This window comes from Thamnophis sirtalis, unplaced genomic scaffold (assembly GCF_051295495.1).
Source record: "Thamnophis sirtalis isolate CommonGarterSnake01/CBP01778 unplaced genomic scaffold, rThaSir2_p1.2 scaffold_7, whole genome shotgun sequence".
Classification (NCBI taxonomy): Eukaryota; Metazoa; Chordata; class Lepidosauria; order Squamata; family Natricidae; genus Thamnophis; species Thamnophis sirtalis.
Genome location: NW_028261387.1, coordinates 14,641,885 through 14,713,973, shown reverse-complemented (window position 1 = coordinate 14,713,973; position 72,089 = coordinate 14,641,885). Strand labels below are relative to the sequence as shown.

The following is a 72,089-nucleotide window of genomic DNA, read 5'->3' as shown; positions in this document are numbered from 1 at the left end:
GCCCATTTTCACTGGCAGAGGGTTGCAGGAACCGTGGCAGCCAAAAATGGAGCTCGGGAGCCTGTTTTTGCTGGCAGAGCACTCAGGCCACCACAGGCACCTCTGACAAGCTACCATGCACACCCTGACCATGCCCATCCCAGCCCCTGGAGGTCAAATACAACCCTGATGCAACCCTCAATGAAATTGAGTTTGACACCCCTGTTCTAGTGAAAAAGTTTTTGCACCTTAGCTCTCATCAATCCAAACTGCAAGGCCAATCATAAGGGATGATGGGAGTTGTTATCCCAGTATTTTTTATACAGCTTGATAATAAGTAGCCCTCCAATCTAAAGCAAAAATAATAAATAAATAGTCCCGAGGAGTAAATAAAGTTGATGTAAAGTTCCATTCATTTCATTTCATTCTTAACTTTGTGACCAGAGTTATTGCAGCTGCAATCTCTGGTAGCTTTTTTGAGATTGTCAGCATAAGGTGAAGGTAAAGTTTGCCCTGCACATGTGTGTTAGTCGTTTCCGGCTCCAGGGGCGGTGCTCATCTCTGTCCAAAGATGCCTCTTTAGTAATATGACCAGCTTGACTAAATGCTGATGGCACACGGAGCACTGTTACCTTCCCACCAAAATGGTTCCTATTTTTCTACTTGCATTTTTTACGTGCTTTCAAACTGCTAGGTTGGCAGAAGCTGGAACAAGTAACAGGAGCTCATCCCATTAAGCGTCTCTAAGGATTCGAGCCACTGAACTGCCAACCTTCTGATCGTTCATTGAGCATTAGTAAATAATTTACAGTTAGCGAAGACTGCATAAGGATATACAATATACAAGAGCCCTGGTAATGCAATGGTTAGAATGCAGTATTACAGGCTAACTCTGCCTACAGCCTGGAGCTTGATCCTGACAGGTCTCGAGGTTGACTCGAGGTCAGTAAAATAAGGACCCGGATTGTTGGGGACAACATGCTGACATGGTAAACTGCGGAGAGACTGCTGTAGAGCACTATGGAGCAGTATGTAAGTCTAAATGCTAGTGCTAAGTGCTACAGTGTAGTTACAAACAGATGTAGTTTTTTCTTGATGGAATGAAACCTGTTTCTGCTTCGTTTCTAAAGCAATATATGTACCGCCTCTCAAAAAGTGCAAATTCACCTTTCCTCTTTCTCTACCCATCACATTTTAGAATGTACCATTGTTCACTTCTATTTTTTAAAATTGTTAAGATTGTTTTTATTTTGTTTTATATATGCTTTAAAATTTTGTCCTAAGAAAGAAAAAAAGTATTAATAATTCATAGAAAGGCTAACGAAATGATGAGCTGACCTGATTATGGCTCTTTTTGGCTCTCTGGCTGAAAATTGGAAGAACCAGGTATCTTTAAACTGAGTCTTGGACAAAGAGGTGTACATTTTAAGAAAATAGCAATAGCAATAGCAATAGCAGTAGACTTATATACCGCTTCATAGGCCTTTCAGGCCTCTCTAAGCGGTTTACAGAGAGTCAGCATATTGCCCCCAACAATCTGGGTCCTCATTTTACCCACCTCGGAAGGATGGAAGGCTGAGTCAACCCTGAGCCGGTGAGATTTGAACTGCTGAACTGCTGATCTAGCAGTAGCCTGCAGTGCTGCATTTAACCACTGCGCCACCTTGGCTCTGTGGTAGTGTAATAAATTCACCATTGTCACATCTAGTTCTAACCGACTAGATGGTCTATTCAGAACTACATGCCCCATTTATTTCAGCAAATCAAGTCTAGAATTGGAGCCCACATCTATTGAAGTGAATTATTTCATTTATTCTGAAATTTTCTTTTTAGACCTCATTCATTTGAGCTATATTTCCTAAATGAGAGTTCTACTACACAGGAATCCCTCATCTGGGAATGTAGATTCCTGCACACATCATCTGAGATGTGAAGAACTGTATTGTAGCAATATAACAATATTGCAGTAAATCTGTCTTTTCCAAAGTTTAATTGTATTGTTTTCATTTGTATGCATTTTGTTGTTTGAATTTTTATGCAAATGTGTAGCTTGAGCTTAAGGACCAACCTAGGAATTTAAGGCTGGAGATCTTGTAGGACTTTCTAATCTAAAATTCAATGATTTTATGAACTTCAGGCTTGCCTTTTACATTCATGGAAGATCCACCCAGAGCTCTTGAATGCCCAAAGCCTGGAAGATGGAAAATATAACTTTCCAATAGTTACAGTGGAAAGTTAATGAAAAGCCAATCAGTCCCCATTCTGTAAACATTAATTAGCAAGAAAAGTACATAGGTAGCTGTAACTTTGAAAAGGATGTGTATTTTCTTAACTCAAAACCTTTGATCATTTCTGTAATAAGAGTGTAAAGTTAGAATGATCATTTTCACTTCCTACAGAGTATTATGCATATAATATATATTTGAATGTATCTTGCTTAAAAGGTAGATGAAGATGTCATTCTTGGTTTTAAACACAGTGTATCTGATAGCTGTGCTTTGAAGTAAGCTGTATATGGCTGGGGTTTTTTTCTGTCAGTAAAACTTACTAACTGTTAATTTATCCTTTTTATTCTCTGCTTTTCAAGACAAAGACTGAAAAGTTTGGAAAACAAAATTAAGGGAAGATGGAAATTATTTCTTTGACACGAAGTTCTCACTAGGATGAGATCCCAAACCACTTCATTGGGGTTTTTTTTTTGACTGAAAGAAGTTGAAAACTCATGAAAAGTAGGATTTGATGCTTAGTATGAAATTAAATATTATTATTTTACTACTATTTACTGATAACCCTGAATACAATATTTCTATCAAAACTTGCCCAGAATTTAGTTTTCTACTCAAAAGAGAAATACTTTAAAACATTGTTGAATTGGTAAAATTAAGATCTTTACAGAGATGAATGTTCAGTCTTAGGCTAAGGTTATTCACTCATTTATCAAGATGGTTCTTATGTTCACCTTCTAATAAAGAAGAAATATAAAACTAAAATGCAACAGGCTCTGTATCCCCAAAGCCAAGAGCTCCCATGTGCTGCTTCAGAGCTAATTTGTGAATTTGGAAGCCTGACATCAGTCATTTGGCAAGATGTCCAAAACATTTCAAAACATTTCGAAAATTCCAGATGTGCCTACCAGCCCAAAACATTTGGTAACTTTACATTAGATTTAAAGAATCAAAGCTGTCATTTTCAATTGTTAAAATACAAATATTGAGATGAGCTTTTGAAATGGCTTTCTAAAATGAGACTACTACAAATTAAAAAAACCTTTTTGTTGAATGAGGAGGCTGGTTGGAGAGATATCACATAGCTAGACTTTCACTGCTATATTTTGCTGGAACTCTTTTAAATATATATACTCGGTGCTAAGCTCAGCCTTCTTGCTGGAAAACATCTGGACATCTAGAACACACCACCAAAAGAAGTAGATTCAGTAAATAAAACCATATTTGCTGTTCTTGTCTAACAGGAAGTTGTATTGATGGGGGATGGGTTGTTTTAGTTGGAATTTAATTAAATTGCTGGTTAATTTTTAAGAAGTGTTAAGCAGCATGAGTTTGTGCAATGGTAAAAGTGTAAATTGTTCCTTAACTTGGTTCCTTCATAACATAGTAATGAATGACAGAGGGAACAACAGAAGCCATTTATTTAAGAATTGTATGTACATTTAGGAGAAAAGTTCCCAATTTTTAAATTTATATGTTTGTACTTATGGAGAGATAGAGCCCATTGCATGAAGTGGTTTAAAGCACCAAGCTGGAGTTCGAATCCTACCTTAGGGCTGATGCCAACTGTTTAACCTTCAGACAGTCATTCTCAGCCCTAGGAAGAAGGCGGCGATGGGAAACTATTTCTGAAAATCACATTTTGATCAAACTAAACATACATTATTTCACTTTTTAATTAGATAACTTACTTCAGAGTATCAGGATGCTGTGGATATGCTGTCACTGTCAGAAAAATATTTGACAAACTACCCCATGACTACTTGATGAAAATATGTTATAGGAAGGCAGATCTCAGATGAATGTTAGGGAGAAAATCTTAATTATATAAGTAAACAAATTATGCTAAATTTGCTTTGATATGGTCAATACCTGATATGATCCGATCATGATGAAATATTCCTTCTTTCTTTGATGATCTACGACTAAAGCTCTCAGTTACTCAGAAACCAAATATAGCAGCTTTTGTGTTACATTGACTAGAGAATAACACAACTGTCAGCAGTATGTTCTGCTTAAAGGGATTCATATGAAAAGCTGATGTTCCTAATTTCAAAAGTATGGTCATGTTTGGTAGTCACCCAAGAGCAGGTGTGAGATTCAAAAAGTTTTGAATGCACTGTCACAAATGTGAATCCAGTGAGAGATTTGCTTAGGATGTAATCACTGCAACTTTGAGAACAAAACTTTTCCATCTGGTCACCATGTGCTCAATCCATTGAATCTGGCAGTATATGGCAGTATGTGAGATGCCTGCAAAAGTGCTGTATGCTACTACAGATGTTCCAATGAAACTGTGAAGGTTACAAACAAAATTCTGCTAGGAAAGAAGTAATACCTATGATCTAAATACTATTAACGCTCATTGTTATACTCTTTAAGTGGGCAGAATGGTGCGTCATAGGGCAACAATTTTTAAACCAAGGTACTTCAGATGGACTATCACAGAGGTCCCCGATTTTTCCGGCTTTAAGGGCCAGTGGGGGGAGGAGAAGGGATGGCTATGCACAAGGTGCGCACGGAGCTCCCTTTGTGCAAGCAGCGGGCATGCGCACTGCTACTCGAACAAATGGAGCACCTGTGTAATTGCCAGCCACTTCTGTGGCCCAGTTCCAAATGGCTCAAGGTCTGGCTGCGGCCCAAGGATAGACCCCTGGTCTAACATACAGAATGTGTCCAAAATCCAGGACCTACAATTCCCGAAGGAATGAAATTTGGGGAAGTTGTGGCTGCTTAAGTGTTATTGGCTGCTGCTGGGGTCACATAATCTTTATTTGCAACCAGAGGTGGGTTACTACCAGTTTACACCTATTCGGTAGAACCGGTTCGTCAAATCTACCGAATCGGTTAGAAGAGGTTCCACCAGTGGACCCGGAAAGCAGGCCACACCTACAGAAGAGGTTCCAAACTTTTTTGAAACCCACCACTGGTCCTTGGATATGATTATTCTACACTATCATGCTCATATTTATAAAACTCAGTGCCTCTGTGAAAGGTAAGGATGACTACTGCGTTTGTGGTGCAATTAGAACATTGCGTGTGTTGAAGTTGTTTTAATGCAAACCAAAGATGCCTTTTAAAAAACAAGTTTACATCATATTCTTATGCATGCCAGTGCTGTGTGTGAGGTAATTTAAGGTGGTTCTGACAAGTGTTGTCGGCATCTTCATAACCGGTCACATGGGCGGCAAGCAATTCCCATCCCGTCACATGGGGCGGCAAGCTACTCCCACAAAGGAGGCCACACCCACAGAGTAGGTTCGAACAATTTTTGAAACCCACCACTGTTTGCAACACTCCATTTCCCAGCCAGTCTCCTAAACTCTTGCTCCCTCTCCACACAGCAGCAAGGAATGGATTCATCATGTGACTTTTAAAGAAGCAAGAACTTTAAAGTGCCAGAACATATAGAAATTTATTCACCAAAGCAAGAACCTTGAAGTGCACCCATGTACATCTGCACCTAGATACAGGTAACCCTCATCTTATGACCACAACTGTGTCCAAAATTGTCTATTATTAAGTGACACACTTGTTAAATGAGTTTTGTCCCATGTTACGACCTTTCTTGTCAGTTAAGTAAGTCACTGTAGTTGTTCAGTTAGTAACATGGTTGTTAAGTGAATCCGGCTTCCCCATTGACTTTGCTTGTCAGGTCACAAAAGAGGATCACATGACCCTAGGACACTGCAACCAACATAAATATGAGTCGGTTGCCAAGCATCTGCATTTTGATCACATGACCATGGGGATGCTGTAACAGTTGTGTGAAAAACAGTCATAAGTCACTTTTTTCACCGATGTTGAAACTTCAAATGGTCATTAAACAAACTGTTGTAAGTTGAAGTTTACTTGTGCTGTATGTATATATTTTGGGGGATCCAATACAGAGAAAAAAGCTAATCTCCTTCTCTTTCAATGTATTATCTATCTGAATAATTTCTTCTAACAACATAACAATTACATTTATTCTTTATGAACCATCAAATATAAGGACAATTATGGTATAAGAGATAATCAGGCTGTGCCTAAGGGGTCAAATGAGTAATCAGTCTCTAGTTCCTTCGCGCCCGCAAGAGAACTAAGTCCAGCCCACCTCAAATTCTGTTGACTCTTATCTGCCACCAATTTGCTTTGAACTCCACAGATGTTTTATTGTGAAAGGAAAATACCCAATAAACAATTGATTTTCTTTTAATTCTTCTTATGAGAACTTCAGAAATATGATTGCCTTGCCTAGCAAGGGAAAAACGTTTACTACAGCATTTGGTGGAAAAGAAGCTAGTATTTGGAGAACTAGGCTAGCTATGCAACAGAGCAGACCAAAGGGGACAATCTTGGAAGCACTCAAGAGATATAACCTCAAATGAGTTTGCCAACTTACATAAGTGCAGAAGACTTTGGAGAAAATTACAGAGAGTTGGTTTCCAGAATCAACAAGTTCTGTGGAGCCACAGGAATACTGAATATGTATGGCTTGGCAAAGTTCCTGGGATCAGACCCACAAGGTTTGATGTCTATAGAAGATAACAGGTTTAAGATTAGGATGGCAGGGCTCACTATATTAACACTTAAGTACTGCTTCATGCTAGGAGAATTATAACTGCAATTGTAAAGTGTGTGCCTTCAGAGGTTATCAAAATGGCACGCGTGTGTGTGCAGATTAAAAATAAATATTTGCAATTTAAAAAAAAGAGTTTTTGGGTTTCCATTAATAAAAGCTTTTCCTGTGACAAAAATATAAAAATAATTATTCCCATAACATATCCCTTATAATGTAATGCCTATACATAGTATTTCTCATTCTCCATGTTCTGAAGTGTTCCGGATTTTTTTTTTGCTGAGCACCCCACGATTTGTATTAAAAACAAAAATGTGAACAGCTATGTGTAAATTAATTATAAGCAGCATATGGGTAAGGGAACAATCTAGTTCAAAGGATGATTAATCATCTCCAGTTCAAGACATGTTAAGCAAAATTTATTTGTTCCAGACTGCTGGATCCCCAAACCAAATCCTTGTGTTTCTACAAACTAACATGCCTAGAAACATACAGTAGAAAACTCTTATTCTAGTTCATAAGAGCACTGACTACAATAAGTGTCATATTATTCATGATACTGTGGGAATCTTTTTTATTGGGATAAAAGCCACTAAATAACTTTCTGGTGGTCCCACTTATTCATGTTATTTAATAACCTTGATCTTGCTTTTTTGTACCGTTATACATTTCAGCAATGCATACATTTTCTTTACCAATTTAAGTTGGTCATATTTTCCTCTGCGTAATCCCTATTCAGCAGAATGCTTAATGAAAAGGATTCTGTATTTCAAAAACAGTAGTAGTGAACCTTCTCACTACTGTTTTTGAAATACTGTTCATTACTGTTGGGTAATGAAATGTCTGCAAGAAAACAACCAACCCCACAATTCAATCCTGAGCTACAACGTTCTATTGTCAGATCATGCATGTTTCTCCAAAGGTGGTGTATTTGTATTTACTATAGTCCTTCCAACATCTAAACTTTGATCTGTCTGATCCAATTTTAAGGGTAATCAGATCCAGATAGGGACCAACCCTTTACCAGAAATTCAATTCATTGGCCTCTTATCAAAAATTGAAGTCATGGATTCACGGACCCATGGACTCAAGACATCTAGTGGCACAGTGGTTAAAGTGCAGTATCGCAGGCAAACCCTGCCCACAGCCTGGTGTTTGATCATGACAGGCTCAAAGTTAACTCAGCCTTCAATTCTTCTGAGGCTGATAAACCGAGGATCCAGAGCATTGGAGAGCAAACAACTGCATTCTATTAAAACAAAATAAGTCTCTTAATCTGTTTGATCCTTCTTGATCTCCAATTCGGACACATTGAGTTCTACTTACTTACCACCAGGATCCATTCTTCACCTAGTATATTTCAGGCTATTAAACACATGCATTACAGAGATCTTTCATCTCCATCAAACCCCAACTACTAGCCTAGGCAACAATATTGCGTTCAATGTTTATTTTTCTTTGTAAGCATTTATCCAGGACAATTTTTTTTAGGGATAATAATCCTTTTTTTTCTATTCCCATCCTTTAGCATCCTTAAAGCCTCAGTACCAGATGGCTTGCATATTCTAATATGCATTTATGGACCAGCAATCTGTCATAAAGTGAAGGAAGCAAAAGTGATATATAAGATCTGCAGAAAACCTTGTCTAGTTGGACTAGATTTAGGAGGATGTTTAGGAACGTTCAACAAGTAGCAAAGTAGAGAGTTCACATCAATTTGTAGTTGCCTAATGTACAAAGTATCAGGTGTGAAGCAATGCCTGTTCGCAAGAGGGGCTAAACCTCCTCACCCTGGTGAATTCCAAATAAGTAAATGATAATTCCTAATGTACAGTATATGAATTACAGTATCCCAACATATTTAGTGCCCTAAATTGATATATTTACAGTGCCCTAATTGATAAATACAAAGCAGAAAGAAGAAAGGGCGTCATTCTGAACAGCCTGCATTGATTTGTGAAAGAAAAAGAACCTCATTAAATCAAGTAAATTATGCATAAGCAATGGGGTCTTGCTTTTGAATCTGAGATAGGCATCCATAACCACCCTCTCGAGTTTTTTTGATATACAACCACCCACCCACCCAATGTCCGTGTGTTTTTTGGGACTGGCCTATTGGGATGTGAGGAAGTGCTCCCAAGTATGAATGTGTTGCAAGATAACTGAAAAGGGAGCTGGCACCATAATTGTAACTCCAAGAACATGTTGTTAAAAAACCCCTCTCTGCTGCTAAAATGAGGCAATTTTCCACCAAATATCAACGATGCTGATTTTTCTATAGAATTTTATTGATTCCATGTATAGTATAGTCTACTTCGGTCAATTTTACCATCAACAACTGCTTAAGCAATAGTTTAAACTTATTCAGATGTACTTATTATGTTTATTGTTTAAGATTTACATCTGTGTTAAACGTTCCCTCTCCAAAATTTATAATAAACATTTAAAATAGAAAAAAAAAAGCAGAACATCTACTAATGCTAAATGCAAACTCATATAGTTGAAAAATTCAGAACTATATTTCTGTCCTTCAGTTGTCAGAAATTCACAAAGTGCATAATAGGAACAGCACTTAAGACTTGTATACCGCTTCACAGTGCTTTACATCCAGGGGTGGGTTGCTAATCCTGTTCCAACCGGTTCGGTTGGAATGGGGCCGGCGGCGTCCTCGTGCACGCGCGCAGTTCACGCATGTGTCTTAGCACCTGCGCGATGCTCCAGCTGCTCGCGGAGACTCGCGCAGGCGCTGTATGTGCCATGTGCCTGCGTGGAAGCGCAGAAGTCTTCAAAGACCAGTAAGGAGCGCGGGCGGGTGGGTGGGCCCTTCACCGTTCTCGGAAGTTACTTACTTCCGGGTTCGCCGACCAACCAATTCGCGGGGAACACCGCGAACCAGTTGAAACCCACCCGTTTACATCCCTAAGCAGTTTAGAGTCAGCACATTGCCCCCAACAATCTGGGCCCTCATTTTACAGAACTTGGAAGGATGGTTAAATCAACCTTGAGCCGGTAAGGATCAAACTCCTGGCAGTGGGCAGAGTTAGCCTGCAATACTGCATTCTAACCACTGTGCCTCCACAGCTCATAATAAACAAACCAGATCTTAGTTTGTCTACATTTGGCCTTCCTTCTGGATGTGTGGATTTCTGCTCCCAAGGTCATGGTTGAGTGTTCAGGGAATTGAACTCTTTCATGTCTAGAAGATACCAAGATTTAGAAATGCTGGGCTACATAGAAGTTTTTAATTGCTGAGTATTGAAACAATGCAAAATAAATATTCCACCACTGAATAAATAGCACTTCTCCACAAGTGATCTTTCAGGACTAAACTTTACTGAGATGGCTTTATTCTACAATGTAGAAAGCACTTGCGATTTCAAAGTATTCCCTATATTTTTTTTTAACATACCCCAACACTGTAAATTAACATTTTGCCTTCTCAGAATAACAAAACTACCAACCTACTATTTTGCTTCTGCCGAAGCATATTTTCTCTCTAAACCCTGCCTGTAAAATTAAGGCTGCTAAAAATACATGGTTTATTTTTTGTAGTTTGTAATTCACAATGGCTTTCTTGGGAGGTGGAGCTGGTAAATTGGTATGTGGATAAGCACCTGGCATGTTTGCAAGGAAGGGCCTCCACCAGGAATAATCCTGTGGCCGCAATGATAATTAAAAAGAGGAATTGGCATGACAAATGCTTTGGTGGGAAAGACTTCAAGTTGGGCAGGTGGTTGCTGGGTGTCTAAAAACTACTCTACAAATTAGATGGTGCAGATGAGCCATGAAGGACTGTGTGTAGCTTTTTCTTCTTTTAAATGTACTGTGTGTTTCCATATCATTTTAATAGCTCTACTGGTGTAGGAAAGACATTAAGCAGAACACGATATGCTCAGCCATTAGGGTTGTCTGTAGATTAGAATCAAGTTGTACAAACTTAGCCATTGTGGCTCATAAGCCATGGTTTGTAATTCAGTGTTCTGTACAAATGCAGTTACCAAACTAGGAAGCAGCGCCTAACCAACCAGTTGATTTAGGAGTTAAGCAGAGTTGTTTGGAAGTTAGACGAGGAAACCACCAGAAGAAAAGAACAATAAAACCTTTTGTGGTGTGGCCCAGAAAATGACAGATTGTCCCTGTGGCCACCAGTTGATCTCAGCTCAAAAGAGACTATATTGTTACTGCAGTTTATTTAAATGTCTATGAAGATTAAATGGCTTTGGCAGGTTTGTTTTTTTTACGACTGTTAAAGAGTTTGCAGCAATCCAAGCAGCACACAAGTAAATAATTCAGCAGGATTCATTTATATAAGAAACTTCTTTATTTACAATACCCATGCAGAAGAAGCCAGAACCAGAACTCAAGACTCCATCAGTATAGAATTGATAATCAGGGAAGCTATAGAATCACAGCAGCACTCATATATATACAGATCCATCGGTGAACCTAAGCTATGCCCAGGCTCCGAGCCATCTGGGTCACCAAACAGTCCCCATTGGTTGACCTGTTACCATGTCTATTCCAACTCACAAACCCTTACACCATGCGTCCTCAAACTACAGCCCGCAGGCACATGCAGCCCGCCAAAACAATTAATCCGGTCCGCACAGGACCACGAGTCTGCCCCATCCACATTGCCCCACCCACCCTTCAGCTGAGTGCAGGACTTACCTTCACAAGCTCCCTGGGCTGGAAATGTAAGGCCTACAATTTTGGCCTGCAGACATTCTGGAGGCAGGGGAAGTGAAAAAAGGGGTGCACAGAGGCCTCAGGAGGCCAAAAAATGAGCCTTTTTTGCCTGTTTTTGGCCTGTAGTATGCTTCTTGAGGTGGGTGGGTGTAAAAAAAATGGTAAAAATGGCCCCCTTTTCACCTCCCCGCCTCCAGAAGGTAGAGAGAGAGGGAGGGAGAGCGGGGAGTGGGGAGAGAGATTTCTCAAGCTCCATGGGGCTGAGAAGAATTGCTGCAAAACTGAGTTTCCTTAAGTGGACTACTCCTAACCACTGAAAAAATGATCTAGTAAAAAGAAAAAACAACCAAAAGAGCAACATGCAAACAAAAGCAAATAAAACACCCGCAGGAGCAAAACAAATTAGTTTGTGTGCATTGTTCAATGGACTGTTAAATTCGCCACACCCACCCAGCCACACGACCACCTAGCCACGTTCACCCAGCTGGTCCGCCCCCCCCCCGACAGTCTGAGGTAACATGAATTGGCCCCCTGTTTAAAAAGTTTGAGGACTCCTGCCTTATACACTGACAATTACCGCACAGAATAAAGTTATGTGTAATCAGCACTGTAGTAGTTTGTAGGAAAACATTTTATTTGACAAGAAAAGATGACAGTCCCGGGATTTAGCAACAGACATCAGTATGGACCAGTTCAGGAGACCTGGGACTGGACAATAATGCGGCCTGGAGAATAAATCAAGAAGTAACACAAGGAAACAAGCCAGGATGATTTAGAGCAATAAATTTTGGATAATCAAGCCAGCCTTAAAAATTGGCTTGTTATTCAAGCATTGCTCCTATACAATTGATAGCTTTTAATTTTCTTTCCTGCTCAGCTTATCCAGAAGCCTCAGCCTAAACCTGGAAGGTGCTTTGCCCAGGGGCTCCAGGGCAGGTGCATCATATCTGAGGCTTCCTGGGGAAGCTGCAGGTTACCCTTTCTTGCTTCATGCAACAGCAATTGTTGCCTGAGGGAAGAAACTGTTTCTTAGATCTTGGCATCCCCTCCAAAATAGTTCTTTGACAGTGAAAAACAGCACTTTAAACCAGACCCAAAAACTCATGTATCATTACAGTGATCATGTATGCACCTAAAAATGCACTTCAATTAAGACTATAGCAGACTATTTTCCACAAGTGTTTTTTGGAAAGTTTTCAAACTACATTGCAAAGCAGGCCATAAAAGAGCAATTCCTCTTTACAGCCTGACTGAATATACAAAGTTGGGGTTCCAAGCAATGTTCTGGAATTTACTAGATAGTCCTCGTTTAGCTATTACAATTGGGGCACTAAATAAAAACCACATGATGGCAACTCAGTTGCCTTCAATTTTATTCTAGTTTTCAATAGCTTCTTGCTCCAATCTTCAGCTGAACTGGGGTTCTTTCTCTTTGAGGACACATTAGAAGGAGTAAATAAGAAGCGAAAGTAAGAGCAGAGAGATGCTGAAAAAATCGTAAGTGTGAGGACTGGTTTCAAAGCTTTTAGTACCATAATTTTGATCACTAAACCACTAAGCAAGGACTACCTTGAAGAAGTCATTATTGAAGAATCTGGATGCCTTAAACTCATCCTCTCGATGCAAGAAATCTGAGGTAAAGTTAGAATATCTTTTAAGAAATTCCTCAAGTATGTTATGGAAAGAAACTATTAAGATCCTACTATCAGGCTCAAATCAATCTTAGCAAAAGGATTTATAGCACCTTCATGCCATGACTAGGAATAGAGATAAAAGTTGTGTCTTGGTTCTGAAAAACTGGTAATAGTCTATTTGGCAGAGCAGATTAAAGCAGGTCGGAGCCTCAAGTTGCCTTGAGAGACTTCGGCTTCTGCCGTAAATTTTCCTTTCCCAGACACTTAACAAATCAAAAGCATATGAGAGCAGGAGAATTCCTCCCCTTGAAACTCTCAAGCACAGGGGGAAATCAATTGATAATGCATTATTCCTTCCCTTCTCCCAATCCAGAATCTTTTAGGTCTTCAAAGACTATATGGACTAAGGACAATAGGGTGGAAGTCCACTTTTCAAATCCCAAGAATCTGGGGTTCAGCGCAAACGTTTACATAAAGCCAGAGAGATTAGAATCTAGAGTAGCAAAATTCAAGCACAGAGCATTTTACTAGTGCAGGCAACAGCCAACAGCAATCCTGGATCAGGGAAAATGTACTTTTTATGTTACCATCACCATTTCTGAAAATATTATTATGAACAAAGGACAAAAGGCCATCCCAGATAAAATATTTAGGTGGATATCATCTCCTAAATTAACTCCATTGCCAAAGCAGGATATATATAGGATATGTGTGTATGTGTGTGTGTGTGTTATATTTTTGCTGATAAATAAATAAAGGGAGACTAGTATAGATCTATTTCAAGCTATTTAGCTCTCATCAGCTAGCCATACCCTTACTGGGATTTGAACCTGTGCTGTATTACATATTAGGCAGTTGTGTTAGCCACTAAGCCATAGGTTCTCCTCCTTTATCAGCTGAGCCAGGGAAATAGGTATGTATTTTGTGTCACAACCCCTGGTATGCCCAAATATGGGTGGATATATAGGGGGGATTTTAAAGATATTTAATGATAGTCATGCCAGAATTTCTTTCCTGTCTGGATTACTTTGTTTCTCTATCATCTGCATTCCTAGGGTACCCCCAAAAATTCTAATTGGTCAGAATGGGGCACTTGGGTTATGAACTAACCACACGCTAAGAGCAGAAATCCAAATTAAAGCACCTCTAATAGTGGATAACTGGTTCCTCTGGTTTGGTCTTTAGGAAGTTAAAAAAGATGAATCACAATGTGCTTTCCTGAAACTTAAATGCATTTTGTGTCCTCCATTTTGAAATGAGAGCACCATATTCAGTCTTTTTCCTTGTAATTTTCTCACATATCTGTAAAGTGCCATTTTTCTTCCTCAGTTTATTTCTCTTAAGGCTAAACCCGTGGTGGGTTTCACAAATTGTTCGAACCTACTCTGTGGGTGTGGCCTCCTTTGTGGGAGTGGCTTGCCACCCATGTGACCAGATATGAAGATGCCAACGACACTTGTCAAAACCACCTTAAATTACCTCACACACAGCACTGGCATGCATAAGAATATGATGTAAACTTGTTTTTTAAAAGGAATCTTTGGTTTGCGTTAAAACAACTTCAACACACGCAATGTTCTGATTGCACCACAAACGCAGTAGTCATCCTTACCTTTCACAGAGCAATAGCAATCTATAGCAATAGCAGTAGACTTATATACCGCTTCATAGGGCTTTCAGCCCTCTGTAAGCGGTTTACAGAGAGTCAGCATATTGCCCCCAACAATCTGGGTCCTCATTTTACCCACCTCGGAAGGATGGAAGGCTGAGTCAACCCTGAGCCGGTGAGATTTGAACCGCTGAACTGCTGATCTAGCAGTAGCCTGCAGTGCTGCATTTAACCACTGCGCCACCTCGGCGCAGAGGCACTGAGTTTTATAAATATGAGCATGATAGTGTAGAATAATCATATCCAAGGATCAGTGGTGGGTTTCAAAAAAAATTGGAACCTCTTCTGTAGGTGTGGCCTGCTTTCCGGGTCCACTGGTGGAACCTCTTCTAACCAGTTCGGTAGATTTGACAAACCGGTTCTACCGAATAGGTGCGAACTGGTAGGAACCCACCTCTGGGCTAAACGTACCAGATCTTTCAATCTGTTTTTAGGTTTCTCATCCCTGATTATCCTCATCCTTCTTTAAAGTATGGTGCCCAAAATTGGATTTATTACTGGGGAGACTTAACAATGTGAAGCAAATTTATTACTTCCTGTAATTTAGAAATGATGCTTCGGTTGATGCAGCCTAAAATTGCATTTCCTTTCTTTGTAGCCATTTCACACTGCAGTAAACAATTACTGTATTCCATTATTTTTTTCACATTAACTATTAGCCAGACAGGTATCCCTCTTTTTTTTACTTCTACATTGGATTACTGTTTCTAAGTGAACAACTATTCATTTGTCTCTCTTAAATTTCAGAGCTTTCAACCCATTTCTTTTATGTAGCAAAATTGTTCTAAAGTTTATCTGTCTTCTAGGATGGGGTGTTTTTAAAAAAATGTTTTGTTTTTTTCCCTTTTGGAGACCAATGTGTCTCTTGCAACAGTGGCGAATATCTGTAGCTGGGATGTAGGATGAGGGGGAAACTGTTCTTTGAGCTTGTGGATTGATTTCAGAACGTTTTGTTATCAGGCTAGGTAACATCTTGAGCAGACTTTAGGGGATGTCGGTGTTCTTTTGTTTATAAGGGCTTCAGGTGTAGGTATGTCAAGTGAGGGTCTTGTGATAGGTCAGGTGGGAGTCATCAGTAAGAAACTTGTGATGGGTCTTGTGATAAGGAGATGATATCAGGTCAGGGTCATTGGGGTCAGTGAGCTGCTGGTGAGTGTGTTTGTGTGTATCTGTGTGTTGAACATCGGTGCTGTCTCTGGTTGGCTATGCAGTTGATTTGGATTCTGAGGGGTTTGTAGGCTGGTTGTAGGTCAATGTGTCCGTTGATAGAATTGCTTGTGGAGTGTTAGGCTTTAATGAACTCACGAGCGTGACGAGTGGTAGCGTGGCCGATGATTTTTGTGTTGCTCCAATCGAACTGGTGCTGTTTGATGTTGATGTGGGTAGAGATGTTTACTTTTATTCTTCTTGTTTTTAAAGCCTCATAGAATCATTTGGATTGGATACTCACTACATAAAATAAATATTAATAAAGATCATAGCCATTTTTAGGTCATCTGATGATCTGATAAACATTCCTGCCACCTCTTCATCCTGACCATTAGTAAAAATATTGATAAACATAGGATCCAGGATTGAATCTGTGATATTCCATGTGAATCTCACCCCAACTTGATAAGCAGTTTTTGAGTGTTATTTTCAAGCCAGATATTAGCTATTCAAGTCATTCCTTCAGCCTGTAAACAAGTAATTTGGTAATGTATCATAAGATGCTTCCTGAAAGTTTGCTGACATAAAACCCTATCAATAGCAATAACAATAGCAGTTAGACTTATATACCGCTTCATAGGGCTTTCAGCCCTCTCTAAGCGGTTTACAGAGTCAGCATATTGCCCCCAACAACAATCCGGGTCCTCATTTCACCCACCTCGGAAGGATGGAAGGCTGAGTCAACCCTGAGCCGGTGAGATTTGAACAGCCGAGCTGCAGAACTGCAGTCAGCTGAAGTAGCCTGCAGTGCTGCATTTAACCACTGCGCCACCTCGGCTCTATATATATCACACTATATGATTCTTAGAATCTGCTGTGAAATAACCTGATCAAGGCAAGACTAAATATTGACAAATCAATTCAGAATTCTATTAATGACTCCATTAAGTGTTTACAGAATAATCTCTTCATAATCTGTTTTAGAATATTCACAGATATTGAAGATGTACTAAGAATTTAATTCCTTACAATCCCTTTTCCCTTCCTTTTGGAATGTGAATAGATATTTCCTGATCATTTTGAATAATCTCACGCTTCAATGCTGCCTCTGCATTCTACTTTTCACAATTGCCTGGTGAAAAACACATAATCTTCTCAAAGGCTGAGCCAAAATAAAATTGTATAATTCTGCTTTTGCTTTGTTCCTTTTGACATCTTTAATGTGCAGCAGATAAACTGATTCTTTTAATTTTTAAAATACCTAAAGGATCCATCTTTGTTCTTAGCATCTCTTGCCAAAACTAGGTTTGTCTAAATTTTGGCTTTCTTGTCACCAGCTGTTTACTTCCAGGCTATCTTATATATTTTTGTTCATGAAGTATTCCTTTCCCTATCTTTTATATGTGCCACTTTGGTTTTCAGATGTCAATCAAATTCCTACTATAGTCACAGCTGCTTCTGCGCTCTTCCATTTTTTTCCTCATTAGTATTTTCAGCAATTATGACTTTGAGTTTATTAATGTTAGGTTTTAAAAAATAACAACAGGATACTTGTTGGGTTACTCCAGTATTATGAGATTATCTTCCTCCAACGTTCTTGCTACTTACATCACTTCAACATAGATTTCTATATCAGAGTTAGTATAGCTGTTCCTCTTCTGCATTTCTTCACTCTCAAGAATTTTCTGGAACAATTATGCTTGGTAAAGATTTTTTCAGCAGATGTTGGATACTTTGCTAAAAATTAACAAAAATACGAATTTTGGGGAACACAGTAGAAGGAAACCTAAACACAATGAGTTCCATGCTATAAACACAGACAAAAATCTGTTTCAAAATGTGTTTTAGTTTGTGGGGGGGAAAAAACCAAGGAAATTTAGCCAAACATAGTTACATAAGAAGCTTTCAAAAACTTCACATAGTTTTGGACACTTTGGTTTTGGTTTTCTGATCTTTGAAGACTGTGTTCTAGTTCCTTTAAAGACACTTCATGACGTTTATCTCGCTGGGAAAAAAAAGATAAATAAACATTACTAACAAATTTACACATTGCTATTTTCAGCACCAAGTGCTTGAAGAAGGAAGTTTTCAAGTAATTCAGGGTTCTTAATGTTTTTTTTTTAAAATATTCAAGTAGGGAGGCCAGCTATTTTCTCATCTGGTCAGTAAATACTGCTGCATTTGGGAGTGCTGGCTGTAGTAACCACTTCTAGTTAAAAGTGATTACACAAATGACTGTCTTACGGAAAGGTTTTTAAAACATATAGTAATGAATAACAGAGTTGGAAAGGATCTTAGAAGTCTTCTAGTCGAACTCCCTGCTCAAGCAGGAGACTCTATACCTTTTTAGACAAATTGTTGTTCACTCTCTTTTTAAAAACTTCCAGTTTTGGAGCACCCACAACCTCTGGAGGCAAGCCTGATAAATTGATAAATTGTTCTAAAAATCATTGCTCTATAATGTAAACCTATAACATATATACATATAAGAGGCCTGAGTTTTGTTTATAGGTATACACTAGTCACAATTATTTCCATAAATACTTGAAGTGGAAAAATCTGATATAACAATCTATTTTCCGTAATGTATTTTCAGTACATGTGCATTGTACATGCATGTGCATGTGTATATATGCTCCTGTTTGCGTGAAAAAAGATAAAACAAAGGACGTGTTCTATATTAACTCTATGACACTCTGCTGGTGCATGAATTAAAATTAATTCCATGTTTATAACAATAAATTAATAAGTTATTTTTAACTGTCAGCCTAAAACAAAAACAGAAAATGCTTAAAATATAACAATGGCCCTGACACAAGAAAGGAAAGAAATATTCTATTGAAGCAAGAATTTTAAGACAGATATGATCTGTATCTGCCAAGTGTTCTGATGCCGTGGTTGGAATGGTTAATTCAAATAAATTAAAGCTTTGTGGTGAAAAAAGTTACTTGATTACTTGATGCAAGTAATATTCCACAAACACCCTGCAAGAACATGAAACTTGGTACATTTATCAAAAGGAAAGAGGGTGACTCAACAGAAAAGCACCTATTCTTATATGCATAAGGCCCAGATTCAATCCTTGCCATCTCCAACTAGGGTCGAGCAAGATTTTCATCTGTCGTAGCTATCCGTTCTCTCCTTCCTAAATGAAAAAAGATGGAACTCTGGGAATTCGTTTGTGAGCCCGGTGAGATCTTGTAGCCCACCCAATGAGTGCAGATTTAGATACCATTCTAATCTCTGTACTAAATTTTCACATCAATAAAAAGCAACATGAGCATTCTATGCATGCTTCACACTTAGCTGCAAGATCTCCAAGCTGTACTTTTAACAATGTTTACCTTGGAAGATTCAGCTTTTAAGATTATTAAACCATTTTGACAAGTACAACTTCATGTTGTGTGTCAGTTTAGGCCTTTCCTGGTTAAGGAGGCTCTCTGCTCGGTCTTTTCCCATTTCAACTATTGCAATGTGGTCTACATGGGACTAACCCTGAAAAATATTCAGATCTGAATGTGGCCATGTAAAGAATCTTGTACGCCCCAAGGATGGGGCACGTTACACCTCTGTTGTGTGAGTTACACTGGGTACCGGTTTACTACTGGGTCCAATTCAAGGTATTGGTTTTATTGGCATTGATTTTTATAAAGCCTTACATGGGGATGGGTTATGGGGATAGGTTACCTGCAGCATGGTCTTCACCCTACTGCATTAACCTGCTGAGGGAGAGATGGTATGTTCCAGACCCCATCAGTCTTAACTGGCAGAATCCGGGAAGAGAATATTCTGTGCAATTGCCCCCGCCCTTTGAAACATTCTCTTCCCAGAGACACCACAGGCCCCCACTTTCTTGGACTTTTGGAAAAGTCTAAAAACCTGGCTCTGCTGTCTTGTTTGGTGCTCACAAAGGAGCACTTGGCCTTGGGGCTGATTAGTACCCGGAAGGTCCTGCTCCCGCCTATTAATTAATTTTTAATATTAAATTTAAATAACTTTGCCGCTTATAGCAATAGACTTATATACCACTTCATATTTGAATTGGTCAAAATGCAGACCAATTTTGTCACTTCATTTGTTTTCAAGATGAGCGCTTGGCATTTAGACTTATATACCGCTTCAGAGTGCTTTTACAGCCCTCTCTAAGCGGTTTACAGTGTTAACATATTGCCTCCAACAATCTGGGTCCTCATTTTGGAAGGATGGAAGGCTGAGTCAACCTTGAGCCAGTGAGATCTGAACTGCTGAACTGCAGCTAGCAGTCCGCTGAAGTAGCCTGCAGTACTGCACTCTAACCACTGCGCCAGCTCGGCTCTTATATACAGTTTTTACATTTTCATATTTTACTTGTTATACATTTTATTTCTACATATTTGCTCAGTGGCTCTCTGTGAGGGAGATGGACAGTTTCTAAATTTTGATAAACAAATGAATAAAATAAAAATATATGACTATACTCACTAAAAAGTGTATTTTAGGATTGCAGTTAGGTTTGTTTGAATTTCTCTCCATCTGTCTTAATGAGATTTATCATTTGTTAGGGATCTGATCCCAAATGCCCTTGGTTTAATTCAATATCCTGGCAAGATCCATGCAAGGAAGAAACACATTGTAATATTACATGGTGAATTAAGTACATTGTTTGTAAGTCCCTGTTCTTATTTGCTCCAAATTACGAAATGCATTCCAACCGGCCCATGTGTGAGGAGGGGATATTTAATCCTTTCCTTTCAGGCACTTCCTTTTCAAAATTTTGCTTCCCACCCTTTATAATGATCACAGCCAGAAAAAAAAAATGTAGATAATTCCCAATGGATTCTTAGAAGTAAGGGCATATAATTCAGTAGATAGAGAACATGCACAGAAAAGGCTTTCTGTAATTGTCCAATATTGTTAAGAATAAAAAGTCTAGGCTTTGAAAAGAAAAGAATAGATAGCAAACAGTAGGAAGTGAAGATTAAGTGTTCTACAAATTCATACATTTGTAGATATTGATTGACAGCACCATAGAATAAATTGGAAAATGTATGTGAAATAGAGAACCACATCTAATTAGCTTCTTTAAAAATAAACTATACCTGATTTACTAGATACAATGTGTTTGGTCTTTTTAAATTCTTATGGAAATCTAATGAGTTTTAAAGTTTAAGGCAAATTAAAGTAATACTGAAATAATAAAAAGAATTATCAGTCTTAAGCTAGATGAAATGTTATTGCAGTACACACATCTAGCTTTTTGATATGAAAAAAAGTCTACTTACACTGTCCAGTCTTTTGGATAGCTCTTTCTTTTCTTTTTTCTTCTGTCTTAATTCATTTTCTAGATCCAATATTTTCAACTGAAAAGATCGCTCCTTAGAATTAATTTTTCCTAGTTCCTCTGCTAACTGTAAGAATTAAACATCTTAAGGTTCACTTGAATTACATAACTTTTCAACTTCAACAGTAAACTATTTTGTTTCTGTGAGTGGTCACCAACATGCTTGTCTGTTATAGAAATCTATATTTTTTAACAGAAAAATGTATTAAAAAATAGATTGAAATGATATATTTATGATTTGTTTACATTAACCTTCAAGTTTAATATGAATATTTCCCAAAAGACTACAACCGTTTTCAATAATCACTCAAATAGAAATGATACTAATTTTATAATTTTGACTGCCAACTTCTTGGCTCAGACTAAAATATCAAATTTTACTTTTGTTAAAGCTGTATCTATCTTTGAAACCAAATATTGACTGAACCTTTGTCCACTTAGAGAAACTAATTGAACATTTTTTCCTAGAGAGGAAGGTTATGATCCAGAAAAGAATTTTGGTTCAATCCTTGCTATTAGTTATATTATCAGAGAAAGAAAAGCTCCCTTTGTGGATATTCCAGCAAAATCAATTTGCTGCAATTTGGTTTTTTAAAAAGATAATTAGTTATTTTATCTTATGTCTCTCTGACTACATTTTTGTATTTGTTTATCAGGATGATTTTTTTTTTTCAAAATGAGGATTTAAAATTTATTTTTCTCCATGCTTTCCTTTTTTCATGGATTAATTTGAATTTAAGCAGATTTTCAGTATGTTTCTGTAGGAGCTACAAAACCTGGGGGTGGAGTTAAAAGAGAGATCAGCCTAAAATCCCTACATAGACACGAACAGATTAAATCCAACACCCATTGAATTCTGTGGACCCTTATCTAAATCCAGGCAGATGCTAACTGTTAGTTGAGAAGATTCTAAACCGTTAAGTAATAAATCAGTTTAATTCAGCCTTCAGGTGGAACCTGGTCTTTTACACCTGAATAAACTGTCTAATACATTATATAAGAACATGCGTGGAGATCAAATAAAAAGGGAATCAAAGGATTTTCTCTAAGATGGAAATTATTTAAAGGATAGATACCCAGACAGAGGCATGCTTTAGACGTACTAAAGATTAGGCATACTGCCATTTATTTTAGTTGTCTAAAGGCCAATAGGAATAAGAACCACTAGGTTTCAGATAAACTGAGCAATTTATTTCAAGCATAGTTCTTTTTTATGCATCTTTTATACTCCACCTTTACATTTCACTACAATGTTAAGAATTTAAAATTGAATATGTCTTTACACATTCCTGAATGCATTTTCCTTTCATAAAAGGCACATTGCTAAATATATATATTTTGCCCTTTTTAAAAACCAAATTTCACAATAGTAGGAAATCCAAAAGATACTTATATTACGATGTGCAATTAGTTTAGAGGAACAATTAGGATGGGTTTTGATCTAGGACTTTTGCACAGGAAGGGAGAAAGGAAATTGGAAAGGAAATTCTTTTGTAATATAACAATTGTTCTGTGATTATATATAATTCTCCTTTAATCGTAATCATTGTGTGTGTGTATCCTCGGCTTACAACAGTTCATCTAGTAACCATTCAAAGTTACAATGGCACTGAAAAAAGTGACTTCTGACCATTTTTCACCTTACGACCGCTGCAGTATCCCCATGGTCATGTGATAAAAATTCAGATGCTTGGCAACTGACTCATATTTATGACGGTTGCAGCATCCCAGGGTCACATGATTCCCTTTTGTGACCTTCTCACAAGAAAGGTCAAGGGGGAAGCCAGATTCACTTAACAACCATATTAATAACTTAACACCTGCAATGATTCACTTGACAACTGGGCAAAGAAAGGATATAAAATGGGACAAAATTCACTTAACAAGTGTCTGACTTAGCAACAGAAATTTTGGGTTAAATTGTATTCATAAGTTGAGAACTATCTGTATAACTATCTGTAATTATCTGAAACGTATCTGAAACGTATTATTCTTAATTTCATTAACAAAACATTCACCATCAATATTAATTTTACCTGTTTCCTTCCATCTTCCAAAGCAGCTTCTAGCTGTCTTGCTAAAGCATCATATTCTGTAAGTTTCTGTTTAAACTGCAGTTCGGTTTTCTGAAGGGTATCTTCTTGAGTCACCAACTGATTTTCCAGTTCTGTGTTTTGCAATTCAATTTCTTCTAGCTTTCTTTTAAGTCAAATATATATACAAGTGTAAGAATACCACACAGAGAAATAAGTAGGAATAAGTAGCTTTGACTGGACTACTGCAACGTGCTTTACATGGGGCAGCCCTTGAAGAGCATTCGGAGACTTCAGCTTGTCCAGAATGCAGCCGCGCGAGCAATCGTGGGTGCACCTCGGTTCACCCACGTAACACCTATCCTCCGCGAGCTGCACTGGCTACCTATTGGTCTCCGGATACGCTTCAAGGCGCAAGTCGTCACTTATAACGACTATGAATACCTTCATGGTATTGGACCTGGATACTTGAGAGACTGCCTGCTGCCAATCACCTCCGCTAGACTGATTAGATCCCACAGATTAGGCCTCCTCCAAATTCCATCCGCCGGCCAGTGTCGACTGGCGACTACCCGGAGGAGAGCCTTCTCTGTGGCTGCTCCGACCCTTTGGAACGAACTCCCCATGGAGATTCGAACCCTCACCACCCTCCAGGCCTTCCGCAAAGCCGTTAAAACCTGGCTGTTCTGACAGGCCTGGGGCTAAAGAGCTGTTGCCCCCGTCTTGAATGGTATGACTGTTGTGTGTTTTTAAATTATGTATTGTTATGTATCGTTTATTTTTTATTTTTTGTCTGTACCCCCCCCCCTTCCCTGATTTTGATTTGTTAGCCGCCCTGAGTCCCCTTCGGGGGAAAAGGGCAGCATATAAATATAATAAATGAAATGAAATGAAGAAAAGCAAGTATCACACTTACCTTTTAACTTCCTCATATTTTAGCTGAATGTTGTAATTTTCCTCCTCCAAGGAAAGCTGTTTCAAAAATTCATCACTATGATTTATCTGTTTAAAAAAGGGGAGAAATGTTAGCATGTTAGCAAAGATATATAGGAATGGACTGCTGTGAAACTAGCTGCAATATTGGTGGATAAACCCACTGTAAATACTAACTAGTCGGATTGTATTTTGCAAGAGTAATATACAAAAATCCAAGATTGTGGAAGATCCAGTTCAGGGAGAATTGCGATAGCACTTAGACTTATATACCATTTCACAGTGCTTAACAATCCCCTCTGAACAGTTTACAGAGTCAGCATATTGCTCCCAACAATCTGGGTCCTCATTTTACCGACCACAGAAGCATGGAAAGGTGAGTCAACCTTGAGCCAGTCAGATTTGAATGCTGGCAGTCAGCAGAAATAGCCTGCAATCCTGCATTTTAACCATTATGTACCCACAGCTGTTTTCAAGAATTGCTTTCCCATCTGCCCTACACACAAGAAGGTTTGGACATCAGGATCAATTCATTAGATCCTGTTCTGGTTCTTCTCACCTTCTGAATTAAGCTTAACAGGAAATGACCATTGGCTTACCTGAACGGTCGTTCTCTGGGCGCTGCAGGAGAGTCCAAGCATGGGTTAAATTCAGTCTATTCGCCCAAGGACTGAGTTAATTTTCTTAGCCGTGCCTCCTCTCCTCATTGAGGACCAGTTCAAAAACGAAGGTGTTGGTCTGTAACAGATGTGTGCACAATGTGTCTTCCAGTTATGTTCAAGTGTCTTAGCTCCACACCGCTGAAGCGATCCCGAAGAGAGGGAGTAAACCCCAGGGTGGGGTTGGACTCTCCCGTAGTGCCCAGAGAACAACCGTTCAGGTAAGCCAACGATCATTCTCCTGTGTGCTGCTTGGAGAGTCCAAGCATGGGACATACCCAAGCTATGCAGTCCCAGGGAGGGAAACAGAAGCATCCAAGGTGCGTGGAGTCGCTACAACTTCTTGTAACACCCTCCTCCTAAAGGCGGCCTCGGCTGCGGTGTAGGAGTCAATGTGATAGTGTTTAATGAATAAGGTTGGAGAAGTCCATGTGGCTGCCCAACATATTTCCTCCACGGGAGCCTGCGTCACCCATGCGGCCGTGGTGGCAGCACTCCTTGTAGAGTGTGCCATTACCCTTGGTGGTACTGCTTTGCCCTGTTGTAGGTAGGCCAACTTAATACAAGCCCTCAGCCAGCGACTGACTGTAGAAGGAGAAATCTTCCGTCCCATTGAGCCTGGTTGAAAGGAGACGAAAAGTGATTCGGATCGGTGAAAACCCTTCTTCCTTCTGATGTACCTGTGGACCGTCTGCCAAATGTCTAGCTTGTGCCAGGTGTGCTCTTTGGGATGCTGAGGATGAAGGCAGAAGTAGGGAGCACTACTTCTTGAATCCTGTGAAACAGAGAGTTCACTTTCAGCAGAAAGGCCGGATCTAACCAGAGACTGATGCGGTCAGCATGAAATATACACAAGTCTTCACGAACCGAGAGAGCTGCCAGCTCCGACACCCTCCTGGCTGACGTAATGGTTTGAGGAAAACAGTTTTCAAGGTCAGGTGCCGAAGACCAATGGACCGGCTCAAATGGAGTTTATATGAGAGCTCTGAGAACAAGGGGAAGGTCCCATATGGGAAACCTATGAACAGTTGGTGGATGTAAGTTGGAAGCATCTTTTAGGAAGCTTTTCACCTGAGGATGCTGCCCCAAGGACACTGAAGAATGTCTAGTTAAGATTGTGGACAGGGCAGCAACTTGGCGGCAAAGAATGTTGGGTGCCAAACCCTTGTCCAACCCCTCCTGCAAAAATTCAAGCAGCTGTGGTACTGTAGCTTAAGCTGTGACGATATTGTGGGACCGGCACCAGGAATCGAAGGCTGCCCAGGTGGCGTCATAAATGTGAGTCGTGGAAGGACGGCGTGATGCCTGTATGGTACGAATGACTTTGTCAGACAGGTTGTCTTTCCTCAGGAGTTCCCCCTCAAGGACCAGACAGCCAACTGGAGCCAACTGGGATCTGGATGTACTATGGCCCCCTGGGCTGAGGGAAAGCATCTCCTGAGGTATACTCCATGGTCTGCGAGTGGAGAGACTGACAAGGTCTGCGTACCAGGATCTCCTGGGCCAATGAGGTGCAATGAGAAGAATCTCTGCTCCTTCTGCCAGAATCCTCTGGATCACCTCTGGAATGAGCGGCAGCGGTGGGAAGGCGTACACGAGGCCTCTCGGCCAACGGCAGCGCAGAACATCGGTCCCCTCCACTTGTGTTGTGGCATATCTTGAGAAGAACCTCGAGAGTTGAGAGTTGAGAGTTGGCCAGACTGGAGAACAGATCGATCACTGGAAGCCCGAACCTGAGTGTGATCTGGTGGAAGGTGGTCGGATGAAGACGCCATTCCATGTGGTCGATGGTCGTCCAGCTCAGCCAGTCCGCCCTCACATTGAGAAAAATTTCTTGAAGCTGGGGCAAAGGACTAGGATCCCTAGATGGCTGTCCAGATGAAATGGAGTGTCTTCTGGTCCTTTCAAAGGTCTTTTCTAGAGCCCTATGCCTGCGGGCCTCAGCCTTGGATATGGCTTTGTCACCTCTGGAGTCAGGGGTCCCCTTCCCTTTAGTGCCCTTGATCCCTTTTTCCACCTCAGGTGGATCTGGCCTACTGCATTTCAATGAGGGTTCTGGATTGTCCTCTGGCGCCCTCTTGCTTCTTTCAGCCATGATGTCTTCATCTGTAGTCTTCAAGGCTACAAAAGCAGTAGGCCTGGCATAGGCGCAAGTCGATAGAAGCTGCGTGCCACGCAGAAACGTCCTTTGGACGGGAATATGACCCGAGGGCCAAAGCTCTGCCATGCCGCTCGCTGTAGGTCTTCTTGGGGGAGGGAGCCTTGTCAGCGCCCCGAACTAAGGCTAAAAAACTCCCCCGCGGCTATCTGCTTGCTGAGAGTGAAAGTGAAAGTGTGGTAGCTGCAATGGCTGGAGCTCGAAAGCGCGCCAAAACTGCTTCAAAGTGGCTGCCGTGCTTCTTCGGGTGATAAGGGAGCTACCAGATGCAATCCAGAGCCTCCGCCAAGATCTCCGGAGATAAACAGTTAAATGACAGCTGGGGGGGGGAGAAAGCCTCCTGCCGCCCCCGCCGCTGGACAAGTGCCCCAATGAACATCGGCTCTGTTAGCAAATGGAGAGCCAGGAATTTCCTCTCAGAAGTTTAATAGCAACTTCGTTTTAAAGAGTAATTTTTCTCCTGACTATGATGATGACAAAAATAAGAAAATCTCTATCTAACTAGGAGAGTTCCTGGCCTATTCACCCAAAAACTGAGGAACTCCCCAAAAACGCATCCGAACTGGGCTGGACTGAGTATTTGAACTGGTCCTCAATGAGGAGAGGAGGAGAGGCTAAGAAAATTAACTCAGTCCTTGGGCGAATAGACTGAATTTAACCCATGCTTGGACTCTCCAAGCAGCGCATAGGAGAATGGACTTGTTTTCTATTATTTCAACAAGTGTTCAGCTGAGTCCATCTTCATTTGCTGGAAAGGGACTTACAAACATATTAGATAAACAAAAAAAAAACAAAAACCCTGCCTTTGAATTTCAAAAGTTGTGTGTATTGCTATGCAGCATGCAACCATGTATTTGGAAGCACGCTTGTTTGGATAGTGACTTCTTATTGAAACCGCTTCAATAAGAGAGATAAAGATAATTTCAGCAAAATTGAAATTTTGTAATCACTGTATGTCAGAACATTTTCAGACAGCTGTTAAAAAGTATTGCTCCTGAATAAGGTATGTGGATGGAAGGATTGCTTGCACGGAAAACTCTCAGCATAACTCTCTTCGCAGGGTTGTTGTTGGGGAGAAATAGGAGGGGAAAGAAGTATTAGATATCTCTGCCACCTTTATAAAGGTGGGATAATAATAAAATAATAAACAATCACATTATTCTTCCATTTTATTATATCAGCTTTGTTATTTGCTAGCTTCAGGCCAATCCAAAGTGTTCTTAAAATAGATAGCAATTAATTTTTTTTACATCACCTCGTGCCTCCCTCACACCCATGTACCCTCTTGACCGGTTCCACATCCCCATATATATTTCAAGATCCAACCTTTTCCAATCCACACTCCCATTCCTCTCCAATCTTTAACCCCTCATCATTTATCAAGAGAAAATTCCAGTTCCAAATGGCACCTGCATATAACATTTTTAAAATTCCCAGCGGAATGCAAAGTATTTGTTCAATTGTTACTACTGAAAAGACACTCATTTGCGTCCCAACTACCCTTCCTATCTAGGAGCAACTAATTTTTGAATAATACTGGTCCCAAAGTATTGGGGCCATTTTATTTCCAAATCCTCACTTTGAAATGAATCTGATATAACACCTACTTTAAAAACAACAGAAAAGAACAATTTGGGACGTATAATTCCTTGAAAAATTGGAGTTAGCTTTAAAAAAAACCACACCCATTTTTTTTTAAAAGTTGATGATAGCCAATGTTCAGGATGAGAGCCAAGTTGCCAGTTTTTAAAAAAATATTTTTCGGTGCTGGTTTAAATATCAAGCAGGAAAGTTTTATTCTCGAAGCACCTGAGCCTGCAGCTCCCTAAGGGTTTTGGATTTTTCTACGCAGCTCTTTTGGCAGGAGAGTAGGCTTTCCTGATACTTCTGCAGTTTCTCTTCAGCTGCTTTCTGTAAGCCACGGGCAAATTCTACCTCCTTCTGGCGAGCCTCCGTTTGGCTCTTCATCTGCATAATGGCATCAGGAGTGGAGGGGAAAAAACATAAGAGTTCAGTCACTTTGTTTACTTTCCTGCAATCAAACCATAAACCAAAGAATGGAACACAAAGAATTTACTATAGATTGGAACCACCTACCACATCCCTTTCTACATCTCTGCCTTCTGTTATAGTTCTGCTGTCATGCATGATCTTTTCATATCTTGTTTTCAGTTCTTCAGCTTCCATTTCTAATTTTGCCACCTAGGACAATATTTTATTTATTTATATTATTGTCATTTATATACATATATTAAAACATACATGCAGCAATATTATTTGGACTAGATTTAGGATCGGTTCCACCACAAATCCGCGAAGCCCTTATCCGCAGAGACATAAGCGTGAAGACTAATTTGCGCCGTTCTAAGCGCTAAGGAAAAACGCGACCCTACCGCGATGACATAATCGCGGAGGGCAAAATCGCGCATTCCCAAGCACTCAGTACCCTAAACCTAACCCTAACCCTAAAACAAACCCCTAAACCTAATCCTAACCCTTACCTTAATTGAAGTCGGCTTTCTGCCACGGCGCCGTTTTAAAGCGCTTCTGTTGCCGCGCTGTTGCCGCGGCGGTGATGACATCGCGGCTTTAGCGCCGCAATTTTATCACCACGATTTTGACTAGCGCGGTTTTGTCATGCCACGTTTAGGATCATGTCACTTAATGGTGAACATAGCATACTTGACACACAAAGAGTATCATTATTTAGCATCCCCTTCCTTTGTTGCTAAAAGCCTATTTGGTGTAATGGTTAAGGAATCAGACTAGAATACAGGAGGCTGTGAGTTCTAGCCCTGCCATAGCCACAAAACCAGCTGGATGACATTGGGCTGGTCACTTTTCTTAACCATAAAATTGATGGACTTCCAGGGGAGGAACAGTGAAATAAACTTCTCCAAAGTAGTGGAAATGACAACGCAGCAAAGAAAAATAAGAACAGTTCAACTGAACTTTCTAGACACAAAGATTGTCCACTTGTGCTCTGGATGGCTGTTCTTAGGCACCAAGAGACGAGAGAAGCCATCAAAAGCTCTTAACAGTGATGGAGACTTTAAAGACACTGGGATCATCTAATCTCACTTTTTAAAGCCTTTGGATTTACAATTATTTTAAACCTAAAAGAGCTTTCCCATACAAGAAGTTTAAAAAACTACCTGGTAAGTAAATCTTCATCCCAGAACCAAAGAAAAATTAACTTACAGCTTAAAGAATTTAAAAATAAATGCAAAAAGCTAAGTAGGAATTTAACTGAAGAAACTTTTAAATGAATTAAGGTAACAGACGAAATTAGAATATTAAGACTTTTGCTAAAAAAATTGAAAAGCTGAGTAAACAAAATAATATCTGTGTGGGAATATAATTTTTTAATCTATTAGGAATGTTATAACTGGCTGAAATTTGAAAATTAAAAAAAAAACATAGAAACCTAGACTTTGTGATTACAAAAATGGAACACTAGAGGGGACTAATGTTCCAGACAAGAAAGAGAAAAGTGCAATTTACAATATGACAAAGGCATGACACTAGACATTTCAGAGGAGTTTGAAAAACTGGGACAGAAACTTGAGAGCAATGAATCTCCAAATGTATTTTTCAAAAATAGATTCTATAGAAGAAATGAAAATTGTGAAAGAAAGCAATGTGCCTATGTAAAACCCATTTATTTTGCTCAGCTGGTGTTAAAAAAGGAGAAAACAATAACTTCATATTTTTTTCTTATCACTTCCTATATATGAAATACAGCACGTGCCATTTTCATTTTTTTCCTCTTGCAATGCAGCTAACTTTGAAGATTTTGATGGGATAATGTGCATGAGATTGCTTTGTTTTGATTTTAAAATGAAGTGTGTTTTTTATGTTGTGCATAGCTCCAATAAATGTAAGGCTCTAAACCAGAATCCCTTAAAGTGGTCATTATTGATTCCCAAAAGTTGTTGTTATTATTATTATTTTTCATAGCACTATTTGTGAAAATAGTATTTATTAAATTTTCAAAAATACATGTTTTGGGATTGTTGAACAATCTGAAATTTATGAAGAGGTTTATGACCTGAATAATTCTGCTCTAAACTGCGGTAGGATTGCTAGAATAATAGGAAATGCATACCTTCAATTCATATGATCTATAATGAGGAAATGCTGTATCATCCAAATTATGTTCATGGCAAACTTACCTCAATTTTATACTGTTCAACCAGTTCTTCTTGTTGATGCACTTGTTCATGTAAACTTTTAAGTTCCGCTTCTGCAGTAATAAAATCTGCTTCCAAATCATCTAGGGATGCCTAAAATTGAACACAACTTGTATAAGCACTAGTCGTGAAAAATGTAATTGTGAAAAATGTAGTAAAAAAACATTTGGGATTCTTAAATGTAGGATACATAACATTCAATATTATAAGCTGAATCTTATATTTACTTCTGAATAAGTCTCCTATTAAACTGAAAATCTTTGTTAATATACATTTTGAAAACTAGAATGAACTTTGAAAGCTTTCCATCCAAAATGAAGACTTTCACAGAAGGATTAAGCAGGAAAAAAAACCTGTCTATTTCCATTAGTGTATTTTCAGCAAATCAAGACAGTCCTCTAAAATTATTTAGGGAAAGAAGTTCTGGAATTTCATTGAGGAAGTTAGACTGAGTAACGCTTTACTATAGATAAAAGTTTCGATAACTTGCCTTTAGCCTTGAATTTTCTGTAGAAATCTTTTTATTTTCAGAAGCAACAAAATTAATCTTTTGGATAATCTTGTTCGTTGACTTTCTTTCATCCTCTTCTATTCTGTTTAGATCCATTACAAGGTCTGTGGTCTGCCTTTCAAGTTTAAAATACAACACCTTTAGCCATTAATATGTGTAATAGTACGTGTAATGCTATTTAATTGTAAATGCATTGCGATAATTATAATTGGTTTAAATATGTTTAGATGCATATCTTTATATATAGAAAACTGTGTTTCAATAAATAAAATTTACTTATTCCAACTGATGACATGACAAAAAAAGACTTCATTAAATTAATTGCTTGGGAATTTAAGATTTATTCAAGAGTAGCAATGTCTTATGTCCCTCTACTTTGTGGTATGTTGTGCTGTATTTTTAGCAATAGCAATAGCAGTTAGACTTATATACCGCTTCATAGGGCTTTCAGCCTTCTCCAAGCGGTTTACAGAGTCAGCATATTGCCCCCACAGTCTGGGTCCTCATTTTACCCACCTCGGAAGGATGGAAGGCTGAGTCAAACTTGAGCCGGCGAGATATGAACCGCTGAACTGCAGATAACAGTCAGCTGAAGTGGCCTGCAGTACTGCACCCTAACCACTGTGCCACCTCGGCTCTTCTCAGCAGTCACCTTAATAAAAATTGCAGTGACACCCAGTTTGTATGGCTCCAAAACACTGCATTATACAACTGCACTAGAAAAGAGGTGTATGATTTTATCTATGCTATTCCTAGTAACTAATCAGATTAATTATGACATATTTCACCGTTTATCACACTCAATAAGTTCCATACATGGCACAGTCCTGTTACTGCAACAGCTGGAAATTTTTATAGACCCCAGAAACTCAAGTGCTCCTTGTTATAGACCAGGGCTGTCAAACTCCCGCCCCATGAGCCGGATGCATCACGTGTTGGCCACACCCAGTTTAGCGAAGGGGGAAAACATCCCCGTACGTCACGTGACGCCTCCGTGACGACGTGAGTTTGACACCCCTGTTATAGACATTAGAGCAGAATCATGTTTGACTATGGTGTTTAATAAGGTTTGACCCACAGCTGACTTCATCAGTGTTTGCAGATTGATGGGAAAATATCTAATCCCTAACAGAAGAATTAACTCATTGCATTTGATAACTTTCCTCTCTGCAATTACAATGAAGTGGAAATGCTCTTCTCTACTACCAGCGTTGAAATGCATGTAAGTTACTTTCTGTGAAGCAGTCTAATGATGGAATGGTGTGGCAAACACCCTATTATACTGGTTATAGAATAAATGCTGCAAAGAAGGAGCTTATTTGAAAAGAAGAAAATTATTCTGCCTCTCTTCACCAGCTTTCTTTCAACATTGGCCATGGTCAAAGAGAAACCTCTTCTTTCAACAGCCACTATGGAAACCAAGTCATCTAACAGAAGAGACATTCAACCTATTCTTCCTCTAAAGGACTGTTTATTCACCCACAGTCACCAATGGTGACCAAGTGAGTATTTATATCCCACATGAATTTCTTGCAAATGAACCACAGTAGGTACAAATCTGCCATAACAGAAGCAGGGTAGGAACTAACAAATGATAATGCTTTTGAATCTTCTTCTGTGTCTTTAAAAAAATATAATAGATAGGCAGTGTAATTGTTGCCCCACTAAAAAGACTTAACATAGATATTTTCCAAACTAGTTCACTGCTTAGGAAAAATGACCACAACTCAAAGACCCACAGTAAGTCTGTTTTATTTCTAAAAACCATTGAAGCCACAGGAAAATGACTGAAATCCAAAAAACTTCTCTATTGTTAAGTTGGAGCTTGTTATTTATTTAGTTCTTTTTATTTTGTTGATTCCAATCAAACGTCCAAGTAAAATATCCTAGGAGAATGGAAATTATAAACATGACATACATTACATGACAAATGAAAACAGGCTATGTTATATCCTTTAAAAAAGAGAATTATTTAGCCACAGGCATTTACTTACTTTTTTAAAGTTTCAACCTGGACCTCTAACTTGATTTTTTCCTCTATTATGATCTTGTGATGACTTTTCCAGATATTAGGAGCCGAAAATGCCTCCGACAACTGGATTTCCTGGAGATAATACAAAATTTAGACTTTGTATTTACAAGGACCCCACTTTCAAATTCCATAAGCTCAGGAGAATTTTTTCTTCAAAGCTTTTTTTGAAGGTATGGCAGTAGTACACAGAGTAACATTTGAAACCTCACCATAAATACATCACTTAAAAAGTAAAAACAAAAAAAACCAAGCCTGTAAAACACTTCAAAGTGTAAACTGTAAAATAACCTAACAACATCACAGTGGAATTTTCCAAAACACTAGGAATGTTTTTCCTCAATGAACAATATTAATGTTTTGTTCAGAAACATTTTTTTAAGAAAAGACAAAGAAATGACCACAACCTTTAATTGTTATCCCTGGTAAATTCTTCTTCATTATCCACCAAAGGTTTATAGGCAAGAATAAGAGACGGTTGCTCAGAAACATTTCTGTTTTAACTGCCCGGAATGCCTGATTGGCAAATGCTAATGAGATTGCTATCAACAAACCCAATGAGATCCTTATTGGAATTATACGCTTTTTTTAAAAAACCGACTGGAACCTGGAAAGCATTTTGCAGTAGAACTGCACTTCACCAGTTGCCACAGGTAACTGAAAGTTCTGTTTAGAGGAACAAATATGCTGAACGAGAAACAATGATTGATTCCCCTCATTCTCCTTGTTTAGAATCAAATTGAGAAGATTATTGGAAAAATCCTCCGCTCTGAGCAAAGGGCAGAAATCCAGGGATTGCTAGTAGGACAAAGCTCCTAGCTCCTTATCTTCCAGGCTAGAAATCTTTGTATGCTTATTTACAAGTCTGCAGTAGAATACTGCTTACAACAAACACTCACGAACACACCTGTTCTAGTTAAGGAAAGCTTATTGTTAAACACACAAACACACACACACACACACAAACACACACTACAGCTACAATATTTATCTAGCACTGATGATGTTGCCAAGTTTGGTAAAACAACCAAGTTCAGAGAGCACCAAGGACCCCTCATTTCAATGCTGAACTACAAATATTCTCCTTTTGTCTGTGCCACAGCATTCAACTGGATGGCTTTATAACCGCTGCACAACATTCAACTAGGTCAGCTAAATCAAAAACAAAGCTACTTTTCCAAGCCGTAGATGAAAGAAACAAACACAAGTACTTTGAATCTTGTACCGCTATAACACCTTTTTGCTATTCATTAAACAAGCCTTCTTTCAATGCCTGAAAAAGGTGCAATTAATACAGGGGTGGGTTCCGGCAGCCACTACTGCCGGTTTGCTTGTGGGCATGTTGCACACTTGATGCGCGCTGCATGCACATTGCAATAAAAATTGCTCTGCGCAAGCGCAGAAGCAAAAAACAAGATGGTGGCACCTATGGTGCCGTCCAGAGAACCTGTTTGGGGGCATGGCAGGCCTGGGTCGCTGCCGGTTCCAGAGACCCAGGCTGCCAAACCACTACCGGTTCAGCTGAACCGGTAGGAACCCACCACTGAATTAATATATGAGTTGCATTAAAGATGTTTTAATTACATCGCTCATTAAAGCTGCAGCCATCTTCTTTTTGCTTCCCACGGAAGCCCGACAAAATTAATTTGCCTACGAAACATGAACATTTTCCAAATCTTTTTCGAAATGCGCAAGTCTTATAAAGTAGGGAAGCCAAACATAGCATACATGAGAAGGCAATCCTGTGGACCAAGCAGCATTGTGGCATGTCCACACACAGTCCAACACCTTATTCAAAATTGGACCGAATCTATTTTTTTCTAATCATTTAGCTGAATATTACCTGAATGCATTTATGGATTTCTTTGAATAAAAACAGTTAATTTTTCCAGACATTTCCCAACAACGTATGTGCATGATATAAGTACAGATAGTCCTTGACTTACAACAGTTTGTTTAGTGACTGTTCCAAAGTTACAATGGCACGGAAAAAAGTGACTTATGACAATTTTTCATAGTTACGACATTTGCAGCATCCCTAATTCAGATGCTTGGCTGCTGGTTCATATGATGACTATTGCGGTGTCCCAAGGTCATGTGATAACCTTTTGCCGCCTTCTCACAAGCAAAGTCAATGGGGAAGCCAGATTCACTTAACAACCGGGTTACTAACTTGTCAGCTGCAGAGGTAGGTTCATTTAACAACTGTGACAAGAAAGGTCGTAAAATGGGGCAGAACTCTCTTAACAAATGTTTTGCTTAACAGAAATTTTGGGCTCAGTTGCAGTCAAAAGTCAAAGATTACCTGTAACTCATCCCAGTACTCTTATATGTATTTCATCATAAAATAATGTAAACATGCATGTGCGTATCTGAAGATGAATTTCTATCTATTAAATCACTAGCCAATGATTAGTTTCCTTTCAGGAAGGTGTCGGCAACATTTTTAAACCAGCAGGCATGTCTGGAATTCTGAAGGCGTGTTGAGGGCGGTCTCATAAAGTAGCGACTATGGAGATATCGGCAGCCTACCTATCACTCTTCTATCCGCTCACCTCGGCTTCTACAGTTACTAACCTTCTCTTTCACTTTTGAAAATAAGTTTTCGACAACCATTTTCATCTGTTCAGCTCTTTGTTTCTGAACAACAGCTGCTCTTTTCAGGGCGTTCCTCCGTTCCACTTTCCTTTTCTTTTCAGCCAAAATTTTCTGCTTATATTCACCAACTTGCCTCTTCCATTCAGCAATATTCTTCTCCATTGTCTGCAACAGAAATTTTTAAATGTGTTCTGAGTACAGGAAAATTAATGTGAATGATGACTAGAATTGACATATAATCTACCTTAACGAGACCCTAAAGATATTTGTCTTTATATTTTTAAAAAAATATCCTACCTTTATTATCTTTATAAATAACTCAAGATGATGAGCATATCTAACACTCTTTCCTTCTATTTTTCCTACAAGAACCCTGTGAGATGAGTTGGGCTGAGAGTGGCTAAATGTGAATAAGTTCCATTACTGGATCAAGGCTATTTAAAATGTACCAGTGTGACAAAGTATTTTGAATATCTAGCTGACATAATAAGTACTGAAAATATGAACACTAATGGAGGCTACCTGACTCAAGCATACATCAACTCTATATTCAAGGATAAACAGAAAGCCTGAGAAAGGGAGGGAAATATTCCGCTACTGCTCTCTGGAAAAATATTATTTATCTTGTACACAATCAAAAGTCATGCCATTTTATTAGTAGTGTAAATCCTATGCACATCTACTCAGAAATAAACTCTTTTTTGCATTCAAAGGGATTACTTCCAAGTATTGGTAAATGGATCTATATCCTTTAATTTATTAATAACCCTATAAACAAGGATAACAGGTTTTTGAATCCAGTACTAAAAGGAAGTCATTCTGATCAGATCAAATCAGTCTGGTTTATGTTTTTTTGTGGAACATAAAGGAAGCACAAAAGTACTGAAAACTGTTTGAAGCAAAACATGGATATTTGATCCAGATTACGAAATGAAATTGGGAAGAAAAAGATTGGAAAAATGTGAGTAGGTCCAGTGTAATATGCCACACGGGCACAGTCGTGGTGACAATGGAAAGGAAGCGGGGGACCAAAGGAAGAGACAGCACTAGTAAGATGACAGAGGAGGGGAAAGAAAGGGACAGGAGGGGAGGGGAGAGGCTGCAAATTTTATTTCTGCTGAACCAAGGCCTAATGCTTATGCTTATTTCGGGCTCAAACTACCTCCATCCTAGTCTAGAAGGCTTTTTACAAGTTTCTCTAGTATGGAATCCCCTAGGTAACCAGTAGTCATATATTTCAATTAAAGTAGTGTCTACATGCAGAGGAGAACAACACTGTCTTTAAAAAAGCACTGTACAAGTACAATCATTTTATACAACAGCATCAAGTAACAAATCAAGCTGAGGAGTGCAAAAATGTTGCTTTAATTGGATCAGACAATCTAAAGAGGAAATATTTTAAGCTACTATTCCAATATAAACTTTCCAGTCCTACACTTCCATTTCTGTAGCCACCAAGCCAGGTTAGAGCAGGCCTGTGTAAGTTGAAGCCTGCCAAGTCAAATGTAGCCCACGCAATGTATGATAATCTTCCAAAAATGCAAAAAAAATGTTTTTGCATCTGCTTGGAAATACATGGAACGAAATTGTGAATAATTCATATGTTAAAATACAAGGAGGTTAGTTCGGCATAAATGGATATGCCATTTGCCCATTTTAAGGACAAATGTCAGTAACAATCAATATCACTGTTTTATTTCCTGCTACCGCTAGATGTCACCATCACAGTTCTGTAATTTTGACAAAAAATATGACAATTGACATAAAACAACTTTATGGACAGAATGTTCACATTATTTACAACATCTGTCAATTGTGGTTACACTTAATAATATAATATTTTAGAATGTAAATTAAAAATAAACAATGGGGTTATTTTCTATTTTTTTTAAAAATACAAAGAAAAAAATTCAAATTTCAATGCAATTTTTAAATGAAATATGTCAGAGATTACAAAGACATAAAGTTTTCAGAATTTTTTCCATTTAGCCATGGTAAAGATTCTAACTATTTTTTTCACCAGAAAATTTATTTAAATCCCTGGTTTGGAATCTGAACTTGGGTTACTGGCCTTCACAAGCTATGACGTTTAGCTATTTTCTGTCTCCAAGAAAAACATGCTTTGATGGAATTAAAGAGATCTATTGGCAGATGTATTTGTGACTGCCAAATAGGCAAGGTTTTTTTTAAAGAAAGCAGCCCATTCAATTGTATTTTGCATAAAAGTTTACATAACTACTTTCTCAACTCAGAGATGTCCACCTGTTTATTAAGGAAACAAAAATTATAAAAAACTAACCTGAAATTTTGCTCTTAGCTGATTATTTTCTTCTTCTTTTTTTTCTACCTGAGACTGTAGATGAGTTTGTACTGTTTGTATTGCTTCAGAATGGCGGTATGTTTTTTGTATCTTAGCCTAAAATATAAAAGAAACGCCCAAATAAATTCCAAAAAGCTGCATAAAAAACAAATTTTGTTTGTTTTTAAGTACTGAATTAATAACAGCTGTATATGGCATGATCACTGCGAGATATGCTGAAGTTTTAATTCAGTGTATATGTGCTCCCCATCCTTCTACTAATCCAGTTTAAATGCTTATATTGCATACAGATCGATATGAATAAGGAAGCAAGTGTTGAAACCAGAGATAATTTAATTTACAAACTATGTAGACTTTTTTAAAGACAAAAAAAATGTTTTTAAAAATATAGAAATAGATAATGCAGATTAAAACCAAATAAAAAACAGTTGAATATAGGCAAATATATAACAAATTAAAATATCATATGATTAATATATTTTAATACATCATTGATATCTTATATTGTGAGAGAGTTCGTATCAATTCAAGCATATTTGTGTTAAACTTTAAAGGTATTTGGTTAACAGAAATTGAATTCTTAAAAAGTGAGTGATTATGGATGATAAACAAGGCTTTAAGAGAATCCTGTAAATTATATGTAGATTATACAGTATGACCAATCAATATACACTATATTGCCAAAAGTATTCGCTCACCCATCCAGATAATCAGAATCAGGTGTTCCAATCACTTCCATGGCCACAGGTGTATAAAATCAAGTACCTAGGCATGCAGACTGCTTTTACAAACATTTGTGAAAGAAGGGGTCACTCTAAGGGGCTCAGTGATTCCAGCGTGGAACTGTGATAAGATGCCACCTGTGCAACAAATCCAGTCGTGAAATTTCCTTGCTCCTAAATGTTCCACAGTCAACTGTCAGCTGTATTATAAGAATGTGGAAATGTTTGGGAACGACAGCAACTCAGCCACGAAGTGGTAGACCACGTAAACTGACGGAACGGGATCAGCGGATGCTGAGGCACATAGTGCGAAGCGGTCGCCAACTTTCTGCAGAGTCAATCGCTACAGACCTCCAAACGTCATGTGGCCTTCAGATTAGCTCAAGAACAGTGTGCAGAGAGCTTCATGGAATGGGTTTCCATGGCCGAGCAGCTGCATCCAAGCCATACATCACCAAGTGCAATGCAAAGTGTCGGATGCAGTGGTGTAAAGCCCGCCGCCACTGGACTCTAGAGCAGTGGAGACGCGTTCTCTGGAGTAAAGAATTGCGCTTCTCCATCTGGCAATCTGATGGACGAGTCTGGGTTTGGCAGTTGCCAGAACGGTATTTGTCTGACTGCATTGTTCCAAGTGTAAAGTTTGGTGGAGGGGGGGGGATTATGGTGTGGGGTTGTTTTTCAAGAGCTGGGCTTGGCCTCTTAGTTCCAGTGAAAGGAACTCTGAGTTCCAGTGAAAGGAACTCTGAATGCTTCAGCATACCAAGACATTTTGGACAATTCCATGCTCCCAACTTTGTGGGAATAGTTTGGAGCTGGCTCCTTCCTCTTCCAACATGACTGTGCACCAGTGCACAAAGCTAGGTCCATAAAGACATGGATGACAGAGTCTGGTGTGGATGAACTTGACTGGCCTGCACAGAGCCCTGACCTCAACCCGATAGACCACCTTTGGGATGAATTAGAGCGGAGACTGAGAGCCAGACCTTCTCGTCCAACATCAGTGTGTGACCTCACAAATGCGCTTCTGGAAGAATGGTCAAAAATTCCCATAAACACACTCCTAAACCTTGTGGACAGCTTTCCCAGAAGAGTTGAAGCTGTTATAGCTGCAAAGGGTGGACCGACGTCCACACTATGGATTAGGAATGGGATGTCACTTACAGTAAGTTCATATGGGAGTAAAGGCAGGTGAACGAATACTTTTGGCAATATAGGGTATTTAAAGCCAAACTCTAAATTTTATGAATAAAACTATAGTCTAAAAATGGTTTCCTAATATAATTGAATTCAACATCAGATTTACTTATTTAACATGAAGTTTTTCCAGACAATTTAGTTAGACCTTCTTCCACAGAGCATATGAAAGATCTTTTTCAAGCAAAAACATAGAAAACCCTTGTAGCCATTAACACATACAATGTGCAATCTGTATATTCTGAATGAATATGTGGGTTAATGAAATATAATAAAATATCTCAGAATGAAACAGGATGATGAGTTTCAAAATGTGTTTCTTTCTCTGATGATTTTTTAGTATTGTTGAGCTTTACCTTGTTGCCACCATATCTAAAAATAGGGAAACAGGGTTAAGTCTTTTCTAAATTACTATTTTATCTTCTCTAAATGCCCTACTTTTTACAGCAATAAACGGCTTCATACTTTTCCTAGTCACTTGTGGTTGAAAGGTTTCAACCCTCATCTTCCATGGTGCATTGCTGGAATTTTTCTTTCAGTACAGGGAAAAGTATGAAGCTCAGGAAAAGAAAAATAGTAATTAAAAAGAAAAGAAACCTCATCTTGAGCCTTTTATTTGCAAGACAGTAGTCATATCGGTTAGCAATTGTAGCATTTATGATAAAAAAAATTTACGAATTTTTATTTTTATGATTTACTCCATTTTTGCTTCCAAATTAATTCTCAAAGCAGCTAATTTATTTATGAAAATAAATGCAGGAGCCGAGAAATAAAGGCTGTTTGATACTTTAATGAAAATATCACAAGAAATGTTAATAAAAATGTAGAGTACAAGAAAAAAAATTACTTCAAACATTCAATCAGCATAAATTCTTACGTAATAAATTTTAGATAAATAATGGATAGATAAAATACAGCAGTATATATATTCAAATATAATTCTTACATTCCCATATAGCTGGAAATTCAGTTCAGTATAGTATAATTTCCAGATATGGGATTGAAGTTTAAAACAGGCAAATACATCCTGAAGACAAAAGATCCCAAAAGCAATGAGATTATCATACAACCTTATAGCCAGACACAGCTTCTTGTTATGTAAATAAAACATTTTTTAAAAAAAAAATATTCCTTGAAGAAACACGTTAACTTACTTTTTCTTGCTGAAGCTGATCTGAAAGCTCTAAAATATGCTTCTCTTGTTGAATCACTTCATTTCTGAGGCTCTTCAGACACAAGGAGAAAAAAGACTCATTATCAGGAAAAGTTTGTGAGATTGTTATTTTTAGATGAATTATATCCTTACTAGTAGGTATAACGTCTAGGGGTCATTCGCATATCAAATAGCCAACATTTATTACTTAAGTGTGCTTAATTCCCCCCTCCCCTCCCAAATACTGAAAATGAGCCACTTTAGTGTAGTGGTTTAGGCACCAGACTAGAGAGCAGGAGTTCTAGCCCTGCATTAGGCATGAAGTTAGCTGAGTGGCCAGCCAAACTTTCTCAGTCCTAGAAGTGAGGCAATGGCAAGCCACCTTCTGTAAAACCCTTGCAAAAAAGCCCAGCAGTTATTTGCCCAGGTAGTTGCTAATAGTCAAAACTGACTCAAAAACATGGGCACATACCAACAAGCACGCATGGGCCACTGCATGCATGCACCCACCTACCCACAGACAGACTGAGGGAAGGAGGAAGAGAGAGAGACTGCTACTGAAAACGTAACAGATATCAAGAGAACTCTACCAATGGCAGTCAAAAAACAAAAGATCTGGAATTGTTGCATAGGACTTTCAAAACTATTAAAAATAATCAATATGATTCTTCATGTATTTAATCATTTTCTCCATGTATAACTCTGAATAATAATTTAGTAACAAGTATGACAAGGTTTTGTCAGAAATGCATATTGCCTTGGGGTCTCAGGCTTTGCACCCAGCCTGAGGCCAATATTTCAACCTGCCTTCAGCAATTTCCTTATACCGTTGGTACCTAAGTAAGCAAGCAGTCTCTAGGATAACCCGGATGTGATGTGACACACCAGACTCAGACAATGAGGTTGGGGAAGAATTTGAGCCAGTTCTGGAGCCTGGGGAAGTCTCTGATGGATGCTCAGCATCAGACACAGAGATAGAGCCAGGCCCGTCCGGCCTTTCCGAGGGAGAGAGGTAGCTGCCTTCGGAGTCAGAGATGAGTGAGGAGGAGGAACAAACAACTAGGGCCTATTCCAGATGCATGTATGCACAGAGCAGATAGGAGAGGTGAACAACAAAGGACAATGAGTTGGCTTGGGAAGCAAAACAAATGGGGATGCTGAGTAGCCCCTCCCTGGCTGGGGAATAAATAGGAGGAAAGGGGAGTGGTTTGTTGCAGATAACTGTTTGCATTTCTGGAAACTTTGCTCCTTGTGCATTTCATGCGACAAAGAATGTCTTGCCAGAACTGAGGTTTGTCTATTTCTCTGTTCGAACTGACTTAATTTGCAGCCTCCCACCTGGGAGCTCACAGCCTTGCATTTATCACAATGACCTGATAAGGACTATTGTTTCAGTTAACTTCTTGCATGACTGTTGCCTGTTGTGATATATCGCATGACTGTTGGTGAATGTGTTAATTCCCAATGTGTAAATTAAGAGGGGTTTTTCTTTGCGAGGTGTCTGTTTCTTGCTTCTGCAAAGGCTGGGTCAGAACAGGTTGCAAAAAGAACTTACTTCAACATAGACTTTACTTTCTGATAAAGTCTGATCCAAATCTTTTGTCTCATTACCGATAATCTAAAAATAAGAGAAACTGAGTCAAATTGCTTCATTGTCATTTAAAAACACACAACATAATAGTTTGATATAGTTCCCGAAGTATCAAATTCTTCATCTTCCTAAAAGAGTAGGAAACATGCAATCCTTCAGATGCTCTGAATGTTGCAATTCCAGCATAGCCAGTAACAAAGAACGCAGGTTTGCTACATCTGGAAAGTGAATGATCACCCATTTCTATTAAATATATAAATATCCGTGACCCGTCAAAACCGCGGTCCACAAAAGCGCGCTCAATGAAAGCGCGCATTTGACGTCATCACAGCGCGACGAAAAAAATTAAAAATTGAAATAAAAATAAAATTAAAGCAAGCCGATTCACATAAAGGTAAGGGTTACGTTTAGCGTTAGGTTAAGGGTTAGCGTTAGGTTTAGCGTTAGGTTAAGGGTTAGGTTTAGGGTTAGATTTAGGGTTAGGTTTGGGGGGGTTAGGGTAAGGTTTTCGCTTTATTTTTACATTTATCGATTACAGCGCGATGTTTTCGTCGCGCTGTGATGACGTCACGTACGCGCTTTCGTCGAGCGCGGTTTTGTCGTCCGCGGTTTTGTGGTGGAACCTAAATATGTGCTATATTTATAATGATTTAGAGAACAAAGAACAAAGCAAAACTTACTCCCATTACCAAATGCTAACTACAAAACTCATAAAAACAGAACTACCAAAAATGTCTCCATCATCCAGTTCATGGTTGTCCCAAGGGTGCTTTTTCAAGGAAAAGCAAAGTCTAGTTGCCTTTTGAAAAAGCACCTTTGGGATAACTACCACAAATCTATCTTCTGTTAGTGACTTCTTTTGCATTCATTTTTGCTTATTCAGGCAATAAAGGGTAACTTATTTATGAATTCTGCATTTGCTTTTTTCCCTTGAGGGATTGGAGAAGCACACAATATTTAAAAGGAAAAATCTAATGGCATGACACAGTAAACTACCTATTTTGTCTACAAACAGCTATTTTGCTACAAGAGGAATACCCAGGATTTCTTTCCCCTTTGGTGAGGGGCATAATATAAGTAGATTTATTTCGAGAAAGTAAATACTTCTGCTTAATGTTCATACAACATTCTAGGATAGAATGCTTATTTACAAATTGATCTAATAAGCCATTCTTAAATTACTCTGTCATTGAGTGGCTTCTTCAGATATGTAAAGCAACATAAATTTAGGGACAGATTACTAAACCTGAAAACATCATTACTCTGATAGGTAAGGTACAGGTACAGAAAATTTGGCATCTATGTTACATTTTTCTGTGAATGCACAACTTCCCTTTGAAATCCTACATCAAAACAGTTACAAATATTTATTTCCCTTTTAATTCATGCTATACTTGGTCACAATAATTTACATGCTTCTTACTTCTTTTTCCTTGCTTGACTTTAATAGCCAGCTTAACAATTCCTTCATTTTTTGAATAGCTTCTAGCTCCTTTATCAGTAAGTTCTCTTGCATAGAAATTGTTATTTCATCAGAAGCAGAAATACAACAGGCCTAAAAAAAATGGTTAAATGAATCTCCAAAAACTCTTAAGTTTTTAAGGTCAGTTTTATCGTTAACATTATTATTTTAAAATGAGGCATCTTGAAATACAGATAATTTACAGGTAATATTATTCAAATAGAAGAACAGCTTGCTACAATGCATATGACTACTGGAGCATTAAAAAAACTTTAGCAAAATTAAACTTCAAATCAGATATGAACTGATAATCTGAAGCAATGTCAATAATGTTCAATATATCCAAATATTTTTTTAAACCCAGCCCAAGCTTCATATTTTTTTTTGCAGTCTCTTGTGCTGAACTGAACACTGAAAGATCTGTTGCCTTTCTAAATTTAGTCAGAGGATAGTAGACAAAGCGAAAACAATCAATTCCCATGATCACAATTCTGCTCGTAATTCTTATGATCTGCAGTTCACCTGATCTAGCAATGTTTATAGATAACTAGAGGATGCGGTGGCTCAGTGGCTAAGATGCTGAGCTTGTTGATCAGAAGGTCGGCAGTTCAGCGGTTTGAATCCCTAGCGCAAGTAGAAAAACGCAAGTAGAAAAATTAGAAAACACTTTTGGTGGGAACAGCGTGTGCCTTCAACGTTTAGTCATGCCAGCCACATGACCACGGATATGTCTTTGGACAACACTGGCTCTTCCGTTTTAAAACAGAGATGAGCACCGCCCCCTAGAGCCGGAAATGACTAGCACGCATGTGCAAGGGAACCTTTACCTTACCTTTATAGATAACTAACTGAACTTACTTTTGCAATTCTAACAAGACTTTCTTTAAACGATGGCAAAAACATTTCTGCTGAGTTAACTGCCAACTCTGCCTCGTGAAGCATTTCCTGAAAAGCAACTTTATCTTTCATAGCATCTTCCCACGACCTAATTATAAAAACAATGCAAACAGAAATGCATTCTGTATTATATATACAAAAACTGTTTGTCCAACCCTTTATATATATTAAAACATTGGTAATACATGCTTAATCATTGTTTATTGAATATATTGCAACATATTAAATGGTAATTTAATATGTTGCAATATATATGTTGCAATATATATGTTGCAAAATATGTTGCAAAGCACTGAGGAAGAGCTAAAAGCGCTCAGAGTAAAGACTGAACAAACTATAAGAAGAAGCAGGTCAGGAAATGGATGGGGAGCATTACTTTATTCCCAAGGTGCGTGCAGTGGTTAAATGCAGCACTGCAGGCTACTGCTAGATCAGCAGGTCAGCGGTTCAAATCTCACCGGCTCAGGGTTGACTCAGCCTTCCATCCTTCCGAGGTGGGTAAAATGAGGACCCAGATTGTTGGGGGCAATATGCTGACTCTCTGTAAACCGCTTAGAGAGGCCTGAAAGGCCTATGAAGCGGTATATAAGTCTACTGCTATTGCTATTGCTATTGCTATTTATTCTTCTCCTGATACTCTCCTTGACTCCATGAATGTATAAACACTTTGCAGTCTTGAAATAAATCTCTGTTTATAAGACCTGTGACTGGATTCATACAAAACACAAAGCCAAAAGCAAATTGCGGTGATGTCTGAATCCATTCTTTGGACTGTCACATAATCTTTTCATTTAAAAATATAAAGATACTGTTTAAGTTATTCCAAGCATTTTAATTCCAAGCACTAAATATTTTAATTATGTAATTTCACTATGCAGTCTTTTACAAATCTTCCAACTATGATGGATATCTAGAAAATAGGAAGAAATATGGAGTTCTTGATTCTCTCTGAATTAATGTTCTTCGTGAAGATTTTTTATTATCAGATTAGATAGTATCACTAATACTGACATAGGGATGTGAGCTTCAATAACATGAATAAAACTTTCATTTTGTGATTTTCTATGATGTCATATAGGATGATGTGGTATATTCTAAGTAGAGCAGTCCTCTTAGGCTGCCTGTACTTTTTGAAATAAAAGCATTTGTTTATTTATTTGTATCCTGCCTTTAATATTTGTATAAATAACTCAAGGTGACAGACATGCTTAATATTTCTTCCTCCTCTTATTTTCTATTTTTACAACAACAATCCTGTGAGGTGAGTTGGGCTGAAAAACGAGAGCTGGCCTGAAGTCATCGAGCCGGCTTTCATGTCTAAGGCAACGTAAGGCAGGGACTAAAATTCACAGGCTCCTGACTTCTAGCCTGGCATTTTAACTACTACACCAAGCTGTTTTTTTAATGTTTTACAATAATAGTTATTTGAGGTTATCTGAAGGAATGCTTCTTCGCAGTCACTTTCACACACCCCAACAGGTCCATCAGAAGGGGCATATTACAGATTCTGTCCACTAGATAATGTCACCTGATAGAATCCAGGAGGAGGGTCTTTTGTAATGCTGCACCTGTCCTATGGAACAGAATTCCCTTGCCACCCAGCCCCGAGAGCCCGCTGGAAGGGTCTAAAAATACAGCTATTCCAGGGGTGTCAAACTTGTATCGTCACGGCATCATCATGTGACCTTTTCCCCCTTCGCTAATCCGGGCATGGGCGTGGCCTCGTGTGATGCATCTGGCCCGCAGGTTTGACAGCCTTGGGCTATTCCATCTGGTCTGGGAATCAAATAGCAATCTGGAGCCCATAAAACAACTGCATTGTTCTTAAATCAATTGTGCTCTCCAAGTGATTGTCCCTATGTTTTAATTGTTCCAACTGATTTAATGTTTTGTCTTACTTATACAGCTATTTTATGTTTTGGTTTTTTGGTAGTATCTTTTAATTGTGAGCCACCAAATCACAAATATAAGATAGATAGCCATATAAATTGAATGAATTTAATTTTAATAAACTAGGATCCAATGAAATTCTGGACATAAAGTTCTTTTTAAGAGTCATCTAAACATTTAGTCAGCCTAGGAAAACTAAATCTGTAGATGGTAATCTTCTATTTAGGAAAAGAAACACACAAAAACACACATTTTCAAGCTCTGTAAAGCTCAGTGTTTCAAATAAGGAATGGGATAAACAAAAAGAAAGAAAGAAAATCCTAAATTGTCATTTATGTCATTTATGTCAGCAAACGAGATTCATACCGGAATTTGTAAATTGATTGTGTTTGCTACCAATAAATGACACCGAGATTTACATATTTATGAATTTTTTTCTCACGGATCGATATGATTTTAAAAGTACATTGCGATGGTATTAAAAAAAGGAAATCCTGAATCTGTACACCTACAACTAACCAACCACATATTGTGTTTGCAATAGATACTGAATCTTCAAGCTCTTCTCTCACAAATATGACATGGTCAATGATAATCTATCCAACATTTCTTTTGGTATTTTAAGAGAAAGGGAATGAAAAAGATTTTGTAAAACTGAGTTTTAAGAGCTAAAGTATTCAACAACAGTTTGTTTTAAAATCCAAAAGTATTTATATGTATACTTTATTGTTTTCAAGACGACTCTGGAGAAAAAAATTATCTACAAGATTTTCTAAAGCTTTGGTCTCAACTTTTAATCTAGCTTTCCACAATCTATATATAGGCAGGATATTCTTGGCGTGATAGATATAATAATAATGATAAAAAACAAATACATTCTAAAGAAAAAATATCTGAGTTATACGAAATGCCCTAAAACCCCTTTTAACACCAAGCTCAAAGCATACCGTTTTGTTTCACTTGTGTTCAGGCTTTCTTCCAAGGTGCTCTCCTGGGGTTTATCCTCAAGGGATGGCAAGGGTTCTCTCATCCTGCTTCGATGTTTATTCATAAATCTGTTGTATGAGATCCAGTTTTCCTTCAGCGATTCAACCTCTTCACTTTCTGCGGGCTTATAAAATATTGATTTTACTTCCCTCTCTATTTTTCTTCCTCCATCCCCACACCGATTTCCTAAAGCAAACTTTACATCAAAATTATGAGAGTCCGAGATGCTGATGCTTCCCTCTCTTCCTCCTGACACAACTTATTATTAAGAAATAATGTTTAACCAAGACCAATATTTAATAAGAATATTTAGCCAAGAACAGCAAACTACTAAAGACATATAGATTTACTGAACCTTTTATCAAGTCATAATAGGTGGCTAATTGTAAAATTGCTATAACTATAATCAGTTGTTATTATATCAAGATTCAAGATACCAACAGAAGAAAACTGGTATATTTTCTATAATTTCTGTACTGATAGGATAAAAGGAAGGAAATACTTATCTTCTATATCCTACTTGGCTTTTAATAAAAGAAATAATCTTCAGCCCTTCCAGGTAAGCCAGATAGGAAACACAACCAGACGAGCTAAATCTACTTTATTATAAGACTAAATTAACAAAATTTACAAACCTGAAGGTACAAACCTCAGGGGCACCACTTTTAGCTGTCTGATCAGTTAGGTCAGGCTCTTTCTAAGCTACTTTTTCTGTTCATTAAGTGACTACGGGCTGCTCCCTCTTGTCTGATCATCCTATAGGTGGCATTTCTTTTTCTTGTCCCCCAACATCATCCACAGATTACCGTATATACTCAAGTATAAGCCGAGTTTTTCAGCCCACTTTTTGGGCTGAAAAAAGCCGCCTCGGCTTATACTCGAGTCAGTGAAAAATTTGCCCGAAATGGAGGAGAAAAAGGGGCGAGGCCATGCCGCTGGGTGACGCTCGTGAATGGCCCGGCGCCCCTGTGAGTTTCCCCTCCCTCTGTGTCAGTTTGCCGCACAGCGCGCACCGCACCATCCCCCCTCCTCACGTTCTAATGTAATGCAGGGCTGTCTTACGATTCCCCTTCCTCCCCCTCCTGCCGCTCTGCAACGATGTCCCACCTCCTCCTTGTTATGGCAAGCAGCCACATAGCGATGTCCCACCTCCTCTGGTACAGTGATCCAATGATAGGAATCACTGTGCCGTGTGTCATAGGAGGCGGGACATCACTCCCGCGGCTGCACGGGACATCATCATCACAGCGGGACATCAGCATCATGAGGTGAGTGAAGTATTTCATTGAATACACCGCTAGTTTACTGTTTTTCTTTGAAATAAATATTCAAAAACATTATTGGTATCTATTTTTATTTTTGAAATTTACCGGTAGCTGCTGCATTTCCCACCCTAGGCTTATACTCGAGTCAATAACTTTTCCAGTTTTTTGTGGTAAAATTAGGTGCCTCGGCTTATATTCGGGTCGGCCTATACTCGAGTATATACGGTACTTTACATACGTCTGGCCTTATCTTTGACAGTAAATTAATTCAGTTTTTCTGTAATTGCCATATCCTCTTTGTTGTTTTTACTTTTTTGTAATCCAATGGCACCAGCTGATTTATTGCTTCAAATACATCTTTTAAAAAATCTTCATTTTACCTATTTAGTTTTTCTTTTGCCCATATTGTCCTACAATTAGCTGACAGTTTTGGAGTTTTTTATTATGACATTATTTTTCTTTCCTCCCTTTTTTCCTTTCTTATGACACATTTTCCATTTCTAGAAGGAAGGGATCTTAACTTTCAAGCTTCCTAGTGAGTCCTGCTGACTTCTTCCCGAACTTCCTGAATTGTCCCTGATTAAATAGGCCCCTTCCTGTTTATTTTACAGGGACATGGCACACTCCTGACAATATTTCCAATTGCTTTTCTTGTCTTTTTAAAAATATACGTGAACATATATCTGTGAAAAATCAAGTGACAAACAATGGGGCAGGGTAAACTATATAGTCACACAATAGTCTTCGGGTCCTCTTAAATATAGTAAAACCATTTGATTAGTTGTATATGCATTCGGTTTTAATCACTCGAATCATTCAAAAATTTAATTAATGTGTTAAGCTTAGGCAATTGCCAATGATGTTCATCCCACTCAATTATAACAATTTGGTATTATTAGCTCGGTTAGAGGTGATAATATCACATCAATTAGTGCAACATTACACTTGAATATATGCTATATTGCCAAAAGTATTCGCTCACCCATCCAGATAATCAGAATCAGGTGTTCCAATCACTTCCATGGCCACAGGTGTATAAAATCAAGTACCTAGGCATGCAGACTGCTTTTACAAACATTTGTGAAAGAAGGGGTCACTCTCAGGGGCTCAGTGATTCCAGCGTGGAACTCTGATAGGATGCCACCTGTGCAACAAATCCAGTCGTGAAATTTCCTTGCTCCTAAATATTCCACAGTCAACTGTCAGCTGTATTATAAGAATGTGGAAGTGTTTGGGAACGACAGCAACTCAGCCATGAAGTGGTAAGCCACATAAACTGACGGAGCGCGATCAGCGGATGCTGAGGCATGTAGTGCGAAGAGGGAGCCAACTTTCTGCAGAGTCAATCACTGCAGACCTCCAAACGTCTTGTGGCCTTCAGATTAGCGCAAGAACAGTGCGCAGAGAGCTTCATGGAATGGGTTTCCATGGCCGAGCAGCTGCATCCAAGCCATATATCACCAAGTGCAATGCAAAGTGTCGGATGCAGCGGTGTAAAGCACGCCACCACTGGACTCTAGAACAGTGGAGGCGCGTTCTCTGGAGTGATGAATCGCGCTTCTCCATCTGGCAATCTGATGGACGAGTCTGGGTTTGGCGGTTGCCAGGAGAATGGTACTTGTCTGACTGCATTGTGCCAAGTGTAAAGTTTGGTGGAGGGGGGATTATGGTGTGGAGTTGGTTTTCAAGAGCAGGGCTTGGCCCCTTAGTTCCAGTGAAAGGAACTCTGAGTGCTTCAACATACTAAGACATTTTGGACAATTCCATGCTCTCAAATTTGTGGGAACAGTTTGGAGCTGGCCCCTTCCTCTTCCAACATGACTGTGCACCAGTGCACAAAGCTAGGTCCATAAAGACATGGATGGCAGAGTCTGGTGTGGATGAACTTGACTGGCCTGCACAGAGTCCTGACCTCAACCCGACAGAACACCTTTGGGTTGAATTAGAGCGGAGACTGAGAGCCAGGCCTTCTCGTCCAACATCAGTATGTGACCTCACAAATGCGCTTCTGGAAGAATGGTCAAAAATTCCCATAAACACACTCCTAAACCTTGTGGACAGCCTTCCCAGAAGAGTTAAAGCTGTTATAGCTGCAAAGGGTGGACCGACGTCATATTGAACCCTAGGGATTATGGGGTGGACCGACATATGGGATGTCACTTAAAGTAAGTTCATATGGGAGTAAAAGCAGGTGAACGAATACTTTTGGCAATATAGTGTATGTATGAACTTAGATAAGTTTCTAAGTCTCACTGATAAGTTATTTATCACTAGATAAATATTTCAATTTCAATTTAATAAAATTTGCATGTCACCCACTCCCTTGGGACTCTGGGCGGCTTACAGACAGATAAAAAAGCATTTAAAAATTTAAAAGTAAAAAAATACAATTGTTAAAATTACACAACATCCATTCAGTCTAAGTGGGGCTGGACATTGATCAACAGCCCCAGGCCTGCCGGAACAGCGAAATATACAATTATATACAATTATACATCTAACAACAGCTATGTAAAAGCTTTAATCAATACCAATATAAAGAAATACTATTTGTAACAGCTAGAAATACTATTTGAAACAGCTAGTTTCCAAGTGAACACTGCAAAAGAGCCAAGGTGGCGCAGTGGTTAAATGCAGCACTGCAGGCTACTTCAGCTGACTGCAGTTCTGCAGTTCGGCTGTTCAAATCTCACCGGCTCAGGGTTGACTCAGCCTTCCATCCTTCCAAGGTGGGTAAAATGAGGACCCGGATTGTTGTTGGGGGCAATATGCTCACTCTGTAAACAGCTTAGAGAGGGCTGAAAGCCCTATGAAGCGGAATATAAGTCTAACTGCTATTGCTATTGAGGCAGGAGGGGGTGCACAGGTAAACCCACCAGTGGCTGGGCAGGTTAGGTGGTCTTAATAGGATGGACCTTATAAATTTATATTAGCTTGACATTTCATTCTAGTGCTCTGGCCTTGACTTCTGACTTCTAAAACTTCCTCATAAGTCTTACAAATATTTCGAAGGAATAAAGGAGGGGCACAGGAAGCCAGGCATGGGTGTAAGGTAGAACAGAGGTGAAACGGCCGATAGCTTAAGACATTATAAGAACTTCTCTTTTTGTATTTTTCCTATGTACTTCTCTGTAAAATTTCAAAATGAACTTCTCCTTTTCGAAATGTCATGTTTATCTCGTGTATGGAAACGCCTTGAGAATGCACAGTGTGGAACACGGCATAAAAGTAGCATCCTGGGCAGAGCCAAGGCAATTCAGATTTTGGTGTGTGAACGCTGAACTTGAGGCATCATTAAAGCTGTTTCTCTCGCACCTTCGTCGTCTCGAGTCCTGGTCTTTCGTAAGTAGATTGCTAAACCAAACCACAATCTGCTGCTACACTATTGCTATAATAATAACATTACTTACATGCATATCTGATTTGTCTATTGATTCATGTAATAAATCCTTTCCAAGTTGGCTGGATGATTCTGTTCCAAGATGATCTTTTACAAAACTTGAATCACATGACTGAATAATGCAACAAAAATTTTCTGCTTCCCCAGAAGCAAGATAGGACATACAGTTCATTTCCTAAAATAAATCACATAAGATAAAGTTTCTTGTTTGTTAGCAATATACAATAATATATAACTATAACAATGCAGTAGAGTTTTAAATAAAATCCTGCAAAATCAGACACTCTGAAAAATGCATCAAAGTTAGACGTATCCTGACACATTTTACGGAATTGTGGAAAAGATCCAGAGAAAGTTGAAATTCATGTGTTGCCTTTATCTCGTGTTTGTCTAGCTGGATAGCAGAATGCTTCTGAAACAAGGGCCATTTCACAAGATAGCTGTGATATGGCATGAAGATCAATTGTTCAAAGTAAAAGTATTGTAAAATTACTTAAGCGAGAAATATAACCTGTTGCATTGTATCATATTTGAAAAAAATACATTGTGAGTTTGTGTACATTGTGGTACAAAGTTGTAGAGAACACTTGGAAAGGAAAACTCATATATTTTTCAATAGCTTACTTCATAAGTGTTAGGAGAATAGTTTCCTTTGGACATTGTAAACAGATCGCTCTCCTGGCCATTCAAGTTATACAGACACATTTCATCATCTTTCTAACAAGTAAGTATAAATATCTATTTCAATCTTAATCATATTAAGAACTCTGCCTAGTCATGAATGACATATGAATGCTAAAATTGCTATTTGCTGTTAATTTATTCTCATTGTGTGCCATTGTCATTGTTTATTGTTCTATTATTTTACTTCTGTTTACATGCCTTTTCAGTTTTTCTTATTATTGTAAGCCATTTAGAGTAGCCCCACAATGATGGGGCGCAAACGCATTTTATAAATAAACAAATAAATAAACAAACAAATAAACAAATAAATAAATAATATACTCTATGCTGATTCAATATTTTAAGAAGAGAAAAACAACCCTCTTTAGTTTTCTTAATCTAAGGCTATAAAGGTATGTTGCTCTTTTAGCCAGGTGCTATAATTTCGATTAATGTATTGTCTGATAAAGCTATTTTAGTATTTTCACAATTCCACTGCCTAATCAGCAGCACTCTTTAATTTACAATTTTTCTAGATTATATTTGAAACTGTAGGCCTTAACTTCATCACCAACTGCATTAGATGATTAATCATTACAAAACTAAAATGCAGAAAAATAAATGGAGAGTGATATTAAGTGTATCTAGTTCAGATTATTATGTATAGAATTACTGTATAAATTATTTATTTTTATTTATTTATTTATTGGATTGATATCCTACAATTTAAAATGTTTTTCAATGATTTACAAAGATAAATAAACATCATGATTCTATCTTATAAATAAAATTAAAGACCAAATTGCAATTAACGGAAAGTAAAAAAGAATAACAACAAATAAAGTAGTCATAAACATAACTCTAGAGAAAGTAACTTCTTAGCAGATAGTATTTTTCCTTTCACTTTTCATATGGTATGCTATAATCGCAGGATACAAAGAGTAGATTCCATAGATTAGAATTATGAGAACTGTCTCACACCAAAGAGCTTTCTTTCCTATTAGATGCAATTACATATCCCTAAAATTTAGATGATGAGCAAGAACTTACACTTCAAAAAGGTTGTAAGGTTGTACAGCGTGAAGGTATACAAGATATGGCTAGTCATGATGGGATGAGCATCTCAGATAAATCCTTGATTTATGACCACAATTAGGGACAGAAATTCCATAGCTAAGCAAGGTGATTTTTAAATGAATCATGACCTATTTTACAATCTTTTTCTTCGGGGTGATTTATTAATTAATTTTTTATGGCCCCATCACACTGATATAGCAACTTTGGACGACTTACAATATGATAAGCAAATCACTGCACTTGTTAAGTGAAGTGATTTGCTTATCATTTTGTTGATAAGTGCAGCACTTGTTAAGGGCAGTTCACAATCACTAAGCAAATCTGGCTTCTCCCATTGACTTTGCTGATTGGAAGATCTGGGAAGGTCACAAATGGCGATCACATCCCAGGATATTGCGATTATTATAAATACATGGCCCGTTGCCAAGTGCCTGAACTTTGATCATGCAACTGTGGTATGCTGCAATGGTTGTAAGTGCGGGGACTGGTTTTAAGTCACTTTTTTCACTGCCACTGTAAATTTTGAATGGTTGCTAAATAAATAGTGGTAAACCAAGGATTACTGGTAATAGATGTCAGAAGGTGAAAAATGCTAGGACCATTTGAATTAGTCCATAGTCTTCACATATAGAAGATGCTGTAGTGTTATTCAAGGTGCTGCTGATTTCAAGACAAGATTCAATAGCTGGGTGATGAATTGAAGATGGCATCATCTTCTCCTTTAACTTTAGCAGCAAAGTGTCTTCGGCCTGCCATAATCCAACATCCTTCTGGATGTTTCTGGATCCTACATTATAAGCATGCCCCTTATATTTGAATTCTATGGCAATTCTGAGTATTTTTTTTTCAGTTCCAATATTGAATTTGGAAATTGATCCTAAAGTATGACAATAATCTTAATGAAAAGTGCACCACACAGCTTCCACACTCCTTTGGTAATTGGTAATTATTGGTAGGGCTCAGAGTTATTATTTTTACATTGCAATTCTTCTCAAAGACATGCTATAAAGTCAAGGATGTAAAAATGATATAAAATTGTATATATGTATGTGTTTGTGTTTGTGTGTGTATGTATGTATGTATGTATGTATGTATGTATATATATATATATATATATATATATATATATATATATATATATATATATCATATATATATGTATATATTTCATATATATATATATATATATATATATATATATATATATATATATATATATATATAATCATATATATATATATATATGAAAAAAGTAATTTGAAAGCTTTGTTTTCTGTTTCTGACCTCAAGGAAAACTGAAATTAGCATCTGTATTGAGGGAAATATACACTATAGATACTCAACGAAATATTTTATCTATTGGAAATCTAAACCTTTCTACACTCCCAGTTTACAGATCGGTGGCCCCCAGTTCAAATTATAATCTAGAAACAGCTCTTGCTACTAAAAAAAAAAAAAAAACTATCACACTCTTCACAGCCTTCTCACAACGGATTATAAGCAAACATTCTTAGGGTACCCAAAACTGAATCAGCTAAAATTTTCTTTAGTTGAATCCCATCTTTTAAACAGGGCCTTATATTAATAAGCAATCATTACTAGCAGAAATAAAGAGATTCCGTTCGTAGACAAGAGGCACGTTCAGCGGCAAAGGAAGAAGCACTCTAGACATGCTTAGGGGCATTCTGCTTTTCAGACTGCAAATTAGCCTTCTTCCTTCATCGCCGTCAATCCTGAGCAATCATGTAGCCACCATATAGAAAAAAGTGCAAGCTGTTTCAGGGGCCGGGGGGGCAATGGAGGGAATATAATGCGGGGAATGATTGAGCCCCAGGACCTTTCTAAGCCCCCAAATCAACCCTGAGATATCACAGATCATGAATCTTCAACCTTGGAACTTGACCCAGCCTTCTCCCCAGGGCCCAGACCCAGTTAGCGACATTACCCCATTGCTCTCCATTGCCGCCGCCGCCGCGGTCTCGGGCGGGAAAACCGAGCTCCGCTTCCTTCTCTCCCTGGCAACAACCTTAGGAGGGCCGCCGGGAATCGTCCGAGCATGCTCGGCTCAAAATCCGGGCATGCTCAGGAGGGGTGATTGACGCCCTGCCTTGCCCTTACTTGGCTCTCTTAGCAATGGGCTCTGTTTCTGCCTACCCCGCAAAAGTGTACCACTTTTCTTTCGTTAAAATGTAATGGTGGTGGTGGTGGTAGTAGTAGTAGTAAGTAGTAGTAGTAGTAGTAGTAGTAGTAGTAGTAGTAGTAGTAGTAGGAGGAGGAGGAGGAGGAGGAGGAGGAGGAGGAGGAGGAGGAGGGGAAAGAACATCATTTTGATTTTGAAAATTCAGGAATTATCTCAGTGAAACAAGCAGCCTAACATCAATAGGGCTATTGCATGCGCAGTGGCTTCCCGCAAAGCCGATGCTATTCCCCGGCTGGGACTCAATGTCAGTTCGAAACGGGGCTCGATTTTCTATCCCAGCGGAAAGCATGTAAAGTTGTACGAAGCAAAAGCGAATCAGCTTTAGGCATTAAATGAGGCTTTGGCGACGCAGAAGCCTGCTTGGCGCTGAAGACTGCATCAGAGAGCAACGTGAAACGTAACTGCGGTTTCTGCAGTAGCTGTAAAGCGCAGCTAATCTATTTATTTGATCTGTCAATAGTTTACAAGATAATAGGTATAAGAATAAACATGAGTATGAATGAAATGGGTACGAATATACGGAGACAGTAGGACAGGGACGGTAGGCTTATGCACGTCCCTTACAGACCTCTTAGGAATGGAATGAGGTCAATAGTGGACAGTTTAAGGTTAAAGTTTTGGAGATTTGAAGATGTAACAACAGAGTCAGGTAATACATTCCAGGTATTGAATATTCTGCTGCTGAAGTCGTATTTTCTGCAATCAAGTTTGGAACGGTTGACAAGATCCTTGGCTAATAACATACCATTCTGTTATTGTTTTTTAAATTTCAATCATAAACAAACGCTTTTATTTATGTACGTACATTTATTCGGAAATAAACCCGATTCAGTTCAGTGCAGTGCAATAAATATGCTAGGATTGCCGCCAGGAAAAGCGAATCCGGACACACTAAATCCCGCGTGGAGTGGATTTTAATCCCAAATTAGGCGCAGGAAATAACAGCTGTAAATAAATAAAACAGCCCCGCGATCTGCTTCTATTTGTAATTATAAGCTTCTTTTTTTGTTACCCGTAAGCAATGAAGGGGCAATGAAATAATAAAGGCTTGAAACATACTAACTCACCGTCAAGTGCGCGGCTGGGCAGCCGCCAGGGAACCTTGCAAGTGTCGCTTCCCCGGGGAAAGAGCGGGAGATGACGAAGAAGCCCATTCATACATTCCTTTAATAAATCAGAGACGATCCGCTCCATTTTTCCAATCTATCAAAGTGCACCCTTCGGGTCGCCTGCTCTTTTTCCTGCCCAAACAGGTCTCCAGCCGAGATTGAGCAGGTTTCTCGGACTGGAGGAACCCAGTTATGGTAACTTTCCTCCTCAGTCCTTAGTGTGGCTGATTAGTAAAAGCCCGATGCCCTCCGGCTCATTGAGCTGCTCCAGGTAGGGGAGGAGAGCGAGTGACGCCGGAGCATAGTTCACTAAGGGGAGACTGAATTGTTTGAAACGGGTCATTCCCGCTCTTTTCCGCTTGGAGGAGAGATGCTTTACGCACGTCAAAATGCTTTGAATAACAGAACCGACATCTTTCTATAAAACACAGGAGCCCTTCTCAAATTAAGCCCTAGATTCCATTCCCATTCATTATCGGAAACAATTCTCATCAACCTGTTCACAATTTGTGTTATTTAACAGCTTAACAGAGTTGAAAGGGGACATTGGAAGTCTTCTAGTCGAGTCCAATCCCCTGCTCAAGCAAGAAACTCTAGTCTATACCATTTCAGACAAATGATTGTCCAATCTCTTCTTTAAAATACCCAGCGTTGGAGCACCCCACAATTTTGGGAGGTAAGTTGTTCCACTGATTAATTGTTCTGTCAGGAATTTGTCCTTAATTCCAGGTTGGTTCTCTCCTTGATTAATGTCCATCCATTGTTCTTGTCCTGCCTTTAGGTTACTGGTGGGATTCAAAAAAAATTATTACAGGTTCTGTGGACATGGCTTGGTGGGCATGGCAGGGGAAGGATACTGTAAAATCTCCATTCCCTCCCCACTCAAGTGGAAGTTTACTGCAAAATCCCCATTCCCTCCTGATCAGCTGGTTCCCCAGACTACTCAAAATTTCTGCTACCGGTTCTCCAGAAATGGTCAGAACCTGCTGAATACCACTTCTGCTTCAGGTGCTTTGAAGACTACAGTAGGTTAACCTGACTCCCTTTTCTTTGTGGCAGTCCCTTAAATAATGGAATCATATCACTCCCAGTCCTTCTTTTCATTAAGCTAGACCTATCCAATTCCTGGGGAAAATAGGAGCAGGAGAGTAAATTGAATGTGTTTGCTGCCTTTGTAAAATTAACAAAGGCAGCGAACATATCCAAAATTAACAAAGGCAGGATACAAATAAATAAACTTGTTGCTATGGCCCAACTTCATGCATAGGGACCCTTTGTGGAATAGAAAGCTTGGTCATTTGTATTGCTGTTGGAATCATTTTCTTTTATGTTTCAGATAGACCAGCGATGGCGAACCTTTTTTGGCTCACGTGCCATAAGGGAGGGAGTGCAGGAGGTCGTGCGCGGGTGTGCCGCACCCATAATGCAACGTGCGACCCCCCCAGTGCGCATGTGCGCATGAGAGGCACGCCCCTCCATTTTTCCATGCTTTTTTCGCCCTCCCCAGGTTCCAGAGGCTTTATAGGAGCCTGGGGAGGGCGAAAGCAGGCTCCCCTGCCCCCCTCTGAGACCCCCTAGAGGCTTCAGGGACCTTCAGGAGACTTCTCTGAAGCCTCCGAAGCGCAAAAAATGACCGTCCAAGCAAACCGGAAGTCACATCCGGTTTGTTCATAGGGTGGTTTTTAGTCCTCCGGAGGCTTCAGGGAAGCCTCCTGAAGGTCCCTGAAGCCTCTGGAGGGCTTAAACCCACCCTCCGAGCAAACCTGAAATCCGTTCCTAAACGTCTGGTTTGCCCATAGTGCCGTTTTTTTACATTCCGGGGGCTTCAGGGAAGCTCCTAAAGCCTCCGGAGAACCGGGGGGGGGGAGGGAGGCTCTTTTCCCCCTCCCCAGGCTCCTATAAAGTCTCTGGAGCCTGGGGAGGGCGAAAAATGTCTTTAAAAGCTGACAGGGCAATGCCTCACGTGCCCTGACAAATGGCTCTGCGTGCCACCTGTGGCACACGTGCCATAGATTCGTCATCCCGGAGATAGACTATTCCTATCTATGGAGGATTAATCAAATATTGTTTTTTTCTCTTCCCTTTTCACCATTACCCAATGCCATGTTAAGGGACAAAGATGAAACACAATAAACTTGAAACCCAGTAAACATGTTTTCATGACCCATTTAGGATTTTTTTTTAAAGGTAAAACACAGGTAAAAGATTTTTAAAAAGTCACACACCTTTACATTTTATTTCTTACTTGGCATCAACAATGCTGAAATATTTCTGTGTAAAGTAAATGATATGATTATTGATAGAGGACAAAAGGCAAATTGGTCTTGGAGACAGCACAAATTAGGCAACAGTACAACAGATTAGGCGACAACAGTTGGGAAAACAAAAATGTGCCCTTTTCCTGCGGCACATGAGAGAAAATGACTTGCCCAAAGTCATCCAGCTAGCTTTCATGGCTAAGGTAAGACTTGAACTCACATTCTTCTAGGTTCTAGCTTGGTTCCTTAGATCAAATTGGCTCTCATTACAAATTTGTTTATTTTATGTGGCTTTTAAGAGAAAAGAAAACAAGATTAGCACATATTTAGCATCAACTAATCCAGTGATGGCTAACTTTTTTGTTGTTGGGTGCCAAAATGCAAGCATATGTGTGCGATCGTGTGTGTGTGTGCCGGCAATCATAATACAAAGCAAACACACCCACATGTGCATGCACGCGCACACACACACACCCACTCCACTCTCCCCCATGCACGCTGCACTTCTCGCCTCCAAGCTGAGCTTGGTATTTCCTCCAGGGGCTGGGAGATGCCGTTTTGCCCTCCCCAAGCTCCAGGAAAGTGGAGGGCGAGAAACGGGCCCAACGGGCCTACTGGAAGTTCGGAAATGATCCGTTTCTGGAGGGCCTCCGGAAGCACCAGGGGAGGCCATTTTCATCTCTCCAGGCTCCGGAGGCCTTTCTGAGGTCTGGGTAGGGTGAAAACAGCCTCCCCCAACCCTCCGGAAGGCCAAACATCAGTTGGCTGGCAAACGCATGTGTGCTGGAGCTGATGTCTTGTGTGCCAGCAGAGATGGTTCTGCGTGCCACCTATGACATAGGTTCGCCATTACAGAACTAGTCTCATAGTTTATAGTTTAAAATGCATTATTAAGGGTACATCCATTAAATCACTTAGATTTTGCTACACAACATATGCTAGCTTCAGATCTTTCTTAAATTACTGAGCATCTACAGTATAAGCTTTCCATTGCTTTGTCATCTAGACCAAACTTGCTTCATCATGGTGGTTTTAGGATTTTTTTTTTTTTAGGATTTTATTGAAAATTTATATGCCGCCCTTTTCCCTGAGGGGACTCAGGGCGGCTTACAACAGTGAAGGAAAGGGAGTGCAAGACAGGACTTAAAAAGAAAAAAAAATCGTGATTAAAAGAAATTGATCATAAAAACACAACATTCACTCAACATTCGGGCGGGGTGAGAGTAATCCTATCCCCAGGCCTGACGGGATAGCCAGTTCTTAAGGGCTGTGCGGAAGGCCTGGACTGTGGTGAGGGTACGGATCTCCACGGGGAGGTTGTTCCATAATGTCGGAGCAGCAACTGAGAAGGCTCTCCTCCGCGTAGTCGCCAGTCGGCACTGACTGGCGGATGGAATTCGGAGGAGGCCTACTCTGTGCGATCTGATGGGACGCAGGGAGGTAATTGGCAGGAGGCGGTCTCTCAAATAGTCAGATCCACTACCATGGAGCGCTTTATAGGTGGTAAGTAAGACCTTGAAGTGCACCCGACGATCAACAGGTAGCCAGCGCAGCTCACGGAGGATTGGTGTTATATGGGCGAACCGTGGTGCGCCCATGATCACTCGCGCGGCCGCGTTCTGGACTAGCTGAAGTCGCCGGATGCTCTTCAAGGGCAGCCCCATGTAGAGCACATTGCAGTATTCCAGCCTAGAGATCACAAGGGCTCGAGTGACTGTTGTGAGAGCCTCCCGGTTCAGGTAGGGCCGCAACTGGCGCACCAGGCGAACCTGGGCAAATGCCCCCCTGGTCACAGCTGACAAGTGGTGGTCAAAACTCAGCTGTGGATCCAGGAGGACTCCCAAGTTGCGGACCCTGTCCGAGGGGAATAAATTTTGCCCCCCCAGCCTGATTGGTGGAACGTTAGCCAAATTTTTGGGAGGAAAACACAACAGCCACTCGGTCTTTTCCGGGTTGAGTACCAGTTTGTTAGCTCTCATCCAGTCTTTAACAGCCTCAAGGCCCCGGTGGTGTCATGCGACATGTCATAACTTTTTCCTCTTCACTAAATCAGGCATGGGTATGGCCAACGCGTGACATATCTGGCCCGCGGAGAGCCCTGATCTAGATTATTCCTTTGACTCCTTTTAAAACATGGTATTCCTTTCTCAAATTTTCTTTTCAATATAGCAATAGCAATAGCAGTTAGACTTATATACCGCTTCATAGGGCTTTCAGCCCTTTCTAAGCAGTTTACAGAGTCAGCATATCGCCCCTCAGTCTGGGTCCTCATTTCACCCACCTCGGAAGGATGGAAGACTGAGTTAACCTTGAGCCAGTGAGATTAGAACCGCTGAACTGCAGATAACAGTCAGCTGTAGTAGCCTTCAGTACTGCACCCTAACCACTGCACCACCTCGGCTCCCTAATATATAACTATAATATATAGTTACCAGTCATTAACTGTCATACAAGTAAACTATATACAGTACATTTATGAAAAATCAAAGCTGTAAAACATGGCAGCAATACTTATCCATGCATTCCATTCATCTCTAATAATGCAGTTTACAAATAGAAAGGCAGAAAGGGGCTAGCATTACTTTCAATATACTTTGCACTGGCGTTTGGGACCCAAGCTTCTGCTGGATTGTGGGTTTGCAATTTCTTCCTCTTAATTAGCACATATGATAAATAAAACAGTAAGTTAACCAAGAATTGAAGAAACCAGCTGACTAAAGTTAGGACTGATTAAATGATTCCCCGACTGTCCTTTTAGTGCTAACAAACAAATTACAGACAGGAAAACATTTGACCAAGCCACTCATATATGATTTTCAAAACAGAAGTCTTGTCCTATTTCTTGGAGGAAGGTATGAGAAAAGGGAAAGAGAAAAAGAGGTTTGTCTCCACATTGGTCAGGCAAGCCAAAGTGGAAAAAATATTCCTTATAGTTATAGCTTAGTTTTATTAAAGAGATTTAAAGCAACGGTCCCCAACTTTGCGGCTTGATGGCCTGGCTGGTGGGAAGGGAGAGGGGAACCAGGCCGTGTGAACTGCGGGACGGCGCACATACATGCGCTCACAACTCGATTCCTGTGAGTGGCGGACCAGCAAATATATACACGCACAGTTCGACTCCCACAAGCAGTGGGCCAGCGAGCATGTGCATGCACACATAGCTTGACTTCACATTGAGCTGTGCAAACCTGTGTGTGCACGCCAGCCCGCCACTCATGTGGCCCAGTTGCATATTGCGTGGCCCGGAGGTTGGAGACCCTGATTTAGAGGGGGGAAATGCTTAGCAGTTGCAAACGGTCAGAATAGGCTGCAGAGTGGAAAGGGATTAAAGAGTCACACACACACACATGCCTTTTCTCAGCCTCCAGCTTTTACTTGGAGGCTGGTGGTAAAATGAAGAATCGAATAAAGTAAAGTAGAATAGAATAGAATAGAATAGAATAGAATTCTTTATTGGCCAAGTGTGATTGGTCACACAAGGTGCTCTGTAGGGAGAATTAGGCTGGTAAGAACTGAGACAGCCCAGGTTGTGAAACAACAACCATTTATTTAACAACAGAATAGCTAACCCGTAAGAGAACTCCAGAAACGGGCAACAGAGACCTCTCCGTCTGAAAGCCCTTTATATAGTAGCTGTCAGACGGGACAACCAATAAGAATGCTGCAATCTCCCGCCTGGAGGCTAGCGCGTCTTAGCCAACCAGCACATCCTCCGGGCCAGCTGGCTTTGACAGGCACCGTAACTGTGAGGACTTAGCACAAGGAATTTGTCTTTGATGCATATTCTCTCAGTGTACATCAAGGGTAGTCAACCTTTTTATACCTACCGCCCACTTTTGTATCTCTGTTAGTAGTAAAATTTTCTAACCGCCCACCGGTTCCACAGTAATGGTGATTTATAAAGTAGGGAAGTAACTTTACTTTATAACATTTATAAAGCAGAGTTACAGCAAAACCCTACCGCCCACCATGAAAGCTGGAACGCCCACTAGTGGGCGGTACGGACCAGATTGACTACCACTGGTGTACATAAAAGAAAAGATACATTTGTCACGGATCATAAGGTACGACAGTTAATGATAGTCATAGGGTGCGCAAATAAACAATCAAATCATACCAGGAAACAATCAATATAAATCGTAAGGATACAAGCAAAGAAGTTATAGTCATACAGACAATAAGTGGGAGAAGATAGGTGATAGGAACAATGAGAAGATTAATAGTAATGCAGACTTAGTGAATGGTTTGACAGTGTTGAGGAACTGAAGAGTATATATTGCTTTCTTTGAGTTATCTCACAATCCTTCCTCTCGCAGTCAGTACTTATTGCTTCCTGGAAAGGAAAGAGAATAGAGGGGAAGGGGAAAGAAGGAACCACTGCACACTCTTCCTGGCTATTTCCACCCTCTCACACACTCCCCCAGCTTGTGTTGGCCCCCCACCACCATATTCCTTCCCCAACCTGAACCCCTTCCAATTATTCTTGCAAAATTATTTTCAGTCTATGGCTTAGAATTGTTGTGAGCAACTTATAGTCATTCAACACCCAGAGTTCCTATGGTAAATTGGCATTTTACATATTTATTTAATAAATATAAATAAATAAAATACAAGCACTTAAATACAATATGAACTCATATCATAGAGAGCCAGTATGGCATAGTGGTTAAGGTGCTGGTCTAGAAACTACACAACTGTGAGTTCTACAGGTAGTCCTGGACTTACAACAGCTCGCTTAGTGATGGTTTAAAGTTACAATGGCACTGAAATGAGCATCTCCATGGTCTTGTGATTTACATTTGGATGCTTGACAACTACTCACATTTATGATAATTGCAGTGTCCTGGGGTCATGTGATCACCTTTTCCAACCTGACAAGCAAAGTCAATGGGCAAATCAGATTCACTTAACCATGTTACTAATTTAACAACTGCAGTGATTCACTCAACAAATGTGGCAAGAAAAGTTGTAAAATGGGGCAAAATTCACATAACAAATTTCTCACTTGGTAACATAGATGTTGGCTCAATTGTGGTCATAAGTTGAGGATTACCTGTAGTTCTGCTGCAGGCATGAAAGCCGGCTAATAAAGGTGGCATACAAATCAAGTATAGAAATAATCTAAGCTATTGACTAGGTCGTGACCTGTCAAAACCGCGGTCGACTAAAGCGCGCCCGACGAAAGCGCGTACGTGACGTCATCAGCAGCGTGACAAATAAAATTAAAAATAAATTAAATTAAAATTAAAATAAAATTAAAGCAAGCCAATTCACATAAAGGTAAGGGTTAGGGTTAGGGTTAGGTTAAGGGTTAGGGTTAGGGTTACGTTAAGCGTTAGGGTTAGGGTTAGCGTTAGGTTTAGCGTTAGGTTAAGGGTTAGGTTTAGGATTAGGTTAAGGGTTAGGTTAAGGGTTAGGGTTAGGTTTAGGGTTAGGTTTGGGGGGGGGGTTAGGGTAAGGTTTTTGCTTTGATTTTAAATTTACCGCTCACAGCGCGATGTTTTCATCGCGCTGTGATGACGTCACATACGCGCTTTCGTCGAGCGCGCTTTAGTCTACCGCGGTTTTGTGGTGGAACCGACTAGGTTTAGGTTAGGTTTAGGTTTATTAGATTTATATGCCGCCCTTCTCCCAAGGACTCAGGGCGGCGTACAACGTTAAAAGAAACACATAATACAAAAGTTTAAAAAAAAAATAGAATAACCCAAACAAACCCAATAAGAATTGACAATAACATTTTTTTTAAAAAAAATTAAAATTAACAATGACCAATAATTTATTTTGTTTTGTTCAGGCCAGGCTGGCTTGCTGGAAAAGCCAACTTTTTAGGGCGTGCCGGAAGGATCGGAGGTTGGGGATTATACGAAGCTCCGGGGGCTGTTCATTCCAGAGGGAAGGCGCTCCCACAAAGAAGGCTCTCCCCCTGGGGATCACTAGCCGACACTGTCTGGCCAACGGCACCCTGAGGAGGCCAACTCTGTGTGATCGCACTGGACGATGGGAGGCTACCGGTGGCAGTAGGTGGTCTCGCAGGTGCCCTGGGCCTAAACCTCAACTAAACTAAACTAAACTAAACCTACTCTCCCACCCCACCTCCTCAATATGCAGTCATTGTTTCCACCATGTTTCCTCTGGTTGACTGTTCCCTTCTGTCTTCTAGAGCCATGTCTTCAATCCACTTCAATCTTGCTCAATGTAGTATCTTCAGTTCTCTCGATTTAGCTTTCCAAATTGCTTCTCAGCTTGTCTCAAAAATGAAACTCCCAGTTCTTCATAGCAATAGCAATAGCAGTTCGACTTATATACCGCTTCATAGGGCTTTCAGCCCTCTCTAAGCGGTTTACAGAGTCAGCATATCGCCCCCCACAGTCTGGGTCCTCATTTCACCCACCTCGGAAGGATGGAAGGCTGAGTCAACCTTGAGCCGGTGAGATTAGAACCGCTGAACTGCAGATAACAGTCAGCTGTAGTGGCCTTCAGTACTGCACCCTAACCACTGTGCCACCTCGGCTCTATGATGCACCACATTGACTCATTTGACAGGATTGCTCTGATATTCTTCAGATGAAACGTCTTGCCTTCTCTTTTCCATTTCTTTCTCATGAATAGTCTTTCTGTCAATAGAAGGCAGAGCATCATGCCCTGATAGTTTCAAACATCCTTTCCTTCTCACTCTCCCTACCACACCCAAAGAGGGGATTTTATATTCATTTGTGAGGTAACTTTCTTCCTTGTCACCAAGATTCTTTTTCTTTTTCCTCCATACTTTGCCCTGTCCCATTACATAACCTTTAGCACTGACTTAGTTAAACTTTAATCTGGAGTCTATAGATTTCATAAACAATAAGAGCTTTTTTTATCTCTTCCCCAAATCTAAGATTCAATCTCCTATACCCTGCAATTAACCTTTTTTTTTAAAAAAAAAATCTTTCTTGCCTTGAACCTCCTTTATGGCACACCTAGATTTAGAGTTGTATGCATTTACTAAGTTACTATTATTGAGGCTGGCCCAATTTTACACTAGTAAAAGTTAGTCAATGTTAGATAATTGAACAAGACGGCTTACGTGAGATTCAGGATATTGGCCAAAGGGATCTGAATCAAGATCACATGAAGTTTTAATACCACTTTATAATGTCTGGGTAAGGCCACACTTGGAATACTGCATCCAGTTTGGTCACTATGGTGTAAAAAAGATGTTGAAACTCTAGAAAGAGTGCAGAGAAGAGCAACAAAGATGATTAGGGGACTGGAGACTAAAACATATGAAGAACAGTTGCAGGAACTGGGTATGTCTAGTTTAATAGAAAGAAGGACTAGGGGAGACATGATAGCAGTGTTCCAATATCTCAGGGGCTGCCACAAAGAAGAGGGAGTCAAACTATTCTCCAAGGCACCTGAGGGTAGAACAAGAAGCAATGGGTGGAAACTAATCAAGGAGAGAAGCAACTTAGAACTGAGGAGAAATTTCCTGACAGTTAGAACGGTTAATCAGTGGAACAACTTGCCTCCAGAAGTTGTGAAAGCTCCAACAGTGGAAGTTTTTAAGAAGAGATTGGATAACCACTTGTCTAAAGTGGTGTAGAGTTTCCTGCCTAAGCAGGGGGTTGGACTAGAAGAGGCAAGTGCTCCTCATGCTTGCCCGCTCCTGGCCCAAAGCCTTGTGACACCACCACCACCCTGCTGGGCCAAATGCACTTGGCTGGATGGGGGGGTCATGAGGCTTTGGGCCCAGAATGGGCGATCACAGCCGCCCCACCAAGAGGAGCACTTGTCTCCGTTGCCTCTGAAGGCAGAGGGCAGGTGCATGGAGGCAGGGAACGGCAGGCACTGCTGCTATGGGTGCGAGTGGAAGGCACTGGTCATCATGGGGCGCGCGTCTGCCTCGTAAAAGTTGCCTGGCTCCATAGAATAGCTAAAGTGTACCGTGGCACAAGGTTGGAGGCCCAGTGGTGGCGGCAACAGCGGTGGCAGTACTTGAGGTCAGGACAGGCTGTCTGGGCAGGCCAAGCCATCCTGGGCCAGCTATTTATGCCTGCCGGCCAGTGGGTAACTCATAACATCCGCCTCCCCCCCCTTCCCACCTTCGGCACCGCTTCCAGGCCAGCTACCTGGACGGGCTTTGGTGGCGCAGTGGTTAAATGCAGCACTGCAGGCTACTTCAGCTGACTGCAGTTCGGCTGTTCAAATCTCACCGGCTCAGGGTTGACTCAGCCTTCCATCCTTCCGAGGTGGGTGAAATGAGGACCCGGATTGTTGTTGGGGGCAATATGCTGATTCTGTAAACCGCTTAGAGAGGGCTGAAAGCCCTATGAAGCGGTATATAAGTCTAACTGCTATTGCTATTGCTATTGGGAGGGGAGCATCCCTGCCCAGTTTGCAGTGGCGCTGTGAAAGCCCAGCTGGTCAGCTTGCCATCCGACAGATGTGGGTGGGTAAGCAAGCGGTGACCGGGGGACCGATTCGGGGTCATAGCCAGTCTGCTGATTCTACTGGTTCAGAGAGCCAGCCCCGATTTTTACTGGTTCGGCTGAACCGGGTTGAACCGATAGGAACCGACCTCTGAGACAGAGTTTGAGAGAACTACTTGTCCATGCTAGTTGAGAGATTCTGTAGTAGTCCACATTATTTGGAATTTAATGCTATGAAGAAGCTTATATTATTGCGGATTTGATATTTCATACTAAAAGCTTATTGTATTTCTGGACAAAATACCATGGCTTATTTTTGGTTTGGGTGTGACTACTAAAGAAAAGAAAAACAAATTTTACCAGAGGCACAAATTGAGAAATGGGGCTTGCTCAGAATTGTTTTGCATATTTCAAAAACAATCACAATCCATCTTCCCTCATTTGATTTGTAACCCCTGTTATTTCCTCATTTTTAATTTTGTTATTGTTTTAATATACAAAGAGAATAAGACAACAAAGAACTAAAAAACACAAACACAACAACAAAATAGAAACCTATTTTTATAACATAGGAAAAAACCCACATTGTTAAATTATAACCGTACAGAAAATGATTAGATTTTTTATTAGGCCAGTAAAGGGCTAGTTTACAGACAGAAAATGAAAACATATTTTCAATCCAGCATAGTAATTTCCGAGTTGCCCAATTTTTCCAAAATTATTCTTTCTCCTGTGCACTGCTTGGGGAATCCAACCATGGGTTAACTTTGTCCATTAGCCTAGAGACTGAGTTACGTAATTGTTGACCACGCCTCCTCTGACTGGGCTAGTTCAGTTTTTTAACTCAGTCCAGCCTTAAAGAGACGCAAAAAAATGTTCTCCTCTAGGATAATAGACAAATTAGCTCATTTGACTTGGATTTCTGCCTTTTGATTCGTTTGACTAAGGTTTGTAGCATTTGTGTTGCCTGATAATAAGATTGCCCTTTCCTTGTGACTCTAGCGGCCGCAGGAAAGTCGCCCCTAAGTTTTTTACGCGCCGGAGCTTTGACGGGGAAAATCAGTAGAGAGTCGGTTCTCCGCTCTCTGTCCTGATCAGTGGCTGTGGTGAGAGTCGGTTCGCGGCTCTTGTGTCGGCGCGGGGCCCGGCAGCCTGCTGTTACTGCATTCTGTTTCCTCTGCTTATGCTGAGGCGGCAGCGTGGTCCTGCCTCCAGCAGGCGCGGACGCAATCCTTTGCCAGGGAACACCATTTCTCAGTGCTTAAAACACTTGCCGCGGTTTGGGATGAATTATCTGCGCCATTGGGAAACGGGCATCCCGTCCATCTCCTCCACCGGGTGGGGAAAGACGGTGGCATCTTTGAATGCAAATTTGCAAACAGCCCAATTCAGCCGTTAGCGCTTCGCTCCGAAACAACAGCAAGAGGGAGTGGAGTTTGCCTTGTGCTTCACTTCCAATTCAGGACAGAGTGAGTCATCTTGCTACAGAGGTCGGTTTGCCGCCATCGCTTAGCACTGTCTGCTTGCCAATTTGCAGAGGTTTGCCCTGGTTTCAATTGTGCTTGAGCCTTTACAAATCACTCCCATTCCCCCCCCCCCGTGATTATTATGGCCGGTCAATCATCATCTGGAGGCAGCAATGGATCTCCTAGCTCCCTTCCACTGCACTCTGAGGCTGCTGGGCCCATCACTAGGGTGGGTAGGACCACCACTAGGGCCTCTAAGCATAAATCGCGTATGCCCTCTGCAGCCTTGGATAGCGCTGCCAGGCGCAAGGAGAAAGCCAAGTTCTCGGCTGTAGCCCCTGGGCCTACCACCAAGTTACCTCCTACCTTAGTGGCCGAGCGCCACTCTCCCCTTGATTCCTCCAGCGGGAATCCAGGGTTGGTCCCACGATCCCCCCACACCACTGGGGAGGGATGCAGACGAAATGGATTTGGGGTCCTAGTCTATCCCTGATTTATCTATCGGGGTCCGACCACGTGCCAGATGCCCCCACCCTCAGAGCCTGTGGCCACATTTATGCCCACGGCAGCAGGCCTCTGGGGCCAGGGATGGGCCCGAATTTGATCTGCCCCCAGAACTGCATAATACGATTTCTGTAGCCATCTCCTAGAGGGTGGACGCGGAATTGCAGTGCAGAGCCCAGCGCCCTCTTTCTTTGCCAGAGACCCTTCCATCTCTCAGGCTGATCCTTCTTCGCCTCCACCTTCGGCCTACAGCGAAGGCTCTATCCTGGGTGAGGAGGAGGAGGAGGACGTTGCTGCCCTAGAATTGTCGGATGATAATGGACCATTGCAAGATACACCAGCCCTTTCCGGCCTATTTTGGCCCGCCTTATTCAAATCACTTTTGTACAAGGCTAAGGCATCTACCAAGATGGTATGACTGTGGGACTTGATTCCACTGACCATTTTTTCGCAGAGCAAGTGCAGGAGCAGGATGCCATTCCTTTCCCGAAACTATTTCTGGACATTATTCAGAAACAGTGGTCCCAACCTACGGCTGTTCCCCCTCCTAGTAATAGGGACAGGAAACTTTACGCTTCCATGCCTGAACTGGATGAGCTCCTTCAGTTCCCTACTGTGGATCCCCCAATAGCGGCATTGGCGTCCCCGGCATTGATTCCTTCTGAGATTTCGGAAGGCCTTAAGGCCGAGGACAGCAAGGCTGAACTGGTAATCTACAAAACACACCAGGTGGCGGCCTGGGCTCCTTAACAGAACTTCACTAGTTTGGTTGCAACAGCTGCAGTCTAGGCTTCCTCCCGAAGACCTACGCCTACACCAGGATGTAAATAAGCTGGTGGCAGCGCTGGAGTTCTCTTCAGATGCTACGCTCAATGCGGCCAAGTTCGTGTCTCATGTGGTAGCTTTCAACGTGGCACCCCTCAGACTCCTCTGGCTTCGCCATTGGCAAGCTGATTTATGTTCCAAATGGTACCTGGCCTCTACCCCTTTCAAAGGGGACCTTCTGTTTGGAGCAGCGTTGGATCCTATTTTGATTGAAAATAGGGACAAATGCAAGGTACTTCCAACAACCGCTAGGTTCGATGACAGGAGGCAACAACCATATCACAGAAGTCAGTCCTTTCGGGCTGGAGACTCCAGGTACACCACTGCCCCCTATGTCCCTCCCTATTCCAGGCCG

At 40.1% G+C, this 72,089-nt stretch overlaps 1 protein-coding gene across 1 annotated transcript; it reads right to left on the bottom strand.

Annotated features, from left to right (window-relative positions):
- Positions 1 to 17,774: 17,774 nt before the first annotated feature.
- On the bottom strand, positions 17,775 to 58,351 carry ODF2L (outer dense fiber of sperm tails 2 like). Its single transcript, XM_087719352.1, has 18 exons — positions 58,229 to 58,351; positions 53,232 to 53,396; positions 48,517 to 48,680; positions 45,641 to 45,767; positions 44,744 to 44,875; positions 43,285 to 43,347; positions 41,731 to 41,802; positions 38,640 to 38,756; positions 36,320 to 36,505; positions 33,708 to 33,817; positions 31,693 to 31,828; positions 31,185 to 31,295; positions 29,107 to 29,211; positions 28,819 to 28,977; positions 24,176 to 24,261; positions 23,263 to 23,425; positions 21,168 to 21,293; positions 17,775 to 17,911 (listed from the first exon to the last, which is right to left on the bottom strand). The coding sequence occupies exons 1-18, from the start codon at positions 58,313 to 58,315 to the stop codon at positions 17,783 to 17,785; spliced, it is 2,238 nt and encodes a 745-aa protein (XP_087575478.1). The 5' UTR covers positions 58,316 to 58,351; the 3' UTR covers positions 17,775 to 17,782.
- Between the last annotated feature and the right edge of the window lie 13,738 nt (positions 58,352 to 72,089).

Excerpts from the sequence above, each read along its gene's own strand:
- ODF2L (XM_087719352.1), bottom strand. The coding sequence starts at position 58,315 with ATGGGCTTCTTCGTCATCTCCCGCTCTTTCCCCGGGGAAGCGACACTT. Across the intron at positions 41,803-43,284 it reads AAAGTAAAGTCTATGTTGAA|AGCCTCAGAAATGAAGTGAT; the intron begins GTAAGTTCTTTT and ends TTGTGTCTGAAG. Across the intron at positions 29,212-31,184 it reads TTGAACAGTATAAAATTGAG|GTGGCAAAATTAGAAATGGA; the intron begins GTAAGTTTGCCA and ends ATATTGTCCTAG.